The 72,089-nt window shown below is 39.1% G+C and overlaps 1 pseudogene; it reads left to right on the top strand.

The window, feature by feature from the left end:
- The first annotated feature begins 1,376 nt into the window (after positions 1 to 1,376).
- Positions 1,377 to 17,765, top strand: LOC110563845 (heat shock protein HSP 90-beta-like; annotated as a pseudogene).
- Positions 17,766 to 72,089: the final 54,324 nt, after the last annotated feature.

Consider the following 72,089-nt stretch of genomic DNA (forward strand, 5'->3'; position numbering starts at 1 on the left):
ATAAAAATTAACAATTGCAGTAACAGAATAAAATTTGCATAAATATAACATATGAGTATCTAGACTATGTCAAATTAACTTCATGAGGAAAGCTCACAAACCATGAAATTCTCTGGGATTTCAGCAATCTTAAAACCATTCACCTTCATCATTTTTGCCTTCATTTTGTTACTAGTAAAGCTCTACTAAAGTAGTAAATATTTTAAAATTCAGCTCAGTGCTCAAGTCTGCACATGTCATCTATTCATTCCCCACTTGATAACAAATCATTCAAGTGAAAATACATCACCAAAATTCTGAGCAATCTGAATGCAAATTAAATCAATACAGTAACTCAGGAGAATTTGCCCTTGCCAGTCATTCAAATTCAGGTAACTGTTAGGGTCTTTATTTTATTCTAGCTAATCCAAAGAAGCATAAATGTGCTTAAGGCATTCACTGGAAACTTCATATCAAGTATGGAAAAGCCTAGAGCAGAAGGACTTATTTTTATTACATTTATTCATGGGGATGGTGTCGCTGCCTGCCTAGCACAGTCCATGTGCAGAGGTTATATCACAACCTTCAGGAGTTAGCTCTTTCCTTCCATGCAATGGGTCCCAAGGATCAACCTCAGCTTACTGGACACTTGGTGGCAGAGTGCCTTTATCTACTGATCTATATAAACAAAATCTGAATACCTTCAAAACTGGGTATCCATTCTAGTTTGACACCAGTCTAAATGATCTACCCTGTCACAAGAAAACCATAAGGCCCAGTATTATAAATAAACAGAAAGTGCTATAATTTGTATCCATCATTTATTCATATCCCTACCACTGATTAACACTAATTAAAGTTTTTCAAAATGTGTATTATAGCTATAAAGTATTTTGAGAACTCATCATGAATAATTCAAAAACAGCCTTGAAAGGAGGGTTTGTGCCTAGGCTTATTATATCTTGTTTTCATACTATGTTTGGTTGATATCCCTGGGAGGGCTGCTCTTTTCTGAATGAGAACAGAGGACAAGTGGATCTCAGTGAAAGGATAAGTGGGGTGGGTGGACCTGCGAGAAATGAAGGGAGACTGAGGTTGGGATGTATTATATGAAAGAAGAATAAATAAAAAGTAAAATAAAGATTTTAGTCCCTTAGCATCTTTCTAGTTTTTTGTAGGTAAGCCTTTTCTTATAATGAAAACAGTACCAGGCTGTGTTAAATATTTAAAAGAAAATATTCACCAATCTATACATTTTAATATAAACTCCATTTAAAGAACAGGAATATTCTATGTAAGTTCCATGTCTACCTTGGGAGCTTTGAGAAAATGTTACTTATGTTCCAAACATCATTATTAAAAAAAATCATTAAATAAGTATCCTGTAAGATACTGTCATGTCCCTTGAGTCTGGAAGACTGACTATGGAAGATAAAGAGAGGGATCCAGCACTTACCCTCCATGGTATGTTGAGAGAGAAGAAATATGCATAAACAAAGGAGAGCTGTTCAGTATGGCTGTACGCATACCTCATAGGCTAGGACAGTGAGTCCTGGAAGCACAAAGAAGGATGATAGCAGAGAAGAGATATTGTTTCCCCTACAAAGGAGGATAAGGGAGGGTAATCATTACTGCAAAACTAAGAGAAATGAAAATGCATTATAAAGACTCTGGATGGACTTATACCAAAGGCCAGAGATCAGTGAAAGAGAAGTGTTTGTAGAGGTTGAGAGCATCTTGGAAAAGTAGGAGTTGGCTTACTTTCTTACATGACTTTCTTACAGATAGTGCAGTTAAAACTGGCAAATCCCGTTAAAATCTTCTGAACCTTCTTGTCAGCAGCTTTATGTTATGGGCTTACTGCACAGAGGAGTTCTCTGTGCACAGGCTCAATACCTATTTGGCAGAAGTCTTCCCAATTGGCAATAAAAAAAAAAAGACTGACAAAATATGTTCTAAGTCTCATGCCTCCCAGCTAGGATCAGCACTCCTTTGCCAGAGTTCTTTTAACACTAAAGACTCCTTAGTTTCTTCTTTCCCTTCCTCCCTCCCTGCTTCCCTCCTTACCTTTTATCTTGTTTCCCTCCCTTCCTTCATCTTTCTCTTTTGTTCTCACTCTGCCACAACAATATTTCAAGAGGAGCTTCAGGTGGTGAAAGAAAATAGTCCATGCTATGTTTTCCTCTTGTTTCTCTCAGGAACTGTAGCCAAGAAAAATAAGGAAAGAAAGAAAGAAAGAAAGAAAGAAAGAAAGAAAGAAAGAAAGAAAGAAAGAAAGAAAGAAAGCACACATTGGAAAACCTGGCTTTCAGGATTAATGGAATTCAAGAGTACACAAAAATGGGCTAAGCCAAGACCTAAGTCAGATGATTGGGGAAAACTGAAATTAAGATCAGTATTAAAAGGATGTAAACAGGAAAGAGACCCCAAGTGTGCATAAAGTAGAGACAGGAGACACCATTATGAAGAGCTCTAACTCTTCCTCAGTCTCTGTGGTTCATGTGTCTTCACCCTTAGATTCAGAGGGAATTGTTTTCTTTATGTCCCTCTAGCTCTTACACTCTTTCTGCCTCCTCTTCACCCGAGTGTGATGAGAACTTAAGGGAGGCATTTGATGGACATATCCCATTTAAGGGTTAAGAGTTCATTAGGGTCTGTCACTTTCTGCATATTGTCTTTCTGGAAGTCTCTGAACTTGCTCCCATCTGCTGCTTCATGAGGAAGCTTCTCATATGATAACTGAGCAAGGAACTAATCTTTGAGTGTAGTAGAATGCAATATATATCTATCTATCTATATATATATATGCACATTATTATTTGTTTTTACACTAGGACCCTGGGGTATCTGGTCTTGGATTCTTGGTCATGTAAGCAACATCAGATATAGGTTCCATCTTGTAGGAGTCATAAATCAAATCAGGCAGGATACCATTGTTGATCAAATGTTTTGTAGCTGGTTTGGTGTTCACATTTCTCCCTTGAGAGAGAGCAGATTCCCTTCACATAGCAAAGCAGAGTCTTCACAGAGGGGTGAAGAATCTATGCCTACATCAGGTTGACTTCTCCATGTTCATTGAGTTTTATGAGTGTTGTACTCAACAATGGGACCTTGCTTTCATTTTGTGTAGAGCAAACTCTAGTCTTAGCAATAGCCTGAGTGGTTTGGGGATTCATATGGGACTCCTTTGATTGACAACTCAATTCGAGGTAACCCAAACCCCAGACTGGAAGCTTAATTAGGTTACAAGAGATGACCAGTTGGGATGTTGTCTTCCCATTATTTGACTATTTCATTTATATCATCCTCGTATGTTTAAAATAATTCTATTTTGTTAGGTTTCTATACTATCCCTCAAATGACCCTGATTTTAGCTGTTCTCCTTGTATTCCAAGCTCTTCTTACCTACCCTTCCCAATTGCTCGTCCCAGTCAAGTGCCCTCATTCCCCACCAGCATACCCATAGCTTTCTATTCCATGTCATCTCTCCTAGGAGAACTATCTGCTCCCCACCCAATAGTCCCTTCCTTTATACTTAATCTCTGTGGCCCTAAGTATTGTAACTTGGTCATCACTGACATAACAACTAACATCTACACATAAGTCAGTACATGCCACATTGGTCTTTCTGGGTCTGGCTTATCTCACTCCAAACAATGTTTTCTGGTTCCGTCCAATTATCTGAAAATTACTTTCTCCCCCCTTTTTTTAATGGTTGAGTAATATTTCATTGTCTAAATGTACCACATTAAAAAAATTAATTCATCTGTTCAGGGAAGTTTAGGTTCTTTACAATTACTGGTTAGTAAGAATATAGCAGCAATAAACATGTTTGAAAAGGTGTTTGTGGTAGGATGAAACGTCCTTTGGGTACATTCCCAATAGTGGTATAGATGGATCTTGGGTAGATAAATTACCATAATTCTGAAAAACCACCTCACTGATTTCCAAGCTGTACAAGTTTGCACCAGCAATGGATGAATGTTCTCCACATTTCACAACCTCACCAAGATGAGCTTTCACTTTTTATTGGGCTTAGCCATTCTGATGGGTATAAGATGAGATTTCAAGCTATTTTTATTCAAATTTTCATAAAGACTAAGGATATTAAGTGTTTCCTTAGGTGTTTCACGGTCAAATTAGTTTCTTCCTTTGAGACCTCTTTGTTTAGATATATACCCCATCTTTAAATTGGGTTATTTGTTTTCATGATATCTAGTTTTTTAATTATTTGTATATTTGGGGTACTAGACCCTTATTCGATGTGAAGTTGTTAAAAAATCTTTCTGCATTCCTGAGGCTGCAGCTGAGTTCAGATGTTCTCCTTTGCTGTACAGAATCTTTTTGGTTTTGGGAAGTCCCGTTTATTGTTAGCCTTCATGCCTCACTATTGGTGTTCCATTCAGACAGTCTTTTCCTGTGCAAATAAGGTCAAGGCTCTTCTCTGTTTCTCTTCTGTCATGCTTCAGTGTATATGGTTTTATGTTGAGGTCTTTGTTCATTTGGAGTTGTTTTGTGCAGGGTGATAACCATAGACCTGTTTGAACTCTTTTGTATTCAGACTTCCATTGTGACCAGAAGTAAAAGAAACTGTTGCCTTTTTTTCAGTATGTATTTCTGGATTCATTATAAAAAACATTAAATGTCCATTTTATGTGAACTTACAACTGGCTCTTCAATTCAATTTCATTGATCAAAGTGCCAATACCATGCTGTTATTCCTACAACACTTAGTACAACTTGACATCAAAGACGGTGACATCTCCAGTAGTTCTGTCATTACTCGGGAGTGTTTTAGCTACTTTGTGTTTCCATGTGAAGATGAAAATTGTCCTTTCAATATATGTGGAGTATTTTGATGGGGATTGCATTGAATCTATCGACTGCTTTTGGTAGGATGGCCATTTTTTACTATATTAATCCTACTGGTGCATGAGCACAGAAGATCTTTCCATCTTCTAATACCTTCTTCAATTTCTTTCTTTAATGTCTTGAAGGTTTTTGTGTTAGTTTGGTTTGGTTCTGTTTTTGAGACAGGGTTTTTCTGTGCAGCTCTCGCTACCTGGAACTCTCTTTGTAGACCAGGTTGGCCTCAAACTCACAGAAATCCACCTACCTCTACCTTCCAAGTGCTAGGATTAAAGGTAGACACCACCATCACCTGGATAATGTTTTGAGGATTTTAACACAGAAGTCTTTGACATGATTGTTTATAGTTAATAAAAATATTGTTTATTCCTTGAGGCTTTTTTAAACTGAGTTATTTCTCAGATTTTTTTTCTCAGTCCATTTGTTATTTATATATAGGAAGACTTAGTGATTTTTTTTTCAATGCAGTTTATTCAGGAACCTTGAACAATCATCTGACCCTGGGGAAAGCCAGCCCACATCTTAAATAGCCTCTGGGTAGCCAACCCCAGTGTGCCACATGGGCAATGCAGATACGTCCACATACATGGAAGCAAGCCAGATCCTCAGCCTTAGCCAAATGTGGAGTTGTTCGTGACAGAGAGCACTCACCATCAGGAAGGTGGAAGGCGGAAACCAGCTCCATCTTTAAGGCACAGCATTACGCAGCTCTCTACAGTTCCCCCTTTTTGTTTTAGACGCATCAGGCAAGAGTAGAGGTCTGATCTCTGATATTAGAAATAAATTGGGACTTTGTACTGATGTTCATTTAGGTGTCATCCACCCAAAGAGCATCAGACCCTTCTGATACCTTTTTCTCAGAGGCAGGACCTGGGGCATCAACCCGCATGCAATCAGACATGCTCTTCTCTGGGTCGAAAGCGGCTGACCCTGAGTGCAGGGCTTAGCCTCACATCCTGAGCATAACATTTCAGCTTTTTATGGTAGGACTTAGTGATTTTGTGAGTTAATTTTGTATGCAGGTACTTTTCGGAAAGTGTTTATCAGCTATAGCAATTTCTCAAAAGAACGTTTAATGCCATTTTTATATACTTTCATACATTTCTCAGATGATATGATAAAAATATTTTCAAATTTGTATCCTCATGATCTTCTTCAATTTTATTATTCTATAAAAGATTTCAAGTACTATATGAAATACATATGGAGTGAGTGGACAGCCTTGTCTTGTTCCTCAATTTAGTGGAAATGCTTTGAGTTTCTCTCCATTTTAAGTATATGTTCGCTATGTACTTGCAGTAAACTGTCTCTATTATATTGAGGTATGCCCCTGCGTCCTTAATTTCTCCAGAACTTTCATCATAAAGAACTGTTGGATATTTAAAAGGCCTTTTCTGCATCTAATGAGAAGATCATGTGATTTTTGTTTTTCAGTTTGTTTATATGGTGGATTACATTTATTGATTTTCACAAATTCAACTATCCTTGTGTCTATGGGATTAAGCCTGCATGATCATGGTAGATGATGATTTTGGTGTGTTCTTGGATTTGGTTTACAAGTATTTTGTTGACAATTTTTCATCTATGTTCATGCTGGAAATTGGTCTGTAACATTCTCTTTTGTTGGATCTTAATATGATTTATGTATCAGAATAACTGGCCTCATTAACAAATTTGGCAATGTTCATTCAGTTTCTTTTTTGTGAAATAATTTGAGGAGTATTGGCAATATCTCTTCTTTGACAGTCTGGTACAATTTTATGCTAAATCCATGAGCTTTTTAAAAAATTATTTCATGAATACTTTTATTTCACTAGGCATTATAGTTCTGTTTAAATTGCATATCTGACCTTGTTTTTAGCTTGGTATTGAGAAAATTATCCATTTCTTTTAGATGTCCCAATTTTGTGGCATACAGGTTTTTAATACCCTTATGCTTCTCTGGATTTCTTTGGTGTCTGCTTTTATGTCCCTTTCTATCTCTAATGTTGTTAATTTGAGTATTGTCTCTATATGTTAGTAGCTGATCTGTATAAGGGTTTGTCAATATGTTTAATTTTCTCAAAGAAAGGACTCTTTGTTTCATTGATTCTTTTTATTGTTTTATTTGTTCTTGGTTTTCCTGATTCATGTCAACCCTCAGTTTGATTATTTCTTTCCATATACAACTTTTGGGTTGGATTTCTTCCTTTTATTATTATGGAGCTTTCAGATGGGCTATTAAGTTGCTAATATGACATGTAATTTTTTTTTATGTAGGCACTTAGTTCTATAAACTTACCTTTTATATCTGTCTTAAGATGCTTTCTGTTATTTTTGTTGTTGACAATAACCAGTTTTAATCCACGGCGGTCAAATAGAATGCAGAGTGTAATTTTGATTTTCTTATATATGATGAGACATATCTTACATCTGAATATTTGGTCAATTTTCATGAGGTGCTGAGTGAAGGTGTATTCTTTTGTACTTGGGTACAATTCTGTAAATATCAATTAGGTCCATTTGGTCCATGACCTAATATGCCTCCAACATTTTCTGTCTTTTTCTGGATGGATAATAGGAATATATGTGAGAGTGGGGTGAAGAATTTTTCCCCTATCTGTTTAAGGGTAATCTGGATAAGGGTTGTTAAGTCATTATACAAACATGTAACTTTTTTAATTATTATTTTTTAATATTAGTTACAGTTTGTTAACTTTGTATCCCTGCTGTATCCCACTCCCTCTTTCCCTCCCAATCTGACCCTCCCACCCTCATTTCCTCCCTGCCCCTTTCCAAGTCCACTGATAAGGGAGAACCTCCTCCCCTTACATCTGATACTGGTTTATTAAGTGTCTTCATGACTGGCTACAAAGTCCTCCTCTGTGGCCTAGCAAGGCTGCTTCTCCCGGGGTGGGGGAGATGTCAAAGAGCCCGCCATCAAGTTCATGTCAGAAACAGTCCCTGTTCACTTGGATACTGAGCTACCAAGGGCTACATCTGAGCAAGGGCTCTAGGTCGCACCCATACATGCTCCTTACAAACATGTAACTTAAGCTGTAGTGTTGTTTCTTTTATGAACTCAGGCACCCCTGTCTTTACTGCATAAATGTTAAGAATTACATGTCTTCTTGGTGGAGTCTTGCTTTGATGTGCATTTAGTGTCCTTCCCTTTCTCTTCTGCTTAGTTTTGTTTTGAACTATATATTGTCAGATATTAAAACGACTACAGTAGATCCATTTTCAGATAATGTATTTTTCGTACTTTCACCCTGTGGAAAAATTTATCCTTGATGTTAATGTTTTTTATTTTTTTGTTTTTGTTTTTGTTTTTATGCAGCAAAATAACACATATTTTTTTCTAATCCATTCTGATAATCCGTGCGCTTTCTTTGGTGAGTTCAGAACATGGGTGTTGTGAGATTGGTGGTGGTGGTGGTAGTGGCTGTGTGTGCGCTTCTCTTTGTATTTTTTTGTATAGGATTATTTATTCCCCATGTTTTCTGGGGTGTGGTTGACTTCTTTAGATTATAGTTTTTCTTCTAGTTCATTCTGTAAGGCTAAGTTTATAGACAGATTGTTTACATTTGGTTTTATCATGAATGTTTTGTTTTTTTCCTTCTATTGTGGTAGAAAGTTTTGCTGGTATTTATAGGCTCCTTGATCTTTTTCACTTGTGGCTTTTAATATTCTTTCTTTGTTTGAAAAGTTAGTGTTTGATATGTGCTGAGTGGACTTTCTTTCTGGTCTAGTCTATTTTGTGTTCTGTAGGCTTCTTGTGTCTTGATAGGTATCTCCTTTAGGTTAGAAAATATTTCTTCTATGATTTTGTTCAAAATATTTTCTGTGCTTTTCACCTGGGTTTTTTCTTTTCTTTCTTTTTTTTGTCCTTTCCTTATCCCTATTACACGTATATTTTGTTTTTTCATAATGTTTCAAATTTCCCTGATTTGCCTGATTTTTTTTCACTTTCATTCTCTTTTTCTCTTTCTTTCTTTCTTCCTTTCTTTCTTTCTTTCTTTCTTCCTTTCTTCCTTTCTTCTTCTCTTCATCGTCTTCTCCTCCTCCTCCTTTTGATTTAACAAATTGAGAGACCCTGTTCCCATTATTAGGAAACCCATTTGTAGATGTTCTGCCCAGTTCACGAGCCCCAAAAGACCAGGAATAACTAGAATCCACTGTAAATACATGAGGTTCTTTTTATTGTAAATCATTACAAGCTGCAGCTTGGGCCCACACCCCCCACAGCCGAAGTGGTGGAAGTCAAGAGCCCTGTGCTCAATTTAGTTGGGTGATTTAAAGATTCTGGTCCCTCCCAGTAAGCCCAAGGCAGGGGCAATTCCTGTCTGGCAAGCATCTATTGGTCAAAATGCTACATTTTGAATTGATTGGCTATAGAAAGGTCCCCAGACCATAATGACCTGGTGTCCCTCCCTAGGGCAACTGTATCTCTAGGTGGTGGGGAAAGAATGCAGTAAGGTGGTCCTTCCTCTCAGGGCATTTCTAGACTTCTCCACCACCTACTTCAGGCCTTAATTAATAGCTGATTTTTAATCTTTTGGTCTCTCAGAGACTGAGCTGCCATGGGTAACATATGTGCAGGGGTTCTAGACTATCTCCATGCGTGGTCCTTGGTTGGAGTATCAGCCTCAGAAAAGAACTTTGTGCCCTGATTTTATTTTATTTTTTCTGTTGCTCTCCTTGTGAAGCTCCTGTCCATTCCAGGTCTTCTATCTCCCTCTTCTTTCATAAGATTCCCTGTACTCTGTCCATAGTTTGGCTATGAGTCTCAGCATTTACTTGGATGCCTTCTGGGTAAAGTCTTTCAGAGGCCCTCTGTGGTAGGCTCCTATCCTGTTCCCTGTTTTCTTCCTCTTTCAATGTCCATCTCCTTTGCCTTTCTGAATGAGGACTGATCATCTTCCCCAGGATCCTCCTTCTTCCTTTGCTTCTTTAGGTGTACAGATTTAACCTGAGGCTGTTCCCTGTCAGCTAAGTTTGCTCAAGGTTAACCTATTTAACCTATATAATGAGCCTTTTGCCTTTAACCTTTTGGGCCTGTACAGCCTTCTGCTCCTCCAGGCTCCCCATCCTGCCCAAAGGCTGTGGGAACTTGACACCAAAAGTTCTTGGAGCAGGGGTAGGCAGCAATTGTGGAGAAATCTGTCTCTTAGTTACCAGGTATTCTCTCTTTACCAAAGATGCTTTTGCTTTGCAATCATTTCAACCTGCTTATTTTCTAGTTGCATTGCCAACTCTTCGATGAAACAAAACCAGAGATCCCCTCTGAAAGTAAAGTAGGAATAAAACCAGTGGAAGCAGCTGCAGTAAACCTTATGCTCATATCCTGAAACAGTTACCAGTTACCCTACTGTCTCCTGTATGGAATTATTCATTATTTTAAGCCCAAAGTCTGGTGCCATTTGTTGTTCTACTTTCTGAGAAATACTTTTATTTATGTTTCATATTTTTTTCTCCCTACTCCACCCCAATCCCTTCCAACACCCCAGCACTAGGTAGGAGAGAGGAAGGGTTAGTGGGAGAGGCTGTGCAGTTCTCTTAGCTGCTTCCTGCTGATTAGGGTGGTTAGGTTCCTTGGAGACAGTCCAATCCTTGTTTCAGGAGATTGCCAACTTCTTGTCTCACAACAGCAACCAGGAGCAGCAACAGGGAAGCAGTAGCAGCATTCTTCTTTCTCTTAGCACCACACTCTCTGGGTTCTGGCATTTATTCTGTCTCCAGAGTCCTCAGATTTAATCTGCAGCTGTCAAAGAGCTCCTTTCAGAGCCTGCATGAAGCAAATAGTCTGCTGCTGTGGACTATGAATCAGTTCCACATCCCACACCTGTGACCAAAACAAAAACATATTTATATCCACAATATTCCATTCTTTGCGTGTGTGTGTGTTTTCAAGATTCCTTTATGGGATTTATTAATTTCCCCTTTGAGTGCCTCTATCATACCTACAAAGGCTACATACTATAGTCATGTCTTGTATTACAGCTATATTGCAATTGTTAGGGCCTACAGTCATAGGTTTCCTTGGCTCTGGTGGACACATATTGCTCTGGCTGTAATTAATAGTGCTTTTATGACAGAGTTTAGGCATCTGTGTTTGGGAAGATTGTAATTCTAGGTGCAGATTTTCTGGTCTTGCCTTTGCTAGGTGGGTGTTTTGTTCATTGGTTTCAGTTGCCATCTCTGATTCTTAGGAGGGTTGTGCCTGTGGTGCCTGGTAGGGAATTCTGGGATTCTACTCCACTGTGGGTTCCATGTAAAAAGTACTTCCATGTATTGGGAGCTGACACTAAAGAACAGGGGTGAGCTAAAAGAATGATAACAAAGGGGTCCACAGGAGGGAAGAAAATGAGGTGTTCCACCAGGACCTGCTTAGTTTTCTGGAAATGGTGGCAGAAAGTGAGGAGAGGCCATCACAGGTGTACAGTGATCTGGGAATGAGACTGGAATGGATGTGGAGGAGGGGAAGCAGAGGGAAGATCTGAAGCTTACTTTCCAGTTTTGATAAACTATTTTCTTCTCTGGCAGCCTGGTGGGTTTCCATGGAATAATTACTGGGGTTAGGAGCTGTGATAACAGAAGGCATTGGGATGGTGGTTAGAGGAAAATCTGTGTGACCTGCTGGAGATGGGGGTTGAGAGGAAGAGGCCACAGCAGGTTGTGTGCTACAGAATTGAGACTGAGACTGAAGGACTGGATTTGGAGAAAAGAAAAAAGAGGTGAAGATCTGCAATAAACTACCTGCTCTCCTGACCAGAGTGTCCTGAGGATTTCCATGGAGTGCTTTCTGTAGTTGGGGAAAGGGATAAAGAAATGAGTGGGGTGTGATTTTGGAGGGGAAGATCTGCGTGATCCATGGAGTTGGGGGCAGGAAGGGCAGAAAGAATGATCTGTTCTTTTCCAGAGCTGGGGTGAAACTGGGGGATGGATCTGGAAGAAAGGAGTGAGAGGCAATGATATGTAGATAGTCTACCTTCTTCCATGGCTGGCATTCCAGTACCAATTTTCTCTACTACTCCATTACTATATGTTGGGTTAGGAGAAACTGGAGGGAAGGCTAGGCAATAAATATTACTTCATGTTGATTATATGTCACAGTAAATAAACTGATTGTTAAGAGAATAGCAGAAAGTCTACGGCACTTGCCTGAGAACTGTTTTAACTCCTGGCTCTTTTTATACCTGACCAAGGTTTTTTAATTTCTGAAATTTCATTAACTAATGAGGAACAATCACTTCGAAAATTAATAAGCATACATTTATTGACTTTTATGTCAACTGTACGTCAGCTGTAAACCAATAGCTCCAGGTAAATGAAATATGTCACTCTATATTCTGTTTAACATTTGTGTACAAACAAACCTTTTCCAGTGAAATGGTATATTCATTGATACTCTTTAATATGTTGTGATTGCAAAAAGCATACATAATTATAATTCTGCAGATTTATTTCCTTCATAAATGCATGCACAAGCCATCCACCACACAAAATGACCTTTTTAAGCTTTACAGCACGCTCAATTCTTAATACAATCTTTTCCCCTTGGAGGGCTTGTCAGTGGTTCATCAGGAAGTGTTGGAGAGTAGAACTGACACTGTGCCCATTTGCCTCTTATTCCATGAACATTTTTTAAGTTAAGTGACCTAAACATGTCCCAAGATTGAAAAGAAAGGTGAATTCCAGATAATTCCTATAGTCCCCTTCATATGGTACATCATAATCACAGTTGTCTTCACACACCATTTCACAAAGGAGAAGATTATATTAAAGCCAATTTTTCAGAGTGCGTCTTGGTGTGCTGGAAGGTACAAAAATACCACATTCAAATGTTACTTTGTAAAAATATGTGTTAAGCTTTTACTCCAGGAGAAGTTTTCCAGCTAAACTTCTCTGTAAATCTTGGATTTCTGCTAGATACCAAAGCAGAAAAGGTTCCTTTGCTCCTCTACTCATTTACAGAAAACCAAGTCTCATTGGCAGTTACTTTGTCATGGCCGTAACAAAATGCCTGAGGTTATCAGTTTACAATAAGGAGACTGATTTGGGGTAATTCTTTTAGTGATCTTAGACCCTACTCACTTAGTCCCTTAGATTTTAAGCTAGTGACAGAGTGCATGGATTGGAGTTAATTCACTCTTTCCTCCTCTTTTGGCAGCCAGGAGCAAAGACAGAATTGAAGAAGGTACTGGAACGTTCCAATACACCTTTCAAAAATATGTTTCTAATAGTACCACAGGATGACAAGGAAACTCGTAAAATATGGCCTTTAGGGGATATCTAGGGTTCAGTGATAATGCCTGACTTTCCTCTCATATCTAGGAATAAAACATTTTAACACCTGTTTACACAACAACAAAATACCCGTGGCCTAAAGCCAAGTTTGAAGGATCAAAATAAAATTCTTTTGAGCTTTTAGGGGGACCTTCCACATGGCCCCAAGGGAATGTGTCAGAAACTGTTTCCAAATGCATTGTTCCTCAGGTCATGTCTGGTGGAAGCACAGATCTCCTGAGCAGGACTTGAGAATGAGAGGCAGCTGGATTCTTCGTTAAGGCATGCTTCCATTAGAACCTATCAACAAAATTTCATTTTTCAACACTCAGGTAAAATATGGATGCAGCTTTGCTGTTGTCCTGTATCCCTTCCCCAAGGTGATTCATTAATTTTATGTGATGAATGGACTTTGTTTAGAAATTCTTAACAGAGCAGATTTGTACCAGAGTGATGAAAGGGGTAAAAATACTTTCAAAAGGACAAGTTTATGAGGGCAGAAGTGCCAGGAGGTAAGGAAGGACGATTAGAGAATTCTCACCATCCCCAGGGATGCAGAGATCCCAGAGGCTGCCTCAACTATGTTTACCGAAGACAGTGAGGTCCAGGACTTCCAGCTAAATTAAACATGTACATGGAGTCACATATTAAATCATATCACATGTTATTGGCACATCTCTAATAATCACCATTCACCTTAGTGATGGATCCCTTGCTCTAATGAGGGAACCTTTTCTTCATTCACACACACAGATATACAAACACACACACACACACATTTTTAATACTATATCATTCCATACTTTCTAGATTCCTTTTGGATAGTGATTATATTAAGTCACTGCCAACATAATTACCTAAACAGAGATGCATTAAGATTTTCATCAAGACTATATTAAAGGTTGCATATGAAATTGCATTCGTTGTATTGATTTCATATATATTGATATACAATTATAGATTTTGTGGGTGTAAATAACAATAAACTTAAGATAGAGTTTTAGAAAATGCAAACACATGATAAATAAAACAGGTAAAAATACAGATTGAAAAAGAAGGTAATTGGAAGTAGGAGAAAACAAGAAACAGGACAGGAGCCTACCCTAGAGGGCCTCTGAAAGACTCTACCTAGCAGTGTATCAAAGAAGATGCTGAGACTCATAACCAAACATTGGGCAGAGTACAGGGAATCATATGAAAGAAGGGGGAGTTAGTATGACCTGGAGAGGACAGGAACTCCACAAAGTCCAAATATATCTGGGCACATGGGTCTTCTCTGAGACTGATTCTCCAACCAAGGACCATGCATGGATATAACCTAGAACCCCTTCTCAGATGTAGCCCATGGCAGCTCAGTATCCAAGTGGGTGCCCTAGTAAGGGGAAGAGGGACTGTCTCTGACATGAACTCAGTGGTTAGCTCTTTGACCTCCTCAACCCCTGTGGAAGGAGCAATCCAGCTAGGCCACAGAGAAGGTCATTGCAGCCAGTCCTGGTGAGACCTGATAAGCTAGGGTCAGATGAAAGGGGAGTAGGTCCTCTCCTATCAGTGAACTTAGAGAAGGGCAGGAAGGAGATGAGAGAGGGTGGTATTGGGAGGGAGAGAGGGAAGGGGCTACAGCTGGGATACAAAGTAAATAAAGTGTAATTAATATACCAAAATAAAAATTTAATTAAAAAATATTATTATTTTTATTTTACAATTTATTCATATTGTATCCCAGTAGTAGGACCCTCCCTCCCTCATCTCCTCCTGGTCTCAACCTCCCTCCCTCTTCCTTCCCTATCTCTCTCCACTAGCCCACTGATAGGAGAAGTCCTATCTGATCCTAGCCTATCATGTCCCTTCAGAACTGCCTGGGTCCTCTTCCTCTGTGAGCTGGCTAGTTCACCCTACCAGGGAGAAATGATCAAGGAGCAGACAACAAAGTTTATGTCAAAGACTGTCTCCTCCCCTTAGTAGGGAACTGCATGGTCTTTGGTTGATGCATCAGCCTCTGCAGTCCCCTGGGCCCGGCTCTTTTGGCTTTGTTGTTCTCCTTGTGAAGCTCCTATCCCCTCCAGGTCCTTCTACATCCCCTTTCTTCCATAAGACTCCATGTGCTCTGTGCAAAGTGTAGCTGTGGGTCTCTGCATCTACTTTGATCCCCCGTGGGGTGAAGTCTTTTAGAGGATCTCTGTGGTAAGGTCCAAGACCTTCTTCCCTCTCTTCTAACACTTCTGGTGTCTATCCTGTTTTCCCTTAGAATGAGAATTAAGCATCTTCCCTAGGGTCCTCCTTGTTGTTTAGATTTTAGTATGATTATCCTATATAATGCCTAATATCCACATATAAGTGCATATATGCCATACATGTCTTTCTGTTTCTGGGTTACCTCACTCAGGATGATCTTTTCTAGTTCCCACCATTTGCCTGCAAATTTCATGATTTCCTTGTTTTTAATTGCTGAGTAGTATTCCATTGTGTATATGTACCACAATTTTTGTATCCATTCTTCAATTGAGGGACATCTAGGTTGTTTCCAGATTCTGGCTATTGCAAATAAACCTGCTATGAACATAGAATCCCCCCAAATCAATCTATATTCTAATGCAGCTAAAAAATATTGGTTTTAGAAAAAAAGGATCTGAAATTAAAGCTTCTCTGGTAGTACCTAGAGGATATTTTAGATTATTGGTGTGCTCATTGAACCATATAATAAACACTTCTATATCCTGTATACAGATTTATGATGAGCTCTGTTATTAGAACTCTTGCCTTATCAAATATAACTGTTTAGTGTGGTCACACATGAACCCTTAGAGCTCATAAAGGAAAAGTCTGTTGAGTATTTAATAAGAAGTGAGATGTTCTTTTAAGAAAGAATCAGTAATTCACACACAGCAGCCACAAATATTTCATGCCTCACCAGACTCTCAATATTGTTATCTACAGCCACAATTATGTTGCACCTTTCCATACTTTTCCAAAAGGACCCATTTGTACCCTAGTTGTGTTAATAATTAATAAATACCAGGATAGCCATGTCAGCACATGATTTCAAACAGATAATTCTCCTGCTGATAATTTATCAGAAACAGTTAGAGCCTCTGTTTATATCTGATACTTCTGATCATAAAGATGCCCATAACTCAGCTTTAGTTATATTTTCCCCCAGAGCTGAGGACTGAACCGAGGGCCTTGTGCTTGCTAGGCAAGCGCTCTACCACTGAGCTAAATCCCCAACCCGGTATATAATATTTTAAGCTACACTTTTCTTTCTTTGTTGAATAGAGGAACTGGGTACCTGGTGCATATATGTGGGTCTAAGATGGGAAGTTGCACTTCCTTCTGGTATTGACGTGGAAGCTTTACCTGCACCAGAAAAGCATTCTACATTGTCAAGTGTGATTTGTATCTCTTTGTGTAGATCAGAAAGAGCAATGGGAAAGAACATTTATAAACCACACATCTGAAAGCCTCAGAGCCCTGACTTCAACAGTCTGGATAAAAAAGATGGAAAAAATGTTAATGTGGTATCCTCTCCTACCTTCTTCAGACAGATGAAATATGTTTAAATGTATGTCATTTGTTTCCTTTCCTTCAGAAGGGAAATTCTGGAGCATGGTGAATTCTATGAGAGTCAAGCCAGTGATTGAGAAGACCACTTGGCAGATAAGCCCTTCTCTATAGAAGGGCAGTTGGAATTCAGGGCATTGTTCTGCATTCCTTGGTAAGTTCCCTTTGATAGTTTTGAGAACAAGAAAAACAACTTGAAGTATAAGTCCCTTGTATATTCATGATGGACAGCTCCAAGGAGCTGATACCTGTGAACCTCAACTTTACTTGTGGCAGGATTGACTCTGAGGACCTGGCATTAAACCCCTCCAGAGAAATGCTTCAGCAGAACAAGACGGTGAAAGTCATTTTCAAAAACATTGTGAAGAAGTGCCCCGAGATCTCTGAGTTGGCTGTCAACAATAAAAATTAAAAGAAACGTTATAAGGCATTCTCCAGGAATTTAAAGGTTGGAATTCATGAAGATTCTACCGTTGGTGTCTCTCTGAATTCCTCCGCTGTCATACTCTCAGTCTGGAGATAAGATAACTTCCCAGTCAGAGTTTGCGTCTCACATGAAGGAGTCACAAAAATATAAAGTCTACTATATCACAGGTGAGAGCAAAGAGCAGGTGGCCAACTCTGCCTTTGTGGTGTGTGCAGCAGTGGGGCTTTGAGGTCATATATGTGATGAGCATATGGACGCATACTACATGCAGCAGCTCAAGGACTTGATGGAAAAAGCCTGGCCTCAGTGACTAGGGACAGCTGGAGCTCTCAGAGGATGTGGAAGAGAAGATGGAGGAAATCAAGGCAAAGTTTGAGAATCTCTGCAAGCTCCTGAAGGAGATCTTGGATAAGAAGTTTGAGAAGGTGACAATTACAATAGGCTCATGTCTTCACCCTCTTGCATTGTGACAAGCACCTGTGATTGCACAGCAAACATGGACGGAGCAGATCATGAAAGCCCAGGTAGGCACTTTAAGACAACTCTACAATGGGCCACATGATGACTGAAAAAGCACCACGTGATCAATCCTGAGTGCCTTATGCTAGTCCTCCACAAATGCCTCAGTATAAAAAAGGAAATCTCTCAGCACATAGCCTGTTGACCTCTTACTGTCCTATGTCCAACAATGTCTGAATCAGATGGTTCATGTTCACATTGGATTGTTGTCATTCGTAATTTCAGTGTTCCCAATTTTTATAGTATCCAGTGAGGATTACACTCTGACAAATCAAAACTATTTGTTATCACCTAGAATTATGCAGCATAGAAGGACTGGACATATAATATCATCATATTATCTTGATTCTTGAATTTAACACATAAGACTGTATCCCCTGATCTCCGAGCTCATATAATCATGCCACTTTTACCAAAATTATTTTAATGGCCCCTAACCCTTTAGGAACTATGGTGTGTGTGTGCTTGTGTGTGTGTGTGTGTGTGTGTGTGTGTGTGTGTGTGCAGCCCACATAAATTAGCCATTCACTACCTCCCTGATACCCTATAAAAGTAGTCTTTTCATTGTCTACACTAGCATGTTTATTTTTCTCAAATGAATATCTAAAACTAGGCTACAAGTATAAGTCAAAGTTAAAAGAGGTAACTGGGCATATAAGTAGTTCTCATTGTAAGTCAAGCTGCTGATTCACAAATAAAATAAACATAAAACATTTTAGTACCCTCAAAAATCAAGAGTCTTTCTAAGTAAGGATTGATCTTCTGAACTCTATGGCTAGCTCTTTGACCTCCCAAGCCCCCTGTGGGAGGAGCAGCCTAGCTAGGCCACAGAGGAGGACATTGCAGCCAGTCCTGGTGAGGCCTGATAAGCTAGGGTCAGATGGAAGGGGAGGAGGACCTCTCCTATAAGTGGACTTAGAGACGGGCAAGTGGGAGATGAGGGATGGAGGGTGGGATTGGGAGGGAATGATGGAGGTGCTACACAAAGTAAATAAATGTAATTAATTTAATTAATGTAAAAAAATCAAGAGTCAATAAGATGCCATGAATGTTTTGTGTATATACAGACACATTTGTGTTCAAATATCAAAGTTTCTTATTCTCTGACCATTCTGCTCAAATAGGAATGAGCATAGAATTACAGAATATGACTTTACAGAGTTGATTTGACTCAAGGGCAAAGCATTTACCCTGAGTTCTGTTGATTTTACCAAAACATGCCAGGGCACCCCTCATTGTTTGCATTACTGCTTACCACAGGTGGCAGGGGTCCACTCGAATTGTCTGTTTGCAAATTGCAGAGAGGCTGTCTTGCATAAATATTTATAGTCTCCCATTGCCTTTCTGTTTTATAAGTGACTCACTTTGCCTGGATTATCTGCCTGTTTGTTTATCTTCTTGTTGATGTTGACTAGGAAATATATATTTACATATATAGACATATATGTTTGTTAACCTTGGCATATATGTATATATGTATATACATCCCAAGGTTCACATTTTAGTGAGAGATGTGGTCACATTGGAGATCAAAATGTACCTGAATTCCCCCAAATCCTTGCACAATGAGAAGTAAGCCATCCATGTGTACTACTCAAGGGAAAGCCATTCCCTGCTTGAGACTGGTGGATATGTCAGACGCAGCTGCAGGGGAAATGACCCTGTGGGCTTCATAGCATGATAAATGCTTTTTTTCCCTCTTGTTCTCACTTTGGCTTTGAAATACAAAGCCATCTACCTTCACATTCTAACACTGCACAGTCTTATTGATTTTCATCATTAGAGTCATATCCTTTACTAGGTCCATAAGAATTGGGTCTTGCAGTTAATTATTTTTTAAAGCTTCTGAATAGATATAGTAACATAAATTCATCTTTATCTATAAAGCATAGAACTGTAAGGTCTTTGTACAGAGAAAAATTCAAGGCACCAAGATACCCCCCAGAGTGGAAAGTATTGTGTTGTAGACACATCGAATATATTAAATATATTTATTTTTATGGAGTTTTTAATCTAATAACCTATTGATAAACACTATTTTTAAATTTGTTTGCTTTTAATTGGCTGTGCACTACTAAGGTAATAAGACCTTAGGCTCAGCTTGAGGTAAAAAGGTGGGAATGCACAAGTAAAAATCTTCTTACATTTAACGTGCAATGTAATAAACTAGAATACCTTATCGATGGAGATTTTGTTGCTCAATTAATTTAGTTTTCCTTTTTCGCTGCTAAAAATGTAATATTACACATATGTAGATACCTGAAAGACTAAGTTGGTTTTAAAATGCAGCCTTTCTCTTGATATGGTCTCCTGGGAAATAACTCTTGTTGTTCCATTTTTTTTTCTAATTATTCCTCTAGTCTACAACCTTCTACCTAGTCCTTGAACAACACCAGCAGAATGTTTTTAAAGCCAGTCCTTTGCACTTATCGGAAGCCCTTTATTCCACACTTAAACCCTCACTTCCTCCCTATTATTCCTCCAGCCTTCATTTGCACTGCAGACCCTCAACCTTCTGTTCTGATATTTACAGAGCCATGTGTTCTCTGAATATTGATTCTTTGCACATTTTCCTCTATTTCTGTAATGATTTTCTAATTTACATCAAAATATTTTTAAACAAACACTACATCAATAATGGTAACTAACCATGTACTCTCCACCATTCTAAATACAATGTGTTTGTATGAATTAATTGGCCTAATATTAAAACACTACAAGTTGTTATTAACTCAGTCTTATAAATAAAGAATGCAAGAAGCATAGAAGCTAAGAAAAATGTTCAAGGTCAAACAGTAATAGAGATAAATTAGACACCTTGATGAAAATTCATCATTTTAATTACTTCTTGTGATGGTTAATATGTGTTGTCTACCAGATAGAGTTTGAAATCACCACCAAAGTACAATACACATCTGTGTCTCATCCTTAAAGTGAGCATCTTCATGTCCTGGACCGGTATATCAGACTGAGTGAAAATACGAAACAAAGCTGAGTACCAGGACATTTACCTCTCTCTGTTTTCTGATTTCCATCATGATTTCCCGACCACAATAAACTGTGCCCTAAGTTCAGATCATTCCTTTCTTTCTTAAGTTGCTTCTTTTTGGGTATTTGATCAAAGCAATAAAAAAAAGTGATCAATATATGTAGCTATTGAAACTCTCAAGAAGTTTCCACAGTTGCTCTGTACCAATTAACATTATTTTAATGTTTTAATAATAATACTATCCTTCACATCTATGTGTTTATCTATATTAATACTTTGCAACTTTTCAAACTATTCTGCCATCCTTCTTGAATTATGTGACCCTTCTGATTTCCTGGCTGCAGAGGTTCTGGTGTCTGGAGCAGCACCTGTCATGTAGGAAGCCCCAGAAAAGCATTTGCTGAGGATCTAATTAATGGCCTAGTGCTTGTGTTCCTGTCTGGATGTCAGATTCACCATCTATGATGTAGAATTTACTCTGGCCATTGACTTCAGGGTATTCAGAATCGTTATTTGTGAGTTTACACGGAGGGGAAAAACCTAATGATTCACCCTGATTTACACATCAGAATGACAATTTATTAATTCATTCTGAAGAATGTTCTTGTCAGCCAGAATGAACCTTCATCACTTCTTAGAGAAGCCTCTGTGGAAAAGCAAATTAAGACCAGAAGGTTGCTTAGAAAATGTAAAATTAAAGTGAAGGAAAGTTGAAGACATCACAAGATATTTTAATCAAGTAATCGCAGTTTCACAAATCACCATTCCCAAATGCCAAGATATTCTTTTTTTTATTTTTTATTTTTTTTATCAGTTACATTTTATTAACTCTGTATCCCAGCCGTGTCCCGATCCCTCATTCCCTCCCAGTCCCTCCCTCCCTCCCTCATCTCCACCGTGCCCCTTTCCAAGTCCACTGATAGGGGGGACCTCCTCCTCATTCATCTGATCCTGTTTTATCAGGTATCTTCAGGACTGGCTGCAAAGTCCTCCTCTGTGGCCTAACAGGACTGCTCCTCCCTTCGGGGGTGGGGAGACCAAAGAGCCATCTGGTTTCCCAAAGTGAGGGGAACAGGGACTATTTCTAACAGGAACTCAATGACTGCCAAGATATTCTTACCTGCAGGTGAACTCTTTCCATTTAATAAGCTCTCTTATTCTATCATATCCATTCTGACCCTCTAACTTTTCAGAAATCTCTACGACACTTTTTCCCCATTTTCTTATGTCCAGAGAAGAAACTATCAACACTGCTATTTCTGAAAGAGGAAAAGCTCTTTGCTTTAGATGATCTTGCACTTGACTTCCTGTCTACTGACTTATGTGACTCGGTCCCAAAATGACTAAATTCACATTTTACGGCTATATTCGAGATGACTTTGACTAAGTGGTGGATTTATGTGTAGTGATAATTTTTTATTCTTTAAAAACACATAGATGTTACTGGAATGTGTTTTTGTCTTAATCCCAGGTGTGGGATATGGGGCTACTTCAGATTATTGTCCACAGCAGCTGACTATGATTTGCCTTGTGCTTTAGCAGGGGCCATGATTTTGCTAGCTGCAGATAGTTACTGCAAGTGTATGACTTTTGGACTTAGGGGAACTCTGTAGAGGGCACATGAATCCTAGAGCCTCAAATGGGCTGCAACAGCTGCTGCTCCTGATGTTGGCTGTTGTTGGTTACTGTTTGTCAAGTGGTCCACGCACAAAGAGACATGAAGAAAAAAAAAATGAATACTCTGACTGGGAAGATCAAACTTGCCCCAAAGAAATCAATGTTCCTAATCTGCAGGAAGTAGACTAAACATAAAAATGCCCCCTTTCCCTTCTATCCTTTTTTCTCTCCTATCTAGTGTTAGGGGGCTAAAAGGGTGGAGAAAGGGATAAGGAAGAAAAGTTTAAGTATCACACTTACAGTGACAGTATGCCACAGTAACAACAAACATGAATCCCCACATACTCTATTTTTAAAATTTGTCAGTGGGGCACCCAAGCAGCTCTCAGCTTGGAGGTTTTCCTGCCTGCTCCTCAGTTGCCTGGGCCCTCCGGGGTTGGCTCCAGGGAGCCTGCAGAGGCAGTGAACTCCACGAAGGTGAACTAGGCATGCCACCCAAGCCCCTTGTTTCACATCCCAAGGAAGCCTGTGGGGCATCAGAGCAGCTTTTGTCTGGGAGGTCTTTCTGAGTGCTCCCCAGCTGCCTGGCCCACCCACCTGGGATACAACCAGTATGAATCCAGCTGAGGGACCACCAGGCCAGCGAACACCAGACTCAACTGGATGGGTAGAGGCCAGTGTAAGAACATAAGCAACAAAACTCAGGGCTGTATGGCACCACCAGAAACCAGCGTTCCTATCAGACCAAGTCCTAGATATACTATCACCTCTGAACTGCCAGAAGAAGATTTTAAATCTGAGATTAGGAAAATGATAGCGGCATTAAAGAAAGAAAATAAAGCTCTCAAAGTAGCACAGGAAAATACATTCAAGCAGATGAAAGAATTAAACAAATCTGTTGTTGTAAATACAAGTTGGGTGTTGGGCTATATAATGTTTATTATTAGCCTATGGTTATTGCAGCATTATTATCTAACCCACTGTCTGTAACTTTATAATTGCCTTATTTACCTTGGGCTGGGCAGATATTTCACTTATGCTGTCTCAGTAACCTCACCATCCACCTCCCAGCTCCCATCCAATGTCATCTGCTTTAACCATCCTCATCAAAACTGTCTTCCAGCCATAATCCCAATCAATATTCTTGCTTATAGTTTTCATCTAGTCCTTATCACATCATTATTGGAGTACAAGCTCACATGGGTTTTGTCTCCACACTAACCCATCCTGTCACCCTCCTTTCTCCTCTCTTCCTGTCCATCTGTTTACCATGATCCTTCTGAACCTGAAGCCCAGGAACCTTAGCTATGCCTCCCCCATTCTGCCCTGCCCAGATAGAGGTAGGTCATTTAATCAACCAATTAGGTATGATGACTTAGGCAAGTTTACACAACTGGGATAGGTTTACACAACAAGGAAAGGTTTACTTGAGAATATGTTCTTCTGGGCAGGAACAAGAACTTGGGGAGCCAGTAACATGCCTCAGACAAACGTCCAACACAAACTCCTTAAAGAAATTAAAGAAATACAGGAAACTACCATCAAACAGAACAAGGAAATGAATAAAACTGTTCAAGAGCTAAAAATGGAGCTAGAAACAATAAAGAATATATAATATGAGACAGTCCTGAATATGCAAAACCTAGGGAAGGGAACAGGAACTACAGACACAAACATTACCAACAGAATACAAGATGAGGAAGAGAGAGTCTCAGGGCTGAAAGAGACAACTGAAGAAAGTGATATATCAGTCAAGGAAAATGCTAAATTTAGAAAGCCCCTGACACAGAATATCCAAGAAGTCTGGGACACTATGAAAAGACCAAGCCTAAGAATAATAGGAATAGAAGAAGCAGAAGACCCCGTTCAAAATCCAGAAAATATTTTCAACAGAATCATAAAAGAATACTTGTCCAATCTAAAGAAACAGAGGCCTATACACATACAAGAAGCTTAGAACAGCAGATAGATTGGACCAGAAAAGAAAATCACCTTTCCACATAACAACCAGAACATTAAATGTGCAGAACAAAGAGAGAATATAAAAAGCTGCAAGGGAAAAAGGCCAAGTCATGGCTCAACAAAAATCCAGGGCCTGAGAAGATATCTTATTGACACTAAAAGAACATAGTTGTCAGCCCCAGCTACTACAGCCAGCAAACCTTTTAATCACCACAGAGGGAGAAAACAAGATAGTCCATGACAAAAACAAATTTAAACAATACCTTTCCACAAATCTAGCCTTCAAAAAAATACTAGAAGGAAAACTCCAACCCAAGGAGGCCAACTTCACCAAGGAAAACACAGGAAATAGATTACACCACATCAGCAAAACCAAAAGAAGGGAGTCACACACAGACACACACACAAACGCACACACACACTACTAACAACAATATCAAAATAATAGGAAGTAACAACAACTGGTCAATAATATCTTTCAACATCAATGGCATCAAATCCCCAATCAAACTCATAGGTTACCAGAATGGATATGAAAACAGGACCCAACTGCTGCATACAAGAAACACACCTGAGCAATAAAGATAGACATTACCTCAGAGTAAGGGCTGGAAAAATGTCCAAGCAAACAGACCCAAGAAACAAGCTAGATTAGCCATTCTAGTATCTAATAAAATAGACTTTCAAACAAAATTAATCAAAAGAGAGAGGAAAAAGACACTTTATACTCATTAAGAGAAAATCCACAAAGACATCTCAATTCTGAACATCTATGCTCCAAATACAAGAGCATCCTGATTTAGAAAGGAAACATTATTAAAGCTTAAATTACACATCGTACCCCACACATTAATAGTGGGAAACTTCAATACCTCACTCTCCTCAATGGACAGATCATCAAGACAGAAACTAAATGGGGAAATAAAGAAACTAACAGATGTCAAAAATCAAATGGACCTTTCAGATAGCTACAGAACATTTCACCCAAACACAATAGAATATACCTTCTTCTCAACATCTCATGGAACTCTCTCCAAAACTGACCATATATGGATCAGCAAGCCTCAGAGACAGATATAAGAAGATTGCATCTGAGCAGACCACCATAGATTAAAGCTGGAACTCAACAACAACAGAAACAACAGAAAGCCTACAAACTCATGGAAACTAAACAGCTCTCTACTCAACAACCACTGGGTCGGGGAAAAATAAGGAAAGAAATTAAAGACTTTCTATTATTCAATAAAAATAAAGCTACAACAGTGGATGCAGTGAAAGCAGTGCTAAGAGGAAAGTTCATAACACTAAGTGCCTTCATAAAGAAATTGGAGATTATCTCATACTAGTAACTTAGCAGCACACCTGAAAACTCTAGAACGGAAAAAAAGTAGACACACCAAAAAGGAGCAGACTACAGGAAATACTCAAACTCAGGGCTGAAATAAATAAATTGGAAAGAAAATGATACAAAAAATCAATGAAACCACGAGCTGGGTCTTTGAGAAAACCAACAAGATAGACAAACCTTTAGCCAAAGGCAGAAGGAGAGTATCCAAAACAAAACCAGAAACAAAAATGGGTGACATAAAAACAGACACTAAAAAAATCATTAGGTCTTACTTCAAAAGACTATATTCCATGAAATTGGGAAATCTAAAGGAAATGGATGTTTTCACGGATAGATTTCACCTACCAAAGCGAAATCAAGATTAGGTAAACAGTTTTAACAGTTCTGTAAGTCTTTAGGAAATAAAAGAAGTCATCAAAAGTCCCCCAACTGAAAAAGCCCAGTTCCAGATGGTTAAAGTGCAGAAATTCTACAAGACATTCAAAGACCTAATACCAATATTCCTCAAACTATTCCACAAAATAGCAACTGGAGGAACATTGCCAAAATAATTCTATGAAGCCACTGCCACCCTGATACATATGCCACGGAAAGACTCAACAAAGAAAGAAAATTTCAGACCAGTTTCACTCTTGAACATCGTTGCAAAAATACTCAATAAAATTCTTGCACACTAAATCCAAGAACACATCAAATACATCATCTACATTGATCAAGTAGGCTTCATCCCAGGGATGCAAGGATGGTTCAACATATGAAAATCCATCATGTAATCCACCATATAAACAAACTCAAAGAAAAAACATCACATGATCAGTTCATTAGATGCAGAGAATATCTTTGACAATATTCAATACCCCTTCAGGATGAAAAATCTTTGAGAGATCAGGGAAACAAGGCTCATACATAAACATCATAAAGGCTATATACAGCAAGCAGATAGCCAACATCAAATTAAATGGAGAGAAACTCAAAGCAATTTTACTAAAATCAGAGATAACACAAGGCTTCCCACTCTCTCTATTTCTCTTCAATATAGCAATTGAAGTTCTAGCTAGAGCAATAAGGCAACTACAGGTGGTCAAGGACATAGAAATCAAGAAGGAAGAAGTCAAAGTATCATTATTTGCAGTTGATATGATAATATACATGAGTGATCCCAAATATTCCACAAGAGAATTCCTTCAGCTGATAAACACCTTCAGCAAAGTGGCTAAATACAAAATTACCTCAAAAAAAAAGAATAAGAAATAAAAATTAGTCTTCCTGTATACAAACAACAAACATTCTGAGAAAGAAATTAGAGAAACTAAATCCTTCACAATAGCCACAAATAATATAAAGTATCTTGGTGTAACTCTAAGCAAGCAAGTGAAAGACCTGTATAATAAGAACTTCAAGTCTCTGAAAAAGAACTTGAAGAAGGTATCAGAAGATGATAAGATGTTCCATGCTTGTGGATTGGGAGGATTAACATAGTAAAAATGCTCATCTTACCAAAGGCAATGTACAGATACAATGCAATCCCATCGAAATAGCAACGCAATTCTTTTTTTTTTTTTTTTTTTTTTTTTTTAATGCAGTTTATTCAGGAACATTGAACAAACCTCAGACCCCGGGGAAAGCCAGCCCACAGCTTAAATAGCCTCTGGGTAGCCAACCCAGGCGTGCCACGTGGGCAATGCAGATAGGTCCACATACATGGAAGCAAGCCAGATCCTCAGCCTTAGCCAAATGTGGAATTGTTCATGACAGAGAGCACTCACCATCGGGAAGGTGGAAGGCGGAAACCAGCTCCATCTTTAAGGCATAGCATTCCACAGCTCTCTACAGTTCCCCCTTTTTGTTTTAGACGCATCAGGCAAGAGTAGAGGTCTGATCTCTGATATTAGAAATAAATTGGGACTTTGTACAGATGTTCATTTAGGTGTCATCCACCCAAAGAGCATCAGACCCGTCCGATATCTTTTTCTCAGAGGCGGGACCTGGGGCATATCAACCCGCATGCAATCAGACATGCTCTTCTCTGGGTCCAAAGCGGCTGACCCTGAGTGCAGTGCTTAGCCTCGCATCCTGAGCGTATCATTTTAGCTTTTTATGGTATCCAACCATGCTTGGGGAGAATGTCCTGCTTCAATGGCTGTAAAGGTCTGAATGATCATGGCTGCATCACACTGTTGTGAGACTCTAATTTTGCATATATACCACAGGCAAACCAAGGAGACCAACACCAGAAGGCCTGCTAACACTCCCATGCCCGCCCATTCCTTCAGATGATTCATGGCTGTAGCAATCCATGTTGATAATCCTGTGGCTAGTCCTGCGTCCACTCTGGTAGAATTTACTGTGACAATGGCCACTCTCAGCTGCTCCATCGTAGTATCGAATTCTCCAGTCCAATTACCTAAAATATAGCTCGACAATTGTTTAGACAGATTTGCAGCACAGGAAAAATTCTCATGTTGTATGCTAGTGACACAAAGTCCAGCATACTTTCATTGACAGCCAGGTTGAGCGATTTGCCATAGGGTATCAATTTGCTCCTGCAAGAGGTCAATCCTCTGATTGAACACCATCAAGCTTCCTTTTAGTTGAGCATTAATTCCTTTATGTACAACTAAGGCGTGAGCTACATTGGCTAAATGATTATTCAGGGTCTGAGCAGTCTGCCCAGTATGACTCATGGCTAATGCCCTCGTGGTAGCTCCAACAGCCGTCAATGAGATGGTAGTAACAATGGTGGCTGTAGTTCCAAGATCCCTTTTCTGTCTGAAGAGAGTCATAGCGTGAGGGGCATCAATGGGCATAGGCACCCAGTGAGGCATGCGAGTAACCAGGGCATACCTAACTTTACTAGCATTCCAGCATTGGGCAAAAAAGCAAGTATCATTACCACAATTACTTGGCTCTATCTGGCTAATAATGAATAAAAATGGGGGATATAGACAAACAGGTGTGGGCTTATAGGAAATATTATGAGAAGCCTTAACCCCTCGTTGGAACATCGTGCTTCAGTTCTAGAACTAGCAGTGGTAGTGTCCAAGGTCTGAGTAGGTTCAGGAGACCATTGCCCCCAGGGGCGAGACGTGCTCCATGCCAATTGACTAACTCCATGTTTTCCTCCAATTTTGAAAGTCATTTAAGGTTCTTAAATTATTTTTTCCCTTTTTTCTTAAATTTTTCATCAATTACACTTTATTCATTCTGCATCCCCCCATAAGCCCCTCCCTCCTCCCATCCCAATCCCACCCTCCCTCCTCCCTCTGCTTGCATGCCACTCCCCAAGTCCACTAATAGGGGAGGTTCTCCTCTCCTTTCTGATCTTAGTCTGTCAGTTCACATCAAAAGTGGCTGTATTGTCCTCTACTGTGGCCTGGTAAGGCTGCTCCCCCCCCCCCCCAGAGGGAGGTGATCAAAGAGCAGGCCAATCAGATTATGTCAGAGGCAGTCCCTCTTCACATTACTATGTAACCCAATTGGACTCTGAACTGCCCTGGGCTACATCTGTGCAGGGGTTCTAGGTTATCTCCATGAATAGTCCTTGGTTGGAGTATGAGTCTCTGGGAAGTTCCCTATGTTCAAATTTTCTTGTTCTGTTGCTCTCCTTGTGGAGACCCTGTCCTCTCCAGCTCTTACTATTTCCCAGTTCTTACCTAAAATTCCGTTCACTCTGCCCAACAGTTGCCCATCAGGCTCAGCATCTGCTTTGATAGTCTGAAGGGCAGAGGCTTTCAGAGGCCCTCTGTGGTAGGTTCCTAGATTGTTTCCTGTTTTCTTCTTCTGATGTCCATCCTCTTTGCCTTTCTGGATGGGGATTGGACGTTTTAGTTAGGGTCCTCTCTCTTGCTTAGTTTCTTTAGATGCACAGGTTTTAGTGGGTTTGTCCTATGTTGTATGTCTATATGAGTGAGTATATACCATGTGTGTCTTTTTGCTTCTGAGACAACTCACTCAGGATGATCCTTTCCAGATCCCACCATTTACCTGCAAATTTCATGATTTCCTTATTTTTCATTGCTGAGTAATATTCCATTGTGTAGATGTACCACAATTTCTGCATCCATTCTTCAGTTGAGGGGCATCTGGGTTGTTTCCAGCTTCTGGCTATTACAAATAAAGCTGCTACAAACATGGTTGAGCAAATGTCCTTTTTGTGTACTTGAGCCTCTTTTGGATATATGCCCAGTAGTGGTATGGCTGGATCTTGAGGAAGTGCTATTCCTAGTTGTCTGAGAAAGCGCCAGATTGATTTCCAGAGTGGTTGTACAAGTTTACATTCCCACCAGCAGTGGAGAAGGGTTCCCCTTTCTCCACAACCTCTCCAGCATGTGTTGTCACTTGAGTTTTTCATCTTGGCCATTCTCATGGGTGTAAGGTGAAATCTCAGGGTTGTTTTGATTTGCATTTCCCTAATGGCTAATGAGGTTGAGCATTTCTTTAAGTGCTTCTCTGCCATTCGGTATTCCTCTACAGAGAATTCTCTGTTTAGCTCTGTTCCCCATTTTTTAAGTGGATTACTTGGTTTGCTGCTTTTCAGCTTCTTTAGTTCTTTATATATACTGGATATGAGTCCTCTGTCAGATAAAGGGTTGGTGAAGATTCTTTCCCAATCTGTAGGTGGTCGCTTTGTTTTGATGACAGTGTCCTTTGCTTTACAGAAGCTTTTCAGTTTCATGAGGTCCCATTTATTGGTTGTTGCTCTTAGAGCCTGTGCTGTTGGTGTTCTGTTCAGGAAGTTTTCCCCTGTACCAATGAGTTCTAGGGTATTTCCCACTTTTTTTTCAAGCCGATTTAATGTGTCTGGTTTTATGTTGAGGTCTTTGATCCACTTGGACTTCAGTTTTGTGCAGGGTGACAAGTATGGATCTATTTTCATTTTTCTACATGTAGACATCCAGTTAGACCAGCACCATTTGTTGAAGATGCTATCTTTTTTCCATTGTATGGTTTTGGCGTCTTTGTCAAAGATCAGGTGTCCATAAGTGTGTGGATTTATTTCTGGGTCCTCTGTTCGGTTCTGTTTCTATGCCAGTACCATGCAGTTTTTAAAACTGTTGCTCTATAGTACAACGTAAGATCAGGGATGGAGATACCTCCAGAAGATCTTTTATTGTAGAGGATTGTTTTAGCAATTCTGGGTTTCTTGTTATTCCATATGAAGTTGAGAATTTTCCTTTCCAGGTCTGTAAAGAATTGTGTTGGTAGTTTGATGGGCATTGCATTGAATCTGTAGATTGCTTTTGGTAAGATGGCCATTTTTACTATGTTAATCCTACCAAGCCATGAGCATGATGGAGATCTTTCCATCTTCTCATATCTTCTTCTAATTCTTTCTTCAGAGATTTGAAATTTTTTTCATACAAGTCTTTGACTTCCTTGGTTAGGGTTACTCCGAGGTACCTTATGTCATTTGTGGCTATTGTGAAGGGTGTTGTTTCCTTAATTTCTTTCTCAGCCCTTTTGTCTTTTGTATACAGGAGGGCTACTGATTTTTTTGAGTTAATTTTGTATCCGGCCACTTTGCTGAAGGTGTTTATCAGCTGTAGGAGTTCCCTGGTAGAGTTTTTGGGGTCACTCACGTATACTATCATATCATCTGCAAATAGTGATAATTTGACTTCTTCCTTTCCAATTTGTATCCCCTTGATCTCCTTCAACTGTCTTATTGCTCTAGCAAGGACTTCCAGCACTATGTTGAAGAGATATGGAGAGAGTGGGCAGCCTTGTCTTGTCCCTGATTTCAGTGGGATTGCTTTAAGTTTCTCTCCATTCAGTTTGATGTTGGCTATAGGCTTGCTGTATATCGCCTTTACTATGTTTAGATATGTGCCTTGTATCCCTGATCTCTCCAATACTTTGAACATGAATGGATGTTGGATTTTGTCAAAGGCTTTTTCAGCATCTAGGGAGATTATCATGTGGTTTTTTTCTTTCAGTTTGTTAATATGGTGGATCAGCAACGCAATTCTTTACAGACCCTTAAAGAACAATTCTAAACTTCGTATGGAAAAACAAATAACTCAGAATAGCTAAAGAATCCTATACAATAAAAGAACTTCTGAAGGAATCTCCATCCCTGATCTCAAGCTATAGTGCAGAGCAATAGTAGTAAAAACTGCATGGTATTAGCATAGAAATTGACAGGTTGATCAATGGAATCAAATTGAAGCCCCAGAAGTAAACTCACATACCTAAGGTCACTTGATTTTTAACAAAGAAGCCAAAACCATCCAATGGAAAAAAGACAGCATCTTCAACAAATGGTGCTGATTTAACTGGATGTCTACATGTAGAAAAATGCAAATAGATCCATATTTATCTCCCAACATAAAACTGAAATCTAAGTGGACCAAAGATATCATATATAACACCAGGTTACTAAATCTATTAGAAGGGAAATTGGGGAAGAGCCTGGAAATCATTGGCACAGGAGACTTCTTCCTGAACAGAACACCAACAGCTCAGGCTCTAAGATCAACAATTAATAAATGGGACCTCTTGAAACTGAAATTTTTCTGTAAGGCAAAGGACACTGTCAATACAATGAAAAGACAGTCTACAGATTGGAAAAAGATCCTCACCAATCCTACACTAAACAAAGAGCTAATATCCAAAATATATAATGAACTCAAGAAATCAAAGACCAATAAACAAAATAACCCAAAGGAAAAAATGGGGCACAGATATAAACAGAGAATTCTCAACAGAGGACTCTCAAATGGCAGAGAAACTCTTAAAGGAATTCTCAGTGTCTTTGGTCATCAAGGAAATGCAAATCAAAACGACCCTGTGATTTCACCTCACACCCATCAGAATGGATAAGATCAAAAACTCAAGTGGCAACACATGCAGACTAGGGTGTGGAGAAAGGGGGACCCTCGTCCATTGCTGGTAGAAGTGTAAACTTGTGCAATCACTTTTGAAACCAATCTGACACTTTCTTGGAAAATTGGGAACATCTTTACCTCAACACCCAGCTATACCTCTTTTGGATGTATACCCAAAAGATGCTATACCATACAACAAGGACACTTACTCATAGCAGGTTTATGTGTAATAGCCAGAATCTGGAAACAACCTAGGTGTCCCTCAACCTAAGGATGGATAAAGAAACTGTGGCACACAATGTAATCCTACTCAGCTATTAAAAAACAAAGAAATAATGAAATTTTCAGGCAAATGGATGGAACTAGAAGCAATCATCCTGAGTGACATAACCCAGACCCAGAAAGACACCCATGGTATGTAACACTTACAAGTAGATTTTAGTCATATAGTACAGGATAAGCATACTATGCGGCACAGACCCAAAGAAGATAAGTAATAAGGAGGACCCAAGTAAGGATGCATAAATCTCACTCAGAAAGGGAGACAAAATAGACAGAGATAATGGCTGAAGAGAGGGAACAAGGTAGGAGAGAAGGGGCACAGAGAGTTAAGAGGGTAGAGATCTGACCTGAGTAGAGCAAGGGCAGGAAGACAGAAGGACTGTAGAGAAAAAAAAAAAAAGAAACTGAGGGGTGCCATGTCTGTGACAAGCTGGAGACCTAAGTCAGGGTAGGCTCCTGGAAGGATATGAGGGGGATTCAAGCAGAGACCTACTAGAGGCAGACTACATAAAGACTGAAGAGGACGTCCTCTAGCCAGATTAGTCTTCTAGTAAGGGGAGGGGAACACCAAAGCACACACAAAACCTTCTGCCCAATATTTACCCTGCTACAAATGTGACTGGATAAAGATAGAGCAGATAGAGCAAAGATTGTGGGAATGCCCAACTGATTCCTGGCCCAACCAAAGACCAACCCTATCAGAAAGTGCCAACCCCTGACACTCTGCTAAGCCTCCAGACAGGAGCCTGTCAGAGTTGGCCTCTGTGAGGCTCTACCAAGAAGAACCTCAAAAGAGATGCTGAAACTCACAGACAAATATTTGTCAATGCATAGGGTGTCTTGGGGAATAGTGCAAGGAAAGAAAAAAGAACCCAGAAATGACAAGAACTCCTCAAGATAAACAACAGAGCCAACTAACCATGGCCCAGAGGGGTTTGCTGAGACTGAATCATCAACCAAGGACCATGCATGAATTGTTCCTAGACCTCCTACAAAGATGTATCAGATGGGCAGCTTAGACTTCAAGTGGGTTCTCTAGTAAGGGAAGTGGGGACTGCATTGAACGGGGACTCACATGCTAGCTTTTTGATGATTTCCTCTGGCAGATCTGCCTTGTCAGGCCACAGGGGAAGAGGACAAGTTCAGTTCTGATGCATCTTGGTGCAACCTGATGAGCCTAAGTGGATGGGAATGGGGGCTCCCCTTTTCTGAGAAAAAGGGAAGGAGGGAGGTGAAGGAGGAAAGACAGGACTGGGAGGGTGAGAATGGAAGGAGCTACAAGAATGTAAAGTGAATAAAATGAATAAATGAGAAAAAAATTTAAAAGAAAAAAACATAAAATAAAATAAAGTGTTTTATTAAATGAAAAATATCAACATCCTTTTGCTGTTACTTTTAAAACAAGCCACCACCAATTTAAAAGTACAATTTAGTTGTGGAGACATTTACATTTCATTAAATATTTTCTGCATTAGCTGAAATGCCTGTTTGCAATAGAAAATATAATAACAAATTATATGTTTCACTATTTTAAATACAAATAAATCTTTCAAATGTTCAATAAAAATTATGTTTGTCATCACATGATAATAAAATTTAGGGTGGTATATTTCCCAATAGTACTCTCAAGATAGCCCTTAACATGGCTTGCTATTCTTCCTTTGCATTTTATATCATCCACAGAAACAGGAATCGCCCTCCACAGACCCCCTCACAGATTGAGCTGCAGGAAGCAGATTAATGACCTCTCTAATACAATGATTCCCATTTCAGTTACTAAAACCTTTAGAGCTGCGCTCAAATGTGGTTATGATCTAATCACATAAAAATCTGTTGCTTGGCTGGGATGCAAGGCCACCAGAGATGGAGTACAGATACCCCACATGAAGATGATTTGGTCTCCTTGATGAGCTTTGAGGATGTGGAAGGGAGCATGATCCCAGGAACGTGGGATCATTAAGAAATGGAAAAAATGCAGATAGGTCCACATACATGGAAGCAAGCCAGATCCTCAGCCTTAGCCAAATGTGGAATTGTTCGTGACAGAGAGCACTCACCATCAGGAAGGTGGAAGGCAGAAACCAGCTCCATCTTTAAGGCATAGCATTCCGCAGCTCTCTACAGTTCCCCCTTTTTGTTTTAGACGCATCAGGCAAGAGTAGAGGTCTGATCTCTGATATTAGAAATAAATTGGGACTTTGTACCGATGTTCATTTAGGTGTCATCTACCCAAAGAGCATCAGACCTGTCCGATATCTTTTTCTCAGAGGCGGGACCTGGGGCATCAACCCGCATGCAATCAGACATGCTCTTCTCTGGGTCGAAAGCGGCTGACCCTGAGTGCAGTGCTTAGCCTCGCATCCTGAGCGTATCATTTTAGCTTTTTATGGTATCCAACCATGCTTGGGGAGAATGTTCTGCTTCAATGGCTGTAAAGGCCTGAATGATCATGGCTGCATCACACTGTTGTGAGACTCTAATCTTGCATATATACCACAGGCAAACCAAGGAGACCAACACCAGAAGGCCTGCTAACGCTCCCATGCCCGCCCATTCCTTCAGATGATTCATGGCTGCAGCAATCCATGTTGATAATCCTGTGGCTAGTCCTGCGTCCGCATTGCTCACGTGGCACGCCTGGGTTGGCTACCCAGAGGCTATTTAAGCTGTGGGCTGGCTTTCCCCAGGGTCCGAGGATTGTTCAAGGTTCCTGAATAAACTGCATTGAAAAAAAAAGAAAAAAAAAAAAGAAGTAATGGCAAAAAATGTCTATACATATTCAGCACAAGCACAACTTTTATAAAATACTTTTGAACTTTAGTCACTTAACCCTGTGGGTGCTGCCTGCAGTTATCGAGGGCAGACTGTATTGATGTCCGTATTGTTAGTGGCATAAATATGGGTGATATGTGCTTGTGTGAAATGAATCCACATATGTAAACGTGTCAAGAGTACAGTGGAGTGGTCAGTATTCCCTGTCTTCAGCCATGACTCTGTTACTTGGATATATGTTCCCTTTTACTTATTTTATTGCAGTTTTGTCATTAGCATACAAGACATTAGATTAAAACATTTTTGAACGAAAAAAAAAAAGAAATGGAAAAAAAAAGTGCATCTGCTAACAGCAAGAAGAACACTGAGACCTATATCTTAAACCAAAAGACCTGGCCTTTGCCAGCAGCTCAAATGAGCAGAGAAACACTTCTTCCCAGAGTGCATAGCCCTGAGCACTGAAGCCCATGCACTCTGCACTTTCAGCCAACTGAAGCCCACAGCAAGTTTCTAACACAGAGAACTGGAGTTTGGTAGAGTTGGCTTGTTTAACCATCCCAGTTTGTAGCAATTCATTAAAGAAGCAGTAGGAGGTTGGGCAATTACAGTAACAAAGACTTGAGTCCTACATCCACACAAGAATACATAACCCATTTGGTACATACATATCAATACATGCTATTCTTACAACTGCCCTGTGATAAGTGCTATGAATCTCTCCATTGACAGAGTAGGAACAGAAACCTAGTCATTAAGTAACTTGCCTCGAAACTTCTAGCTGGTAAGTGGCAAGCCTGAGCTTCACATGTAGGTCAGGTGTCTCTATACTTCAGTCTCTGACTAGCAGGGAAACCAAGCTGAAGATGGATGAATTATAAGTACTGTTGTCTAGTCTTCACTAAATATTTTTGACTTTTCTATTAAAACAAGGTCATATATACTTAATTTCTTTACAGACTGAACTAAAATTTCATATTTTCCATTGTGTTTCAGATGATTAAATACTTGGGACAAAGCTGAAAATGAATTACATCACATTAATATTAATCTTGAATACGGGTTAACTAACACATTCAATAAACTATAAACATAGGTTTTGTAAATTTATTCATACTCTTGTAGTGTGTTATCCATCACATATCAAACAATCTAAGTCATATATATACATATATATGTACACATATGTATGTGAATATATACATATATAAAATAGGTATACATGTATATATATATGAATGGTTTAACATATATAGTATATTCATATATTAACCTCAGCTATTTATTAGCTTATTAAAGAGGTCTATTCAGAAATAATGTTTTGGCTACTAAAAAATGAATGTAAAGGATATATGCAACATTTAGCTATGCATTCATGTTATATAAGATAAAAATCAGGTAAAACATTGACATAGAATCAGTTTTATTAATTTCTCTTATGATGGCCTTATGACATTTTTTAAAGATTTATTTTTTATGCAGCATTCTGCTTGCATGTGTGCCTGAGCACCAGAAGAAAGCACTGGATCTCACGATAGATGGATTATGAGTCACCGTGTGGTTGCTGGGAATTGAACTCAGGATGTTTGGAAGACTAGCCAGTCCTCTTAACCTCTGAGCCATCTCTCCAGCCCTCATGGCTCTTGTTGTTATTGGGCTGAGAATTGTGAGTCAAGTACAAGGTCATGTTCAATCTCTAGGACTGAATAAAAGAGAGACAAAGACTAGTCCTTTGTACTCTAAGGAAAGGTATGTTCACTTCCTAGATATATCATAAAGCAAACAAATAAAAAATTAAACAGTACAATAAAACAGGAGCTATAAAAACAAGTCAACATACTCTCACTGCTCAGGAGATACAACAGTTAAAGAAACAGGCATTTGTGTTCCCACTGTGTTGTGGGTAAACCTTCAGAGAACTGGCAGCTCGAGTGCCTTCAGAGGTTTCTATAACTGAATGCAGAGGTATCTCTCTCATTCTGTCGTCATACATCATCATCTCCAGTGCCTGGTTTAATGCTCTCACGTTTTGTCTTCTTACAGAGATCCTTATCTTTCATTTCCAAATCTTGGCCTCATTTCTAAGTAGGGTCACATTCTGAAGCTCTGCGGGTGAAGACTTCGACAAATGAACATGAAGGACTTTCTAATTTACATTTATACATGTCCAAGTTGAAAATGAATGCACTTTATAAATGTTTTAATTATTGGGGCTTGAGAGAGGGATTAGCACTTACGAGTACTTGCAGAGGAACTGGGCTTGGTTCCCAGAACCCACATGGCTGCTCAGACCTGTCTGAAACTCCAGCTGCAGGGGTACCAACACCTTCCTGTGACTTCTGTGGCACCAGGAACTCCCGTGACACACATGCGCAAACTCAGAAAAGTACTATCCACATATTTTTTAATTAAACTGATTTTAATTTGATACACAAGCCCGAGTTTCTATATAAATACCCCGTCTCGGCAGCCTGACAATGTGACCCTTTCTCACGCTTGCTATTTCATAGATACCTACCACCCATTAGTGCTTCTGTAAAAGTAACAGCCACTCAGAGCTCTGAGTTTATCAGGTAAAGTGGACGCCAATCATTAATCCCGCTTTATACAGATAGCAAGAGCACGCAGATGCTCTGGAGTTAAGCTAAGCTGCTTGGCTTTGCCGCGGAACTAAGCATCATTTTATTGCAAACAGAATGCTCTGAGGAGCAGATTTGAAAATAAATACCTATAAGAACTTGAATATTCTGTGGCTTTTCCCCACAAAGTTCTGAACCAAACTGGACAACTATCTTTTCTTAGACATTAGAGTTGGCTGCACAATCTCATTTTGTGTGTTCGTTTTTCAGAATGATTTATGACGTTTCACATAAAAACCATTTAGGAATACCTTAAAACATGATTAAATATGATTCTATCATTCATTTATCCTTATATTTTAGCAAGATAAATTCAGAGTTATTAGAAGGTTAATGACAGAGACTCGTGGTAATTTCTGAGAAATTTCTCATGTAAATGCTTTGGTTCACACATTCTGCAGTTAAATTCTGTAATTTAAGAAAAATGTGTAAAATATGGAATATTCTGCATGCTTGTTGTCTCTTGGAATCGCCAGGTTGGTATCAAAAGGGAGAGGAGAGTTGATCATGGGTTAGTATTCTACAACACTTAGGGGATTTTCAATAAACCTTGGATTTTTTTCACTTATTCTTACTTCTTTAGTTAACATTTACGGCAGATTCAAACAGAGAAAAACCTGTAAGTCCCACAGATTTTTAAAGAATTTACTGCAATGATTATTACTGTGTTTCTCTCCTCTCACAATATTTAGTTTTACAATCAAGTTAGATTTATTAACTCCTGGTATTTAAACTTGTGACCTCTGTAAGAACAATTGCTCTTAACTACTGAGCCATCTTTACAATCTCAATTCACTGTTTTTTATGCTTTCTTATGACTTTCCAGGAATAAATGAGTTTCTAATAAAAGTTATTTAAATATTTAATAAACAAAGCTTTTAGATTTGAAGTATTACCTCTTTAGTGTCCAGTATATAATAAACACAAATAATTCCTTTCTAAAAACAATTAATTACATGGATTCATGTATGGTGTCACAGTCCAGGTGAGCTCACAACAGATTCTGGTTAACAATGTTTCCTGGAAAATAACTACATTCTTAAAACAGCAGTTGAATAAAATAAACCTACCTTGTGAGGACATACTCAATGCTCACCTTGAACATCAACTTTAAAAGACTTGAAACAGATTAACAGACTCTGTCATATATTAAAATCATGTCCCTTTTGTTGAAAATAGATTTTTTTTTCCTATACGGTATATTCTGATTACAGTTTCCCTCTCCAATTCCTCCCAGGTCTTCCTTACTTCCTTACCCACTCAAATTGACACCCTTTCCCTCTCATTCTCAGTAGAATATAGACACCTAAAAATAATGATAATAAAATAAAAACAAACTAGAAAAACAAAACAAACAAAAAAGAGCAAAAGGAAAAGCACAAGAAACATGCAGACACATTTGCACATATAATAAGAAAAAAAAACATGGAAACAAAATAAGAACCACAATATAAAAACAAAATTGTGAGACAAACAAACAAATGAAACAAAACCTCCAAAAGAATCATCAGGTTTATTTTACGTTGGCCGTCTATGGCTTAGGCATGGAGCTTGTCCTTAGGTGTTGTTTGTATATCCAGTGACACTCTGTCGGAGAAACTAATTTTTTTCTTTGTTAATGGTTACCATACAAAATTTTAGCTTATTGAATGTTAAAATCCACCTTCACATTGTAATCAATGCTGAGACTAACAAGAACAAAAAGCGTGAAATTACAAATTTTTGAAAAATGTTAGATTCTATCGGATAATTTTTTTTAATTTTTCATCAATTACACTTTATTCATTCTGCATCCCCCCATAAGCCCCTCCCTCTTCCCCTCCCAATCCCACCCACCCTCCTCCCTCTGCTTGCATGCCACTCCCCAAGTCCACTGATAGGGGAGGTTCTCCTCTCCTTTCTGATCTTAGTCCGTCAGTTCACATCAAAAGTGGCTGCATTGTCCTCTACTGTGGCCTGGTAAGGCTGCTCCCCCCCAGGGGGAGGGGATCAAAGAGCATAGCTGGTTACAGCTGCAAATTTAGTTTTAACTCATTAACTAATACTTTGCATTAGTGTAAGCTCAGCGGTTCCCAATAAAAACTAATGTAGTGGCAAGAATTGTGCTCAGGTAAAAGAATGGCAGACATCACTTTGCAACAGCTTTTCTGTGAAGAAGGAGCAGCAGTCTCTGTTCCTAAAGGACGAGCTGACTCTTCAGCAAGGGCACTCAGAGAGTGATGTATGAGACTCATTTTCATTCTAAAGTATCAAAAATACTTTATTTGTTTAGTCTATGAGTCCAATAGTATAATCATAATATAGAGATCTACCACCATAAAATAAAAAGAGTAAAGCAAAACAACAAAGGAAATATTTCACTGGTTTATAATTTCCATCATTTTAGCTACAAGATAGGTGTATTTAATATGTACTGCTCTTCCCTTCTCAGCCTTTTAGGTTACAATTCAAGCACCATGTTGGCCTTCATGCATTACTGAAAACAATAGTACAGAAATATTTACATGAAATGGAAGAGGGAAATCACCAATAGGATTTTCCAATTTTCCATGTACCTAATTTATTTGTGTAATCAGCTTTTCTTTCTAGTTTCTGTACATCAGTAAAGAGAAGGAGAAATTGATTTAGGAAGAGTAGTAACAAGAAGAGAAAACATTTCATGGGAAATGTTTATGAGGAAAAAAGACAAAAAAATGGGTTTTTACTTAAAAACTATACTTTTGAATTTTAGGTTATACTAAATTACATTAGTTTTGACAGATAGAAACTAAAGCAATATGTTTACAATATTTCATTTCTGCATTGCTTGCTCTGAGTTCTCCTGAGCCCTCCTTGTTTCCCAGCTCACTCCCTTGGTCAGGACTATCAAAGCAATTACTTCGCTTCTGCACCTCGGGTGAACAGTATAGATCTTTCCAGGCGCTAGAGAAAATCTAACAGAACAAGAAGACAATTATATTCTACTCAGCTTGCGCCTCCCAGAAAATAGATTTTCTTGCACACTTTAAGCAGGGGAAAAAGAGAATGAAGGACTCATAGCAGCCTCAAATCCCTAGTGGCAAGACACAGGGGACATATTACATGAGAAGAGCGTCCAGCTTGGGTGGTAGGCTTGCTGGAAACTGCAGGCCTGTCGGGTGCGGGTGAAAGAATAAAACAAAGCAACACACTTGGCAAATTGGAGAGGCTAGTTTGTTTCCAATTTAAATTATGACAAGCTGGAAACATGATTTACACATTTTACTTTGTATGTGATATGCTGTCAAAAGGTCAGCCTGGGGCAGTGATATTGCTGCTGTGTTGGTTGACCAGTGCTCCTCCTGAGGCAGCATAGGGTAGCAGCTCGAGCAGGAGCAGAGGCAGACGCCATGGAATCAAGCTGCTTGCATAGGTTCCTTTCCTAAACCTGGACCATCTGCCCCGGAGAGGATCTCTGCATAGAGGAGTAGACACCACATTAATCATTAACCAAGAAATGTTCACAGGCCAATCTAATGGAGGCAATTTTTTAATTGAGGTTAATTTTTCTCCCAAATGACTCCAGTTTATTAAACTAACCAGCACAGACTCTACTCGGCATTACGCATACTTCGCGATTTCAATAGTTTCCTCAAATCAAAGCACAGGTCTAAGCCTCATTAATTCTCATAGTTACAACCTTTGCTCCATAAGCCTGTCAGTTTCTGGACCCTTCCCTTAGCAACCTGTCCTTGAAGCACACAGATCTGCACTACAGTTTAACTGATGGGAGTGTTAGAAATCTGGTGTCAGGTCATAGGTCTGCTCGTACAATGATCAGCTCTGTGAGTTCTGCCTTCTGTGGGTGGCCCTTACTTTAGGAGGGTATGAAAATTACCTGAGATTAATTAAAAACTGATGCTATTTAAGTAATGTTGTACACCTATCTACCTTGACATTTCAAGTGAGCACAGAACAGTCATTCCACCATCATAACACCCGAGATGTCAGCAAATAGTTGTCCCCACTTAGCAGTCTAAAACATACTGTTCAGCAGCATTTCTGCCCAACAGCTAACAAATGGCCAGGTAGGAACTCAAGTTCAGAGCTTCTAACCACAAATCCCATGAGCTATTACTGTCAGTCTTACAAAAATCTCTTCTCCCCCCAAATACAAAAAAAACTGTTGGTACACTTTTTTAAAATACAATATACCCTGTGTTGATAAAAGCGTTCATCACTGGAGGCGGTGATATTGGCCTGTTCTCCTGAGCAATGGTGCCGTGGGAGAAGAGAGCAGAAACAAGCACACTGTAAACCTTGTGACTATAAATGCCTATCACCAAGCTCAACAAAACAGCATCTTCATGATGAAAGGTGCCAAACGAATGGGAGAAATGCACAAAGATGAGCCATTAAAACGGGCATGTTAAGTCCTGCCCTGAGAAGCAGTTCACTGCCCAACACACACTATTTTAGTTTTGCAATATTTTAGTAGCACTAAGCTTTAATTTGAAATGGATTATTAATTTAGATTAAGTAGGTACTGAATACCTAATGAATAGTTAAAACATTTCCCATGGGATCAGAATAAGGACGACTCCTAATAAAGTTTAATGATTATTTCTGGGACTATTTAGAGCCCGAGCAAATGGTTCTCCATAAGTATTTCAGAGCTCTCATGGCATTCATGAGGATGGCCGTTGTCTGAGGGGCGCTCCTGCTGCCTGAGAGTGGCACCTGCGCAGCCATGTGGCTGGTAAGCAGAATCTAGTTGGGAAACAATGCTCCGTGTTCTTACTAATGCGGCTTCCACTTGGCTCGTTCACCGGAGATTAACCATTTAAACAGCACACAGCTCCCAACATGAAGTTCCTCTAGACCTACTATTCTGTACGATTGATTTTTGCAGCTGTACAGAAGACATCAGATATAAGCTCTTGAAACATGCACCAAAATGGAAACTGGCTGCTTTAGGACCTGATTCATAATAACACCATCATAACCATTACTACCAGTAGACACAAATTTGGCTTCTTACCTATTATTCAGATGACATTGTACCTACTGATATAATAAGGTTAAAATGAAGAAAATTGCAATTACTTTTGTTCTTTTAACTATTTTCTTGGAGTGAGACCATGCTTTTCTCATTTGACTTATTATTTTCACCACATTTCTCTTAGATACATAGTGAACACTTGATTTTTTTTCCCGTATAGTAGATCTCTGATATTAGAAAGAAAAGATCACCAGTTGAAAATTCTACCTGTGATCATGATTACGGGTCTAACAGTTGATAGTCCCCATCAATAATTTGATATGTATGTTGTCAATATTTAACAGTGACATTAAAAGCCATTTCTGCCTCCCTTAAAAAGTTACAAAGATTCAGTGAGGCAGTGCATGTAAACACTTGAAAAGTGTCAGCATTAAAGATAATGCAGATGATGAGGTGATTATTACGATTAAGAAAAAGAAACATGAAAGAAAACATTACTGATCAGATGCCATGCATGTTGGTTATCAGACCATTAAGTCAATTGGTTCTTAGAACTTCAAGAAAAAGAGAAACCTATGGAATGCAGTGTGACTATAGAAATTATTGTAAAAAATACTTGTAACTTTTGGAAGGCTCTAAACCAGTGGTTCTCAACTCAGGGGTTGCTATCCCTTCAGGGATCAAGTAACCTTCTTATGAGAGGATTACCTAAGACCATAATAAAACACAGATGTTTGCATTATGATTCATAGCAATAGCAAAGTTACTGTTATGAAGTAGCAACAAAAATAATTTTATAGTTTGAGGTCAACATGAAAAATTGTATTAAAGGGTCACAGCATTAGGAAGATTGAGAACCACTTCTTTGTACAGCATTACCAAATAGACAAGAAAATTGACCTTCCCAGATGCAATTATAAAGCCACAGAAATACTATGGTAATGGATAGAATGCCTTTAAAGATGACATAGGTTTGGCATTTTCAAACATATCTGCAAGATTCTTTCAAAAGCAAAAAAATAAGCATGTCTTCGGTATTCTGTTCAATATCAAAATTCATACATTTGGCTACACTGGATAACATAAAAATCTAACTAAGAAAAACATAAGGAAAGGTTTCCAATATTTGCTAAATTTGCTAACAAATATAAAGAAATTAAATGCACTAGCTGTACAACTTAAATTGTAATGTTGTGTTTTTAAAACTCCCATTAAATTTGCATCAATATTGGGGTAAGCAAACAACATTATTCTGATTTGAAGGAAAGATACAATTATTTAAAACTGGAAACTATATAACAAAAACAACAAATACTGGACTAAAATTGTTGAAACCATAGACACTGTACTGTCCAAATCATTGCATGTATGCAGGTGATATATATGAAAACCATAGCATGAAGGAGGGGGAAATGGAAGTAACTGAAGAAGTTTCATGACCTTATAAAGCTATACATAATATTAAGAAGATTGGCTAAAGCATAACATGCATTGTAATTCCTAGAACAGCCACTAAGAAAACAACTAAAGACATCCAGATAAAATTAATTAACAGGTATACTAAGATATCGTCATGCAATCTTTTTAGTTTTTTTTTTTTTTCCCTAACTATGACAAAATGCAACTTGGAGGGGAAAGGAGATATTTGGCTTACAATTCCAGGGCAGAGTCCATCACTGAGAGAACTCAGGGCAAGAAATCAAGGCAGGAACCTGAACCATAGAGGAATGCTGACCCAGCCGGCACGGTCATTCAGACTCACGCTTACATAGAAACAATGACACAGAAGAGATTTTAAAGTGTGTGTGTGTGTGTGTGCGTGCGTGCGTGCGTGTGTGTGTGTGTGTGTGTGTTTCTCAGTGCCTGAATACACTGCTCAACTTTTCTATAAATATATGCTTGTCTCAAAACTGATGTTTTGTGAAAGCGGTCCAAAGAAGAATTTATGTTCCACATTCGTTAATAAACTTAGATGGAGCACAGTACGCAGTTAACAGTTTATTGTCAGACAAAGAGAAGCCAAATGTTTCTAAGGCTCTCTCAACATCACATTCCAAAAAAAAAAAAAAAAAAGGATCTAGTGTGTTGTGAGCATATTTACAAAAAAGAGGTGAAAAGGACATACTTTTTTTCTTTTTAAATACTGTTTATTGATTCTTTATGAATTTCACATCATGCACCCCAGGCCCAGTAATCTCCCAGTCCTTTCATATTTACTCTCTGTTCTTGCAGCCTCCCTTCCCCAAACAAACAAAACAAAAATTTAAGAAGAAGGAGGAGGAAGAGGAGAAGAAAAAGAAGAAGAAGAAGAAAAATCATCTCAGGGTGAAAGCTGAGGTATGTCGTGATATGTCACACAGTACACACTTTTGCCCAAACAGCTTTGCTTGTCTGGTTCAAGGCCTCTGGCTTCTGACACACTGTCAAGACCAGATCCGCTCATATATCCTGTTGTTGTCTTGTGTAATGGAGATCCTGCAGCTTTGGATCTGCAGAAACTGCCCCTTCACACACCCAAGCAGGTCATAGAAAGGGTGGATATTGGGGTGGGCCTATTCAAAGCCCTGAATACTGGTAGTAGCTGAGGTGGTCAGCTCACCAGCTCTCTGGCACCCAAGCCAACTGGAACATTTATCCTGCTTCACTCAGGACAGAGATGGTGTCAACTCGCCTGAGTGCTGCGGCCGCAGCACTGTGCTCAACCACTTTAGAGCAGTCCTTGGACATCAAATGTCCCCTGGCAGCAGCGCAGACCACCGATGTCCACATGGCCTTTGGTGGTAACATGGGACAGAGACACCAACACAGGCCCCTGCTGCAGCAGGACCACAGGCCCAGACATGGCCCTCAGTGGCAGCATGGGCCTGGAAATTCCCATGGCCTCAGGTGGCAGGGCAGGCTACTCACACCAGGATATTCTCCACTGTTGAAAGGACACACTGTTAATCTCATCACTCATAATCTTGACGCAGGCAGATGTCTGTGAGTTCAAGGCGAGCCAGGGCTACTTATTGAGACCCTATATTAAGGAGAAGGAGGAGAAAGAGGATGCAGAGGAAGAGGAGTGAAAGGTGGAGGAGGGGACATGAGGGTGTGGCAAACATAAACAACAACAAAGGCAGACTTTTAGAAACCAATGTAGCTGGAGAGACGAAGGTTGTATGCAGAATTGGCAGTCTGCATTAATTGCAGGAGGTCATACACACTGATTTCCGTAAAGTCACTGCACTTGGGTTAGGTCATTTAGGTAGACCTGAAATCCACTGTGAAATATGCAAAATGTCCTCAGATTGCTGCAGGTGAGGTTCCGCAATTGGTGAGCTAACTCCCAGGCTGCAGATGCTGTGGCTCAAATCCTCCATACAGTCTGCTTCATGTTCCCTGTCATGCTAGTAATCAGACTCTGCCAGAAAACCGCTCTTTTATTTACTGTTTAACTTCTATGCACAAAGTGCAATGCTGTGTTTTATAGTCACATGCTCACATAACTGCTGCCAGGTTTTTTTTTTTTTTTTTTCAATTTTACTGAGAAGGCAGACTCATGAAGACAGTGTGACTCAGAAAGACCACATAGTCTGAGGGACAGCTGCTCTGTCAAGCTTTCTGTGTCATACAGCAGCAGCAATCTGAAGGACACACACCAGTCCCCAAAATGGTGGCTCAGTAGACTGAGAAGCCTGAGTCTGAGATTGGCCTCTCACACTGTATCAACAGAGCCTCTTAAATCATGATCTGTGGTTAGGAAAATGGAAAACAAATTCCCTGGAGGAGAGACAATCCCGATAACTAGAGAAAACTACAAAATGCATCCTATGTATGTAGATAAGTTTTCTCAAAACCCCTGTACTGATAAATATATATATATATATATATATATATATATATATATATATCCAGTAAGAAAACTGACTTCTTACAAAAGAGTCATGGAAATACTTTCCTAAACTCTACCTCCTAGCCTGATGTCACTTCAGAATTCCAGAATCTCCTCTTTGAATCATTTTTTCTAGATGTTTTCATCAGAATATTTCCAAGTTACAATGCATAAGAAAGTGTGCTTATTCTAAAAACTGACATGTAATAATTCCAGATTAGACTGCAGAACGCTCACCCTACTGTCCTCAAAGCTCTATCTCTGGAGCCCAGAGCCACCATGTACACAACAGTGTCCTGAGCTGCTATTCCTGAGGAATCCCAACCTCCACTGGGCAACTAGACTTCACTGACTGCCCCAGGCTATGGTAGAGAAGCCCAGCAACTCCAACCTCAGTCATAGAACTTCTGGCACTTTCTGGACACAAGCTACTACAAGCCTGAGCCACCCAGGCAAATTCCAGGTTCACGTGAACTTCAAGAGATAATAATGAAATGCTTATTGTTTTCAGCCACTTAGCTGTGGGACAATACAACAGTGGTGGAAGCCAAGGCTGATGCTTACTGCTAGAACAAGTATTTACCCTCCATTCTTCCCAGCCCTCCAATGTCTCAACAAGCCATACATTACAGGAACCTTTGGTGACTAGATACATTAAACAAAAGTGATCAAAAGTTGGGGTTAGTAAGATAGTTCAATTGATAAAGTGTTTGTACTGCAAGCACGAAGACCTAAATGCACATAAAAAGCCAGATGTGGTGGTGCTCATTTCTAATTCGAGCACTAGGGAGATGGACACAGGAAGATATCTGACCAATCTAGGGTAGACTTATCAGCCAGACCAGGTCCAAATAGAAATTTTATCTCAACAAACAGGATGAAGAGCACAGAGCTCCTGAGGAATAATACTAGTGGTTACCCAATAACCTCTACATATACCTCCATACACACATCCACATGTCCACAAGGACATACACACACACACACACACACACACACACACACACACACAAATACAATGATAAGTGAACTTCTTTGTTTTCTTTTATACCACACCTACAATAGGCCTAACTTTATTCTCTCTTCGAAGTAAAATCTTTTGACTCCTTAATCTCAGATTTCAGTCCTCCACCAGGTATATTCCAGTTCTGTCTGTCAACCCTCAATCCACAGAGGGCTTTTCCCAGATCTGCCCCTTCACAGTCACCAATTTAGTGATTGTACTCTTTTCATGACAGGATCATTATTTTCTGAACACATGAGAAAAGAATGTGACAGCATTGGTTTATTTTAGTGTCTGTCTGTACGGATGCTCAGCACCTCCTAACAGGGACAGAGCTTTACAGAGCAGATGCAGAGGATACCTGCAGACTTTGCTCTTAGGCCTTGCTCTCCGCTTACGCTGATTCTGCTTCGTGTTAAAATGGACAGTCTCCTCAGAAGTGTCAAACACACAAGAAACCCTACAGAATCAACCAACCTGGGACCATGGGAGCTCACAGAGGCTGAACAGCCAACCAGAGAGCCTGAATGGAACTGACCAGAGAACGCACACATGTTACAATTGTGCAGTTCTTGTAGTACTCCTAACAGTGGGAGCAGGATCTGTCTCTGACTCTGTTTCCTGCCTTTAGGAAGCTTTACCCCTACTAGATTGCCTTATATAGCCTTAACAGAAGAGGAGGTTCTTAGTCTTACTGCAATTTGATATGCTGTGGCTTGCTGATATCCTTCAAGGCCAGCTCCTTTCTGAAGAGAAAAGGAGGAAGGGATGGGGGAGGGAAGGGGATAGGGTAGGTGGGAGAGGGACTGGGACTAGAGGAGGGAGGGAAAGCTGTGGTTCTAATAAAATTTTTTTAAAAAGATTCACAAATGATAAAGAAATTATGGTATTTATCTTTCTGGGTTAAGGATACTGCACTCCAAATGATTATTTCCATTTTAATCCCTGTACCTGTAAATTTCATCATTTTATTTTGGTTAACAGCTGAGTGACACCTGATTGTATACACAAACCACATTTTCTTTGTCCATTCATCATTTAACAGACATCTTGGTTGCTTCCAGTTTCTGGATTTTATTAGTAGACTAGCAATAAACATCACACACACACACACACACACACACACACACAAATGTGTAGTCTCCTTATGATTGGATTGAATGGCCTTTTTAACAACCTGAGCAACAGCTGGGTTGCAGAGCAGCAGAGAGCATTCCTATGAACGGTGGGAACAGACAAGCTACACCAGCATTCTGAAGCCAGCAGTGAACTAGACTAATCCGAATTGAGTAAGGGAAATTAGATTTATCCTTCAATCTCACATGCCTAGCAATACTCTTTTTGCCTAAGACAGTGAAGTTTGGGGACAACATGCCCAATTAGCTGGTATAGTTCAGAGCAGGGACAGTTAGCATAATACAAATATAGGCAGGTGCCTACCAGCACTCGGGAGGCAGAAGCAGGTGAGTCTCTTTGAGTTTGAGTCGAGCCTGGTCTACAAAGGGAGTCTCAGGACAGCCAGGTCTGTTACAGAGAGAAACCCTGTCTCAAAAAACCAAAAGGAGGCAGGGAGGGAGGGAAGGAAGGAAGGAAGGAAGGAAGGAAGGAAGGAAGGAAGGAAGGAAGGAAGGAAGGAGAGATATAAAAGAAAATAAAGAAACATACTTTGGAGGATGACTTGAGCCCAGGGATTTTACACCAGTAAGTCCTCTTAACACACACACACGTACACACACACACACAAACACACACTAAAATGGAAAATAGTTTATCTTTATAGGTCAGGTAAGAAAAAAACAAAAACACAATCCTTGGGCAAACCCCAAATCAGTTGCATTTCCACTGACAATAACTTCTGGTTGGCAGCAGTCCTGACCCTTTTCATTACTTTATTTTCAATATGATTTTAAAAGTCTGCTTCCATCTTCATAATGCAGGTCCCTAAACTCCTCATTAATCTTCCTGAATTACACCCATTCATCTTCACAGCAGAAAAGCCCCATTTGGCTAAAAGTAATTGGGTTTGCATATATTATTTATGTGTATTCTGATCAGCTAAGCTCTCAGGATCTAAACTGTAAGTTAACACTTCTTTCTGTCAATGAGCCCTCAGCTCAGTGAAGAGGGAAGTGCAGAGGGTGAGTGTGGTCAGTGCCTAAGCGCTGGTTCTCCTGTCTGAGTGCATGACAGAAGTACAAGCTCTCTCAGTTGTTGCTCTCTCCTTTCTTAGGGAGGCTGTACAGGGTGGAAAGGAGGAACCGGAAATGCTCTCCAGAGGGCTTTCATTTTTATTTAGGATTGGAAACCACAGGCTTGAAGATTGCATAACCAAACACAGGTCTGGTATTGGGAAAGAGTGACTTCCTGACGGTAGGAAGTCTTGAAGTTTGGGTAAATTTTGCTTTAAGCTTAAAAGAATCATGAGACTCACTCCAGTAAGGGTTTAGGAGCATGGAGGTGAGGGAACATTAAGGGTGATGGTCTGTGGGGGTGCAGAAATGTTAGAGTGCAGAGGGTTAAAACATGGGATGCAAGGACATGCAGATGCAGGATTATGGGGGTACAAGGGCATGAGATATAGGGTTGTATATATAGTTTGTCTTTATAGGTAAGCCAGGTTGTGTGCAAGAGCATAAGTATATAAAAGCAAGGGGTTAAGTGTCATGGAGACACAGGAATGGGGCTGGAGAAATGTGAGGTGCAGAACTGGAGGTTCAGGAGTGTGCTGTGCTTCCTAGGAGCATAGGAAGGCCTTTTGAAGGAGTGTTAGCTTGCTGTGAAATAGCTAGTTGATGCCAACTTTCAACTCCCTCCAGACGTTATCCAGACTCTATATGGTCACCACCTTAATGCAAAACACCATCTTGCAGAATATCATTGTTCCTTGTATCCCAGTTCTTTTTACACAAACAGTTTTCTACTCCTGATACCCATGGTTCCTTCTGCCTTGAAAAACACTGTAAGCAGAATCAGTTGCATTGAAAAGGGGAAAAAAAAGACAGGAGGAGGGGAGATGGTTGTGCAGTGGGTCTACAGTGAAAATACCTAAGCTAATATGTAAGTTCAGTGTTTAGCATTCAACTCCATCCATCCTCATCTTATGTGTGTTTTATTGCCCCTTGTTTTTGCATAGGAATCCAAATCGCATCTTCTCTTATGTCTGCATGCACACTGGACTCTCATTTTTTTTTGTGGTCTTTTGTTACAGTTATTGTTATATTATTGTGTTTGTCTCTCTGTTCCTCTCTTATCCCAACTGCCATGAAAAAATAATTGAGACTCCATTACATTTGTTTAATCATAACCTTTACAACACAAAAATTGAGCAGATATTACTGGACTCTTAACCCTCTAAGCCAGTTTGGTTTCCTCATCCCATAATACTTGCAGTTTATAGGTTTCTTGCTCTTCTCTCTGATGTTAACTGGACCTTTCCCATAGCTAAATCCCCTTGCCAAATCTTCTATATCCTCTTCTCACTCCTCCTCTAGTGTCCAGAATCGGGCAGGAAGTACAGCCCTGTCCTCTGCCCTGCTCAGCAATTGGCTGTAAGTTGCTTTATTGACATATTAGAGGACCCATTGGAGAGCAGAGTTTATACACATTAAGACTAAGACAAGAGATTCTCAGAACAAAGCTTGCAACCAGATATGGGAGATACAGAAATCAGCATTTGAATTACACAATAACCTTATGCCTACAATCTTTGTAGAAACAATTCTCCTCAGTAGCATGCTTTGAAACCTTGCTTTTCAGTTCATCCTAAGACATAAACCATTCTTTAATGGAGCACATTTTAACTAAAATGTCGCTTCCACACAGGTGTCTCATGTTTACTACCAGTTACTTGGGGAATCCCTAATATAGTACCTGAGGCAAACTGTCTCTCCTTTGTATCATGACACTTCAGGAATCCAACTTGCTAGACTAACAATCCTGTGAGAAAGGACACTTTCTTTTCTATTCTTTCTTACGTTACTAACTATTGCACCATATCTGGTACATACATCATTAGCAAATGCTACTTAAAGATATATAATAAATCTCACACAGAGAGAGAGAGTATGTGTGTGTGTTTGTGCAAGAAAGAAAGAGAGAGGGAAGAGAGAAAAGGAAGATGGAAAGGAGATGAGAGAGGAAGAAGGGAGATAGAGAAAGGACAGGGAAGGTGGGAGAGAGAGACGGAGTTGGGGAGGAGTAAGGATATGGCAAAAGAAGGAGAAAGAGGAAGGGAAATAGTGTGTGAGAAAGAGAGAGAGAAGGAGAGAGAAAGCACGCTGATAATTTGCCCTCTTCTTTTTACATTAATTTTCTATAAAGAACGGAGACTGTGGAAGCCTGTTACTTCCCCAAATACAACAGAACTACCAAGGCAGTGAACACATCTGTGTAGTCCTCCACAGCCCTCCTTAGGCCTCCTCTCTGTGACTGCATCGGGATTGACAATAAAGTCGCACTTGAACTCATGCACCTTCAACATTTTTGTATGTGACTGTATCTGAAGTGTCTTAATTTTATATTGTTTCTTTCTTGGTGAAAGAAAGAATATTTCTTAGGCATACGCATTTCACTTAATTAAGTCTATGAGGATAAAAGATTATACACATTATCAATTTCTGTCTCTTGTCTCATAACCTTCTGAAAACTGCATTTATTCATCCATTCAATAAATTTCTGGAGCTGGGGATATGATTCTAAACTGCATTCAGAAAATTAATATTATTAATCATAAAGACATTTTCTTAATATTTAGGAGTTTGTTATACTCCATTTCTTTCTGAACTTTAGAATTAAGATCCATTAGGCAATACCTAGCATAAAATTGGTAATTCTTATATGTGGATGAAATAAAAAGAGCTATATTTGCATCTGTACTGAGGAGAATAGAGCAAACCCAACTAGCAAAATAGATGTCTTAGCCAACCACATCAGAATTTGCAAAGAAAAATAAGTTTTATTACCAGTAACATAAAGCTAACATAATATCACAAACATATCCAATATTGACAGCATACAGACTTACACATTTCAGATTCTTAATTGCTGTAGAAACACTGTACTTTACAGGGTACTGCCCATAGCATGCTTTCCACCTTGTACCCAGCTCCATCCCTCTGACCTCTTACCTCAGTTACTACCCACACAAACACTGCAAGTGGCTTTATGAGTTAGTGATTCTTATGTTCCACTTATTTAATATTTATACCTGGATATAATGTATTTTGATCAAATTGTGGTGGTGGTTTGAATAAGAATGGCTCTCATAGACATACATATATTTAAATTCTTGGCCCACAGTAGGTAGTCCACTTGAATTCTGGCTGACTCGATCTAGTGTAATTCTTGTACTTGTGAATTACAATGTCATGTCTGACAAATACTGTTTCCCCACCAATATCCTCTACTGCTACCTCTTACAATCCCTGAGACTTTAGGGAAGGGTATGTGACAGAGATGTCCCATTTAGGGAGAAAAACTCCAGTGTTTTTCTCTATGTGTTTACTAATTTTGCATGTCTATATTGCCACCTGCTGTATAAGAAAGTTTCTCTGATCAGAGTTGAGATATATACTCACCTGTGAGTATAAAGGTAAGAACACATAGGGCATTTTATTAGTGTGTCCTTATAGCAGAATAATAATGCTGTTTCCTCCCCTATAGCCTAAGAAGACCTTGTCACCCACAGGTTTGGGGACGAGTTAACAGTACCAGCCATGGAGGAAACTTTAAATACAAGCAGGAAATTACTCATTACTTCATAAACTTCATGCCACTATTGTACCAGTGGACATACATTACAAGGCCACTCATTATTATATGATTAATTATAAGATTCACAGTCTGGTAGGACTGTGGATGCCTTTCTCTTCTAGTATGTGCATAATATTTTCCAGTACTATGAAAGCTAGCTGGTAAACACAAAGAAGACCTAACTCCAATTCTCTTCAAACTATTCCATAAAATAGAAACAGAAGGAACATTACCAAACTCATTCTATGAAGCCACAGTCACCGTGTTACCTAAACCTCACAAAGACCCAACAAAAATGAGAACTTCAGACCTATCTCTCTTATGAACATTGATGTAAAAATACTCAGTAAAATACTTGCAAACCAAATCCAAGAGCACATAAAAGATACCATCCACTGTGACCAAGTAGGCTTCATCCCAGGCATGCAGGGGTGTTTTAAAATACAGAAATCCACCAGTGTAATCCACCATATAAACAAACTGAAAGAGAAAAACCACATGACCATCTCCTTAGATGCCAAAAAAGAATTTGACAAAACCCAACACCCATTCACGTTTAAAGTCTTAGAGAGATCAGGGATACAAGGCACAAACCTAAACATAGTAAAGACAATCTACAGCAAGTCTATAGCCAACATCAAACTAAATGGAGAGAAACTTAAATCAATCCCATTGAAATCAGGAACAAGGCAAGGCTGTCCACTCTCTCCATATCTCTTCAATATAGTACTTGAAATCCTAGCTGGAGCAATAAGACAACTAAAGGAGATCAAGGGGATACAAATTGGAAAGGAAGAAGTCAAAGTCTCACTATTTGCAGATGATATGATAGTATACCTTAGTGCCCCCAAACATTCAACCAGAGAACTCCTTCAACTTATAAACAGTGGCTGGCTACAAAATTAAGCAAAAATATATCAGAAGCCCTCCTGTATACAAAAGACAAAAGGACTGAGCAAGAAATTAGGGAAACAACACCCTTCACAATAGCCACTAATAACGAAAAGTACCTTGGTGTGACTCTAACCAAGCAGATGAAAGACCTGTTTGAAAAAACTTCAAGTCTCTGAAGAAAGAAATTGAAAAAGATATTAGAAGATGGAAAGATCTCCCATTTTATTGTTGCTTAAACACAGAATGTACAGATACTAATACTTGCCCTGACTGTTGTCTAAAGTTATTATGCAAATGTCAGGATTTGGAGATGGGTTGGTAAGGCCACAGGAAGATTGCTAACTAGCTGTTCTCTGGGCTGTTCAAGGGGATAGAATGCACTCACCACAGGTGATGAAATTTTCAGAAGAGAGCTGCGATAAGAGGGTATAGTGGCAGTTGGATTTGAGAACACATATGTTCAGATATACAAAAAATGGAAAAATAAATGGGAGGCACAGTGAAGTCACAGCCTACTTGGAAGTGAAGAGGAGGACAATGCTATTAATGATGCTGTGGGAACACAGAAGTTCATATTGAGATCTGGACCAGCTGTGGCATCTGGTGATATTTGAAAACAGTTTTAGCAGATGTGGAGGTAGAAACCAGATTGTAAGGGATTAAGTTTTTATTGGGTGATGTGGAATCAAAAGCTGGAGACAAGCCTGGTCTCTTAGGAATCGTAAACTTGAAATGAAGGAGCTAGGGTAAAGTTCTGAAAACATCAATAACATGGGGATGTTCAGGAACGGAAAGAACATAATAGTAAATATTTTGCTTTACAACGGAGTCATGCAAGAGTTTCGGTGAGAGATGGAGTACGACTTCAGAACAAAAAGTGAATGGATGGAAAAGTGAGTCCAGATCCCGAAACCTTTACTCCAGACCAAGAAGTTTGTATCTAGCTTGGCAAGTTTACTTGGGATTGATTTTTGGCTGAGAGAATATAATCAATCATTTAGTTGTGATTTCTAAAGTTCCAGCAAGAGTCTCTCTCTCACTCTCTCACACACACACAGACATCCACAAACAGAGAGGGAGAGACCGTACGCCTTAGGGTGGAATATCTGCCATCTATTCACAAATCAATCAATTACCTACTTTTCATCTGTCATCTACCTATCTCTCTCTCTATCTACTATCTACTGCCTATAATTTATCATTTAGTTTTTTTCAATTTTTAAAATATTAACTGCTTCCCCAGATTTTGACTTCTCATTACCAAGTAAAACTTCACACAAAAACTTATATATACATATGTGTGTATGTATGTATAAGAGAGATCGAGAAAGACACAGAGTGAGGAAGAGAAGAGAGATTGAGAGAGGGAGGGAGGAAGAGAGGCAGAGAGGGAGAATACTCGTGAATATAATCAAGGAAGACCTAAAGATCCAGGTACTCCCTGAAGAAACACAGATACCCTCCTCAGGTAGCTGATAATTCCTTTAGTGGTGGTATCTTAAAAATCCGTGCCTGACATTAGCCATGAGTCATACTGTGCAGACTGCTCAGACCCTAAATAATCTTTTAGCCAATGTAGCTCATGCTTTAGATGTACAAACAGGAATTAATGCTCAACTAAAAGGAGACTTGATGGTGTTCAATCAGAGGATTGACCTCGTGCAGGAGCAAATTGATACCCTATGGCAAATCGCTCAACTTGGCTGTCAATGGAAGTATGCTGGACTTTGTGTCACTAGCATACAATATGATAATTTTTCCCGTGCTGCAAATCTGTCTAAAAAATTGTCTAGCTATATTTTAGGTAATTGGACTGAAGAATTCGATACTATGATGGAGCAGCTGAAAGTGACCATTGTTACGGCAAATTCTACCAGAGTGAACGCAGGACTAGCCACAGGATTATCATGGATTGCTGCAGCCGTGAATCATCTGAAGGAATGTGCGGGCATGGGAGCGTTAGCAGGCCTTCTGGTGTTGGTCTCCTTGGTTTGCCTGTGGTGTATATGCAAGATTAGAGTCTCACAACAGCGTAATGCAGCCATGACCATTCAGGCCTTTACAGTCTCCCCAAGCATGGTTGGCTACCATAAAAAGCTAAAATGTTAGGCTCAGGATGCAAGGCTAAGCATTGCACTCAGGGTCAGCCGCTTTTGACCCAGAGAAGAGCATGTCTGATTGCATGCGGGTTGATGCCCCAGGTCCCGCCTCTGAGAAAAAGGTATCGGATGGGTCTGATGCTCTTTGGGTGGATGACACCTAAATGAACATCAGTACAAAGTCCCAATTTATTTCTAATATCAGAGATCAAACCTCTAATCTTGCCTGATGCGTCTAAAACAAAAAGGGGGAACTGTAGAGAGCTGCGTAATGCCGCACCTTAAAGATGGAGCTGGTTTCCGCCTACCACCTTCCTGATGGTGAGTGCTCTCTGTCACAGACAACTCCATATTTGGCTAAGGCTGAGGATCTGGCTTGATTCCATGTATGTGGACCTATCTGTATTGCCCACGTGGCATGCTGGGGTTGGCTACCCAGAGGCTATTTAAGCTGTGGGCTGGCTTTCCCCAGGGTCAGAAGATTGTTCAAGGTTCCTGAATAAACTGCATTGAGAAGAACAAAAAGAAAAAAAAGAAAAAAAAGATCAGAAAGAAGGAGAGGAGGACTTCCCCTATCAGTGGACTTGGGGAGAGGCATGCATGCAGAAAGGGGGGGAGGGTGGGACCGGGAGGGGAGGAGGGAGGGGCTTATGGGGGGATACAAAAGGAATAAAGTGTAATTAATAAAAGTTAAATAAAAAATTAAAAAAAAATCCGTGCCTGAAAAGAGGATGGACATTGGAGGAGGGAGAAAACAGGGAACAGGACAGGAGCCTATCACAGAGGGCCTCTGAAAGGCTCTACCCTGCAGGGTATCTAGGCAGATGCTGAGACTCATAGCCAAACTTTGGGCAGGGAGTCTTATGAAAGAAGTGGGAGATAGTAAGACCTGGAGAGGACAGGAGCTCCACAAGGAGAGCAACAGGTCCAAAAAATTTGGGCACAGGGGTCTTTTCTGAGACTGATACTCCAGCCAAGGACCACTCATGAAGACAGTCTGGAATCCATGCACAGAGGTAGCCCATGGCAGTTCAGTGTCCAAGTGGGTTACATAGTAATGGGAACAGGGACTGTCTCTGACAGGAACTGATTAGCTTGCTCTTTGATCACTTCTGCTGAGGGGGTAGCAGCCTTACCAGGACACAGAAGAAGACAATGCGGGCACTCCTGATGAGACCTGATAGACTAGGATCAGAGGGAGGAGGACCTCCCTTATCAGTGAACTTGGGGAGGGGTGCAGGTGGGAAAGTGCCAGGGAGGGCAAGATTGGGAGGGGAAGAGGGAGGGAGCTACAGGGGGGATACAAGTTCAATAAACTGCAATTAATAAAAATAAAAATAAATTAAAAAAAAATCCCAGCCTGAGCCTCAAAGGCTGCATAGCAGTGAATATAGTTTGGAGGAATTTAAAGTACTGTTATTTGGCAGAAATTTTTTTAAAAATTCTCTGTGGACAATTTCACTGCTAACTGTATTGTGAAATTGCAATCTCAGTGTTCATAGAGATGAGTCAACATTTTACTCAACATAATGTTTTCTTCATCATGGAGACTGTGTATAACTTAAAAAAGACACCAGAAATCCCTTCCTAGCCATCTTATGATGTGGTCATGATGCCATTTAGATCATGTATTGTATCTCTGGAATAATGTCTGAACAGACATCTTTACAATAACTGAAGAAATATTCCTGGTTATAGTACAAGACCTGAACTTACAGCTAATTTTTGGCCTTTATTTCAATACCATGAAACTGACTATTGGAAGTTGATGGTGAAGTAAACTATTGCTCTAAGAGAGATCTTCAGGTTCCCTGGAAATTACCCTTTTGTCTAGTAAAGTTTATTGTTTAACTAGAGGTATAGATTAACTACAAGGAGTTATAGTTTCCTAAAGCCTTACCCTGGACAAAAACGGATGTGTGTATGATTTGTTCTTTACAAAATTATTTTGAGAATAAGTTCCTTTTGATTCCTGCTTCCCATTATCTTCAGTGGGTCTCCTTTGTGGTGTCAAAAACATTTGGCTGGTACAGCCAAAGGAGGCTGAGGAGCCATGTGTCAAAGACAGTCTCAATGTCAATCTCTTGATTGCTTTTGCAGGATGCCACTTATTAGTCCCCAGGCACATTATCAGGCACCAAAGCCATTTTGCATTTTCCTTTCCCCTGACAAACATGTGCAAGCTCTTTTTCAATAAAGACACAAAAAGAAAGCCACAGAGGTGGCTTCTGGCAAAATCTTCAAGTGCTTGGAAGTGGGAGCAGCTACCAGAACTTCAAATGGACAGCAGGACCTAAGCTGTGTTTTGGGTTTGAGAGTGGTTTGTCTCACATGTCTTGGGTGATTTGTGTTGGGATATAGATATTAGTTGTAGTCATCAGAAGGCTTTACTGGGACGGAAGGGTTGGATACTAAGCCAGAAGGCCACTTTCCAGGAAGTCCCCGTTCACTCTTAGCTAAGAAGTCTCCTTTTCTTGACCTGTATCTCTCTTCGTAGACTACTTGACTATTCTCATGAAATAGCAGCTAGCTTTCCTGTTAGAGACAAACCAAAGAGCATAAGTAAAATGACGTAAACTAGGGACCTGTACACGAATGAGAAAGAAGTCTATTTCTTTCAGCACTGTGCCTAGGAAGCTCATTGGTGTTGAAACTGATGGTAGATTTCCTTCCCATGAGTTTATGTCCTGGTAAGGGGAGAAGATGAAGTACATGGTGAGTGGAGCCCATATTCCTAAGCAAGTAAAGTCTCTCACGGAGAGATCATTAGGCAAATGATTATGGCTTGTAGGCAGGGTCTATGTATTCAGGGTACCAGTCTTTGGTTTTCCTTTGTCAGAGAAGGAGTTAATGACCAAACACATTATTATTACTGGAACTTTCCTTGCTTAGATAAGTGAAGTAAGGGGAAGAGTCTACTTGTGTTTGCGGCTTTCTAAGCTCCTATAGATTGAAGTAATCAGCATATAAGAGAAGCATCACTTAAGGAGCAGTGTCTATTCAGCTTCTACCATCATGTCTACTAAGGATCCTCTTGACACTCACTCAGCCTCTGTCTGCTGATAGTTTCTAGAGTCAGTGGCCCATGCTTTTGGTCTTCCTTTCAAGTATCATAATATGGTGTTTCTCTTGAAGGCTTGTCTAAAGAACCAAAGTTTAGAAAGCACAAAATCTTCATTGATTATGACTTTTAATAATCTGGTAGCAAAACTTTTGCTTTCCTTCTGGACATATGCATTTCCTATACTACATCCCTAATCTATGATGTGTATAGTAGTTCTGTTCCTTTCATCTAAGACAATGTATTTTGAAATAGACAAAGCAGCATGGTAAAAACAAAATTTTAATCACTCTTCCCTACAAAAGACCCTAGTAAATCAAATGCCCATGAGGATCAGGACATACACAGTTATTTTCTCATCTCAGAGAAAAATAAATAAAGGACATTCTGTATTTGTTTTCTGTTAACTTTTAAAATGAAATGCCTGCTTCTTCAGAGAATGATCAACATCTCATTCATTTTTCTTTAGCTACACAGTAATAAATTATGCTTGTTACTGCAGTGCTTATAGGACTAGTGATCTCTCTGTTTAGAAAAGTACTTAAAAGAGCTGAGAGCTCCAGAAAGACTTTGGAGAACCTAGGTAGCTATGATGAAATGGTTAATGGACATAGGATAAAAAAATACCAAAGCATTTTGTTTGTATTTGACGAGGGAGGCAAGATAAGGAAGAAGAGTGAGTAACTGAGAGAAAAGAACAGGTATCAATAAATACATGAGAATATGTGCCCTGTATTTTTACTATTATTTTCCCATATGATAATGCCTCTGACATAATCTGATTGGCCTGCTCTTTGATCACCTCCCCCTGGGGGGGAGCAGCCTTACCAGGCCATAGTAGAGGACAATGCAGCCACTTTTGATGTGAACTGACAGACTAAGATCAGAAAGGAGAGGAGAACCTCCCCTATCAGTGGACCTGGGGAGTGGCATGCATGCAGAACGGGGAGGGAGGGTGGGATTGGGAGGGGAGGAGGGAGGGGCTTATGGGGGGATGCAGAATGAATAAAGTGTAATTGATGAAAAAAAAGAAGAAAGGCAATAAAAATAAAATAAAATAATAAAAAAACTGACAAAGTTTTATTAAATCTAACAGTAAAGACGGCTTGTATGCTACTCCCTTACACAGTAGAGTCAGTGAGAAGGTGAAGAGAGGGAGTCCTATGGGATGGAATGAGGCTGTGGTATTGAAGAAGTTGGTGTCTAAAACCTAAGCAAAATTGGGAATGCACAGAAAGAAAGAAGGATGAAAGAAAATTTGCCTCAGTTTTGCCTCTCTGCAACTGGAATCACATCTTGAACCCGAGAAATACTTGATAATGCTTGGTGACTGGATAAACTAATACCATACATCTTCATGTGGCTTAAATAATAAGCCAAATCACTTTGCAGCTGTCAAACACACTAACGCTGATTCTCTACTGATGGGATTGCACACATTTCATGTTCAGTTTTTAATGTAAATTGGGGGAGGGAGTATAATTCTTTTCCAAATACATTTGTTTGTTTGGAGAACCTGCTCTCCTGTCATATAGTGCAGAAGTAATTAGGTAAAAAGAACATAGTTGTGCAACTTTGGTGAGAGATCAGCTGTACGTTTCTTTTATTTTAAGAACATAAGCTGTATCCTTTTCATTTTTTTTTCCATGAAATACATGTAAAATAATGCCGTTTTAGCAGCCTTGTGCTGATTAGTTCTGAAGAGACTGAAATTTTTAGGTTATGGTATGTTACTTCTGCTCTTGTACTAGCTATGAGCAGGCATGGAAAAACAATTTTGTGTTGTTGATGCTGTTATATAATGAAAAAATAATTATTGGGTTTCCATAATTCTCCAGTATGGATACTAGAATCACAGCTTCATTCTTTGTATGAGTGGTTCTTCATAGTCTCATATGTATTCTTATATCCACTCACCTTTCCTCATTTAGAAAAATAAAGGAGTAAGCATAATTATAATGAGCAGTTTTTATTCTCCCATGTCAATAGTTAGTGAATTCTAAATAAAATGAATTTTTCTCAAAGACCCCTCCACACTCATTTATTTTATGTGGAGATCCCATGTCAACATCCAATAAATTGATTCTTGTTGAAAATGAAACTAAAAGGAAGAAAATCAAGTAACTTTTGAGCAGTATTTTGATGGTGTTTATAGACTTCACTGCTTGGGTGATAAGAACCACTAAGAACAATTTTGGTAGCTTATATGAATTAAATAAGAAATTGACAAGTGCTTTCTGAAGTCAACATTGAGGGGCTGGCATGATGGCTCAGTGGTTAGTGGTTCTTAACTCAAAACCTGATGTCCTGGGTGTAATTCCCAGGATCCATATGGTAGAAGAAGAGAACCAACTTCCGTAACCTGTCCTAGCACTTCCACATGCATGTTGTGGCACACAGAAACATACGTGCGTGCACACACACACATATGAACTCTCTCCCAAATCTTAAAGCTTAATAAAACAAAACAAAATCAGCATAAGCTTTAGTGTATAATGAGAATTAAGAATTTGCACACTTTAACAAGCTGCAAAGTAAACAAATATGCTCATTTTTATCCATAGAAATATCTAGTTTTACTCACTTGACAAAGAAACAAAGAAAAAGTGAAGTAAGAGCTCCCACTGGGAAATCAATGACAGCAAGCATTAACTCACACCTGTTAAACTGAATGAATTGGCCTGGAGTCAGCACCAAGTGTTCATTAATTTATTGCTTGAAGTACTTCAACAGATTGTCTTATGTATTTAAGCAGTTTGAGGTTAAATTGATCCATCGGCAATTACTTTTCATCATTTTATAAAAATTTTAACAATTGAGTATTTTTTCCACAAGATTTTGAAATATGAGAATTGAATTGTTGTTGATAGTACTTACAGAGTGAGTTTATTGAAAGAAAATAAAGTTAAGTAAGACTAAAATTTCATCTTGATGTGAACTTATTTGATTATGTCATGGTCAGAATTCTAACTTATAGAACTATGATAAAATAATTTACATTTACTTTCAGATCAGTTTGACCTAAAAGAGTAGAATACATATTATAATAATATATATTTATAATAGCATATATTACATATTATTTTATATATTATATTTGATACAGTATTATTTTGTAGATATATATTATATTATAATATATTAATATCACATTATATATGGTATATGATAACATATTATATAGTATATATTTACACACTGTATTATATTATATATTAAATATTATATATTTCATATTATCACTATAATATAATATACTATGCTCATGTAACTTGGTCTTCTTGTGAGACACCTAAGTGTGAGCAGGCCTCTCTCTGAGTCTTTTGCGACCCTTTTTTGTGCCTTGTCCAGCCTTAATATGAGGGGAGGTGCCAGTCTTAGTGCAACTTGATCTTCCATGTTTGATTGATCTCCCTGGGAGGCCTGCCCTTTACTGAAGTGGAATGGAGAAGGAGTCTATCTGGGAGAGAGGGAGGTGGGGGAAAGACCTGGGAGAAGAGATGGGGGAAACGGCAGTCAGGATGTAACATATAAGAGAAGAATAAAAATTAAACAGAAAAAAAGAAAATTCCTCACTGACATGTCCACAGCTCAGTCTGATCTAGACATTTTCTTGTTCAGAACTCCTCCCCAGGGGATTATACAGTGTGTTAGTTGACAGTAAAATCTAACCACAGCAGAGAAGAATGGAAGATCGTGTTCTTGTGTTCTGAATTTCATAACAAACTTGCAAAGGTAGTTTTCGTACTACCCAGTTTTTGGTGAGGCCCATAATCATTATAATTTTGTATTGTCAGTTACTGTTCCCTTAACCATTGAGCAAATAGTGGGGGCTCCTTGGGATTTTAATTTGTGTTTCTCTGACAACTAAAAATGGATCTCTGGTGGCAAGCCTTTGAGGATTATGGCCTGGCCTGCTCCCAGTCATGTTCTTTGCTTCCTAACTGGCCAAGCTGAGAAGATCTGGCACCTCATATTCTTATCATCAGATGACTTCCCAGTGACCATGTCAGACCGTAAGCACAAATAAACTCCCCTTCTCTCGATTTCTTCTGACGAAAATTTTGTCATAACAACCAGAGAGATAACTAACATGCCATTTTCTGTATGTTTTATAGATAGCCTGAAAACATATTTTTAACATCTACAAATACATGAAATCACACAATGGTTGAGTTCGTTTACAGAAACCCTGATGTGGACACGTGTGTTTCCTTCATGTTTTTTCCTCACTATTTTCCTTGCTGTCTGTTTTTATCTCATTGGATACAATTTTAGAAAGTATTTGACAGTATAACTTGGGGTCTGGCATATTTTACCTTCTCAATGATATGTGGGGAAAACAAACATTGCAGGCTCATTTCAAATCACTTCTAGAATTAAAATAATGAGCTGCTAAATTGTATCCCAAGCAGTAGGTTGCTAAGAGATAATCTGTGTCATCACAATTTTAGAAGGTTTATTTGAGCACACCAAGACTCTCAGATATGGTAGTTCTGGGACCCCATAATTCCATGCACAGACACAAATATGGTTATGCATACACACATATGTAGATATAGGCACACATGTATACACATACGCATATACACCTATGCACATACTTTACACATGCATCATAAATAAAAATATTACATTTATCTCAAATCCTGGACATAATACATGTGGAGCAATGCTAGTCTGAATGACAATAGATGGAAAATATTTTTGTAGTCATAGCAATGCATAAAAATCTTTCTGAGGTTACAAAGAAATGAAAGATCCGATATTTTCCTCAGGTCACATTCTTCACCAGATATTTTTTTTCTTACGTTGACAAGTATTTGTTACATCACGTGTGTATGAGAACAAAACTGAAAAATTCCAGTTAAAAGAGTAGATAGTCAGTAGCTCATTGCAATTTCATGACACATGACACTTTTACTTCTATATCTTGATTTTTCTTCAGTTATAAAAGAGACAAGATCTGGCTGTGAAGTCAAGTCTAGCCTTGAACTTACATATCTAAACAGCCTGCTAACTTAATAATTTTAAAAGGCATCTGAATGTACCTGAAATTGTCATTAATGAGATATTACCAGAGAAGAAACATTGTTTCTCTCCTAAAATATTTTTGCTGTTAAGATTCTTAAGCCTGGGATGCAGCTCAGTGGCTACTATTTCATCGGAAACATTTGATGATTAATCTTGTGAACTGGGGTTCTTTAAGCAGCCTGTCACAGCCATGAAACCGAGGAAAACAGGGCAACATGTATTTATCTAGAAGTATTTGTTTTATGATATATTTGGCTTGTTCAACAAGGCTATATAACAGGGGGAGCTCTAGCTTGCTTGGGTAGTGATTGGAGAAAAGATGTGGAAATCTCCAGTCTCCTTAAATATAGTATTTTCTACTTCTCCCTGAGACCTGATCCTCACTTTCCATAAGCTGATGTCCAGGTGGAGCAAGATGGAGGCTCTCAGGGGACACCTGCTTTGCCTTTTAGTCAACACAGAATGCTTCTTTCCTTGGTTTCAAGAAACTAAGGGGAAGTTTCTGGCACCACTTTTGTGTCTGGGTTTGCAACCATGCCTTCCTCCATCCCCTGCGTTGCTGGTCTTTAATTAAGGGAGAAGTCTGTCCTCGTCATTCAGTAGAAGCTGTGCCTACTAAGAGTGAGGTGTTTTCTTGTGCTTCCCTTAATTAAATTCATAGTTTAAATGTGCATGTATTTCCTATTATTACCTTTTTCTTTTATATTTTATATCTTTCTCCTTCATTTTTATTACTTATGAATTTTATACAATGTATTTTTATCATATTCTGCTCTTTCTTCTGCATCTCTCAGATATATACATTCTCTACCCACTCAATTTTATGTCCTTCAACAGTACATAAAAATTTTATGTACAGTTGGTCATTTTAAGTGACAACATGATTATCTGTTTTTAGTTAACACCAAAAAGTGAGAGAATACAATGCTAACGCATCCCTGGGTGACTATGAACTTGACTCTGACATCTTAAACTGCAGGATGGGAAGCTGCACGGAACATCTGTGTATGCCTATGACTTTGAATCTCAGCGGAACCATTTAGGTAAGCTTTATCGATTTAGACAGAGATTTTTAGGCTTTCTTCAGCTGATACATATTAACTGGCAAGCAAGTTAAAATATGAACTCACCAACCCTATTCGTATCAACCTGAGAAAGGATCTGTATTACTCTATTCAGAAAATGTGAAAAAAAAACTATGGAAGAAATCAGAGGTATCTTATATGAATCGGTGAATAATGAGACCATTTTATTCCTTGATGGTGTGGGGGAGGAACTTGCTTATTCATACACTCACACACAAAGAGCCAGGGAAGAGAGATATTCAAGAGACTAGGAACAAGGACACTTTCTGGATGTGAAGTTTTTTTCATTCATTTATGTACTTGAAACATTTCTTTCTAACTGATAAAAATTTTATTATTAGTTATAGTTCTATGTTCTAGAATCAATCATGGTATAAAGGAACACTGCAAGGTAGGTCATTGCTTATACATTTCTTTACACCTATAGGGGCAATCCATATAGGAATCTCTAGCAAACTCAGTGTGTCACAGTTTTCATCCACCTCTATCTTGATGCCCTCACTTGTGATTTATTCACTTAAAGGATGAAAGAATTTATTTTGACTAATGGCATCAGAGATATGTTAATACGTGGGCTGATGGCTAAAACACTATGAGATTATAATCAGGCAGCACAACAGTATGAAGAGGAGAGAAACAAAGCAAAACTGCTTATCTTTTTGTAGCCATGAATCAAAGTAAATACAGGAGGAGGTAGCTGTGTCAGGATACGTCTTTCTAAGGCAAGGCTCCAATGGTGGACTTTCTCCAACCAGGGCCACACTCTTAATTATTAATTCAGTTTTGAACTCATGAGTGAATAAATCATTATTACCTTGTTAAAGGTAATAAACTCATGATCCAACCACTTGTCAGAAGTACAACTAGCTGGGAAACAAGCCTTGAACACAAAGGCCTGTTTGAAAGACACTTCCTGCTAAAGGACAGTAGTCACCATATCCATAAACTCATTCATTCTAACATTGGTACCAGCAACACTATTGGATTATGACAGATATGCTGAAAGATTTATCAGCTTAACTAGGCATCATGTTGTATAGTATAATAAGAAAATATTGCCAAGTTAAATTCAAAACCAAGCAGGCAGAATGATCCAGTGAAAAACAAAGGATAAAATTCCAGTTGAACAAAGTAACTCAAGAAGTTATACGAGACTGTGTAGGAAAATGTTTTAAAATTTAGGAGTGTTAGCATGGCTGGGAGCATTGGCCTTTAATCTCTTAGATCCTTGGGAGGATAAGGTAGATAAATTGGATGTTCAGGGTGTGCTGTAGCTACAGAGAGATCAAGAGAAATTTAAGGAATTTAGCGAGAACTTGCATCAAAAGCAATGTTTAGAGAGCTCAGGGCAAGCGTGATTGCCTGGCATCACTGTGACAACCTGTGTTCAATCCCCAGCACCCACCACAAAGCAGAATCTCGAAACTCAAGGAAATCTAGATGAACATAGATAACAGGAAGAAATTTTCCACAGTAAAAGCTCAATATTTACATTTCATGCTGGAATACAAAGTCAAATCTTAAGTGAAAAACAGTGAGCTCAAGTGTCACGTTCACTCTTTGCTATGTTTTGTGATGATTAATCGTGTTATTAATAGATGAAGTATTCTTGATTTCAAGGATACAATTTTATCATGTGTTCCTAATTTCTATCTTGAATATATGTATTTGCTCAAGAAAAGGCATTTTTCACATGCCTAATATTTTATTTACATTCACATACAGAACTACTTGTATATATGTGCTCTTATTTACCAATATATCATTTCTAATTCATAACAGCAACAATAAAATAAAACATTTAATATTCCCTTCATTTTCTAACCTGCATCCAACACATTATTTTCTAGCTTCAAGTGTACCCTTATTTTGTCTATTCTTCTCCATCTTCTAATGTTGGCTTACTTTTTTTAAATATAATTTTAATTTATTATATTAATTATAGGTTTTTTACTTTGTATCCCAGCTGTAGCCCCCTCCTTCATTCCCCCCCAATACCATCCTCCCTCCCTCATCTCCTCCCTGCTCCTCTCTAAGTCAACTGATAGGGGTGGTCGTCTTCCCTTCCATCTGACCACAGCTTATCAGGTCTCATCAGGACTGGCTGCAATGTCTTCCTCTGTTCCTTCCTAGCAAGGTTGCTCCTCCCTCGGGGGGGGGTGTGTGTGTCAAAGAGCCAGCGACTGAGTTCATGTTCCCCTTACTAGGGTACCCACTTGGATGCTGAGCTGAAATGGGCTACGTCTGAGCAGGGGTACTACTAGGTTATATCCAGGCATAGTCTTTGGTTAAAGAACCAGTCTCAGAAAAGACCCCTGTGCCCGTATGTATTTGGTCCTTGTGGAGCTCCTGTTCTCTCCATGTCTTACTAATTCCCCCTTCTTTCATATGATTCCCTGCACTCTGCCCAATATTTGGTTATGAGTCTCAGTATCTGCTTTGATACACTGCTAGGTTGAGTCTTTCAGAGACCCTCTGTGATAGGCTCCTGTCATGTTACTTGTTTCTCCTACTTCCAATGTCCATCCCATTTGTCTTTCTAAATGACGATTGATAATCATAACCCAGGTCCTCTTTTTTGTTTATCTTCTTTAGGTGTACAGATTTTAGTGTGTTTATCCTATCTTATAGGTCTAGTATCCACTTATAAGTGAATATATACTGTGTGGGTCTTTCTGCTTCTGGGATACCTCACTCAGGATGGTCTTTTCTAGATCCCACCATTTGCCTGAAAATTTCATGTTTTTCTTGTTTTTCATTGCTGAATGGTATTCCATTGTGTAAATGTACCACAGTTTCTGTATCCATTTCTCTGTTGACGGATGTCTTAGTTGTTTCCAGATTCTGGCTATTACAAATAAAGCTGCTACAAACATGATTGAACAAATGTCCTTGTTGTGTACTTGAGCTTCTTTGGATATATGCCTAGGAGTGGTATAGCTGGATCTTGAGGAAGCACTATTCCTAATTGTCTGAGAAAGCGCCAGATTGATTTCCAAAGTGGTTGTACCACTTTATATTCCCACCAGCAGTGGAGGAGAATTCCCCTTTCTCCACAACCTCTCCAGCATGTGTTGTCACTTCAGATTTTGATCTTGGCCATTCTGATGGATGTAAGGTAAAATCTCAGGTTGGTTTTGATTTGCATCTCCCTGATGGCTAAGGACGCTGAGTAGTTCTTTGTTTCTCTGCCATTCGATATTCCTTTACAGAGAATACTCTGTTTAGCTCCATACCCCATGTTTTAATTGGATTGCCTGATTTCTTGCTTTTTAACTTTTTTAATTATTTATATATACTGGATATTAGCCCTCTGTAAGATATAGGGTTGGTGAAGATCCTTTCCTAGTCTGTAGGCTGTCGTTTTGTTCTAACACTGTCCTTTGCTTTACAGAAGCTTTTTAGTTTCATGAGGTCCCATTTATTGAATGTTGCTCTTAGAGCCTGTGCTGTTGATGTTCTGTTCAGGAAGTTGTCCCCTGTGCCAAAGAGTTCAAGGCTCTTGCCCACTTTTTCTTCTTACATGTTTAGTGTGTCTGGTTTTATGTTGAGGTCTTTGATCCACTTGTACTTCAGTTTTTTGCAGGGTGATAAGTATGGACCTATTTTTATTTTTCTACATGTAGACATCCAGTTGGACCAGCACCATTTGTTGAAGATGCTGTCTTTTTTCCATTGAATGGTCTGGCTTCGTTGTCAAAAATCAAGTATCCATAGATGTGTGGGTTTATTTTTGGGTCTTCTATTTGGTTCCATTGATCTACCATTCTGTTTCTATGCCAATACCATGCAGTTTTTATTCCTATTGCTCTGTAGTACAGCTTGAGATCAGGGATGGAAATACCTCCAGATGATCTGTTGTTGTACAGGATCGTTTGGAAATTTTGGTTTGTTTTTTTTGTTGTTGTTGTTGTTCTTTTCATATGAGGTTGAGAGCATTCTTTTTAAAAATAAACTCTTTTATTTACATTTTTATATCACTTTCTCCCTATTGTACCCCAATCCCTTCAAACATCCCAATACCAGGTAAGAGAGAGAAAATGTTAGTGGGAGAGGGGGTACAATTCTCTTCACTGCTTCATGGTGGTCAGTGTCATGGCGTTCCTTGGAGCCAGTCCAGTCCTCATGTCAGGAGATTTCCAACCTCTTGTCTCACTACATCAACACCAACCAGAAGACATAGGAGGGCGGCGGCAGCAGCAGTTCTTTCTTGGAGCTCCCCAATACTCTGTGGGCTCTGGCATTTATTATCTCCCTCATATTAAAAAAAAAATAATAGACTCAGAAGGTGACTTAAGTTTTATTTTGAAGCTTCTGGAGGCCTATAGCAATGGAGAGTTAAATCTGATTTGAATTTTCCCTGGCTGATGATTGAAAATATAGGAGGATAGAAATATCATTTTCAATAGTGTAGATTAAAAGTGATGATAGCTTTCATATATGCATTACTATAATGTTGTGGATATAAACATGGTTTTGTTTTAATCCCAGGTATAGGATGTGAAAATGATTCAGATAGTCCACAGCAGCAAGCTATTTGCCTCATGTGGGCTCTGAGAGGCAGCTGCAGATAGTTTAAGAAAAGGCATTTTTATTTAAAGTGACATGAACAACTGCTTTAACCAGGCCATTTTAATAGATGGGCAGAATGAATATCCATGTGTACAAATTAGAATAGAAACAAACTATGTTACAAATTTATACCACTTGCTGTTTTTTCAAGATTTATTTTGATTTGTGTGCATGTTTGTGTGTGTGTGTGTGTGATGTCTGTGTGGGTTCCCAGTGAGGCTTAGAAAGAGTGCTATATTCTCTGAAGCTGGAATCACAGGCTGTTGTGATGTGGGTGGTGGAAACTGAATTCAAGTCCTCTAGAAAAACAGCAAGCATCCTTCCCTGCTGAGCCCTCTCACTAGCCCCTGTACCAACCATCTTTCTTCTCAAATGCATAAGGCTAACAAAAGAACTAAGCTCTGTCAGCAACCAAGTCACTTATTTATTTTATAGTCAATTCTTTATTTGCTATAACTCTAGCTAAAGTTACTCGAGGTTTGTAAACAAATTAAACTGTGCATATCATTATTTAACTTGATTTTTTAAAGGTCTAATTGCCTCATGGGGGAAAAATCAATTTTTCACTCTGCTCAAGTTAAATTAACTGTGCTTGACTGGTTATATTTTCAGAAAAGCAAAACAAAGTTGAAAATTGTTGCTGTGGAGACAAGAAAGCCTCCTAATTTGTTTTGTCAGAGCTTTCAACATTGTGGTACAAGGAAGAAGTATAGTAATTATCCCACATTTTGCTAGCAATTATTGCCAATTTCCTGTACAATTCTGATTCAATAGTGGGTGCTTTAAAACTACTAATTTAAAAATAAAATTTGAAAATAGTAAAAGCCAAACAGTTCAAAGCTTTCCATTAAATAATAAATACATTCTTACTATTTGTTCAAATTGCACTATTTTAAATTTATAATATTAATAAATATGATAACACACTATTTCATAAAATTTATATGAAGCTTTCATATTCAACCTTTCATATTACCCTCCTATGACTCCTGAAAGATATTTCTTCTATTTTTTTTTCTTACACTTTTGAGATTATAATGACATCATTTCTCCCCTTCCAGTTCTCCCTCCAAGCCTGGTCCTGTAAGTGTCCTTGCTCATTTTTAAATTCATAGCCTCTTTTTTCATTAGTTACTGATACATGCATGTATGTGTTTGTGTGTACATGTATATCCCTGTTTTCAGGGCTGAGCTTTTGGTATCAGATAACAGTTGATGGCCTCTTCCTGTGGTAGACTCTCCTACTCTCAGCATTCCTTAGTGGCCGACAGTTCTTTTTCTAAGCCTCTTGCGTTTTTTTTTTTGTTTTTGTTTTTTTGTTTGTTTGTTTGTTTGTTTTTGCCATCTTCATTGACATTGCCATATTTCAAAGGCAAGATAGTAAGAAACAATGACAACTGTACTTTTTAACAATATGCTTTTTGTTTAATTTTATTTTATTTGTAGCTGTCAAGCAATAGTTGTGCTGTTACATTATGCTACAACACCTGTACTAAACTGTGGTGTTTGAATAGGTAAGGTCCCCACAGATTCACTTGATTACATGCTTGGACTGTAGAGAGTGACACTACGAGGAGGTGTGCCCTTACTAAAATAAGTGTGTCATTGTTGAAGGAATTACGGCACTATGGAGGCAGACTTTGAGGTCATGGGTGCTCAAGCGAGGCCCAGTTGAATTCCCTGCAAGGAATTCCTGGACAGAC

Source organism: Meriones unguiculatus, chromosome 1, assembly GCF_030254825.1.
Source record: "Meriones unguiculatus strain TT.TT164.6M chromosome 1, Bangor_MerUng_6.1, whole genome shotgun sequence".
Classification (NCBI taxonomy): domain Eukaryota; kingdom Metazoa; phylum Chordata; class Mammalia; order Rodentia; family Muridae; genus Meriones; species Meriones unguiculatus.